At 41.2% G+C, this 66,534-nt stretch overlaps 1 protein-coding gene across 1 annotated transcript; it reads left to right on the top strand.

The window, feature by feature from the left end:
• Nucleotides 1–6,304: 6,304 nt before the first annotated feature.
• LOC307257215 (gamma-aminobutyric acid receptor subunit pi) lies at nucleotides 6,305–43,958 on the top strand (the record flags this gene model as incomplete). The annotated part of the gene is made up of 9 exons (XM_080036377.1): nucleotides 6,305–6,357; nucleotides 29,316–29,428; nucleotides 31,260–31,327; nucleotides 35,076–35,293; nucleotides 37,934–38,016; nucleotides 41,155–41,292; nucleotides 41,484–41,636; nucleotides 42,633–42,823; nucleotides 43,599–43,958. The coding sequence occupies 9 exons, from the start codon at nucleotides 6,305–6,307 to the stop codon at nucleotides 43,956–43,958; spliced, it is 1,377 nt and encodes a 458-aa protein (XP_079892503.1).
• Between the last annotated feature and the right edge of the window lie 22,576 nt (nucleotides 43,959–66,534).

The raw sequence follows: 66,534 nt of genomic DNA, 5'->3' as shown, positions 1-66,534 counted from the left end.
AGTGGCATTCAGGATATCCTGGTTATCTGATGCTATGAGTTATTTGTTCTTCAAAGTAAAAGTCCCCTGTTCAAAACTAATCAAGAATAAAAGGATTTTATAATACAGCCTTTTAGTGAAACTGAGATAAAGTAATTGTTGCCATATGGCAACGCTATGCAGTAGAGGGATATGTGATGCGTGCTGCTGCCATAAGTGCACTGGAGCATGGAAACCTTTCCGGTCCTAAAAAAAAGCACTGTATCACTTCACACCCATTATCTTGCATTTTTTTAATTCAATTGGTTTGTATTTTGAATCTTATAACCATCCATGTACCATCCTTTACTTGACAGTGTGTGTGTGATATATACTGTATATAGAACTATCAGATGCGGTGAAGCATGTCAAATGATCAGTTTGACAGGTTTTGAAAGGGCATCCCCGACCCCCTGAATAGCTGTCACCTGTAATATGCAGTAATGCAGCGATTCTCACCCCGTGGGTAGGTAGCCTGCGGTGGACTTAGGAGACTGTTTCGTGGGGTTGCAGGGAGGTTGTCAAAACAATAACTAATGAAAATAAATTTGATCTATAAAATATATATATATTTTGACAATGATTGCTCCATAACATCTCCCATACAAAGGTAAAGGTAGGCCATGAAAACAGATTTATCTGAGTGAAATGAGTGTGACTGTAGAAGGTGCTGAAAAGTGGTATTCCAGCTAGACAACTCCACTGAGTTTGCTGAATAGGTAGTGATAGCCTCTCAAAATAAGTCTCCAACTCAAAGATGTGGACCAAGACGAAATGACAGTATCTGAAAGTACACCATCAACTGAAAACGCAGTTCCCAGCACATCCCTGGCATCTTACAAGCATCGCAAATATCAGTCTACGCCGATAAAATGAATTATACAGAATGTATTGGTCCCACCTTTTTGCCTACGCTCCTTATTCAGCTTATAGTAGTTGTGTGGCCACCCTCAGAAAGAGTTGAGCTTTAGGATCTTGAATACATTTTTTTACTGTATTTAAAATTCAAATTGATTTAGACAAGTTGTTTGTTTATTTGTGGTCGGTAATGCAATGTTTGTGTTATGTAAGTAGCTGTTATGGCATGTGTGATAGTCAGCCCTGGGAGTTTGCAGCAGGGACGCTCAGTTTTTCAAAGCTGTGAAGTCTAGATCCTGTGTTGAGAGAAAATTGGTTAGCGCTGAGCTCTGTGCTGTGAGCCACTGTGTAAACAGCAGTGCCAACAGGGCAGGGCAGTAAAGTGAGGCTGGTCAATGCACTGGGGTCAGTTAAGGGGAAGGGGCTTGCTAACCCCAGCTCACATATATCGGTGGGCCTGACTTGAAAAGATTGAGAACCACTGCTGTAATGTACTGACTAAATCGCTTCCATTTGAATGGGCATCGTTAGTGTATTTAATACATGACTGCATGTATTGATCACCATTATAATAACCCTATTCCACAGTAGGGATCGAAGACCCCAGGGGTTGGGAAAGATGAACAGAATTTGTACAAATGTCACTCAAGAACTTTTAACTTTTTTAAATGCTCAAAGTCCTGTGCCACTAATTCCCCTAACTCTACCGCTCAGGGAGTGTGTGTGATATGCAGCCCAGTGTATACCTGTCTACAGTGCATCCGTCCAGATGTATCACATTGTTTTTTCCATTATTCTTTAATGAGTTTTATTCACTCTCAAGTGCTGCAAAATGGGGTGCAAATGGAGCGAATTCAGTTGTTAGCTCAGTCTTCCCTGGCTGAGGTGGGCACAAAGAAAATATAATAATTGAGCCTTGTTATTGCAGCATTGTGAAAACATTGCTTCAGTGGCAGCTGTTAATTCAAAAGTAGTTTAAATTATATATGGTGGAAATGTCTCTTATTATTAATTTGCCACACACAGCACTTACTGTTCTGCTGCTTCCTCATATAAGCAATACATGTTTTTTTCTATATTAAGCGCTCACAAGGGGAAACTAAAGTCAAGTTAAATTCATAGTGCTAATAGTAGGTTAAGTGGCTGCTGCTTAACCTGTTAATATACAATGGCATATCACCAAGAAACACGACTGAGGGGACATTATTAGTTACCTGACTGCTGGCTCAGTGACTTCCACTTTTGTGGTTTAACCTCCTAGGACCCAAACTCTTGCATGGCATGCATTTTTTATTACTCTTTGCTATTTGGGCTGATTGGGACCTAATGAGGTAAAAACCAAGAATTATCTTTTTACATGTTATAGTTTCTGAGAAAAATTATGTCCACATATGAGGACAGCAGTTTTAAATCGAGATAAAACACAATAAAGTCAAAATTGAGTAATCATAAACACAACTCTTTTTTTGGTGCCTGAATACAGCAGCATTTTTCCTGAGTGCAAAAACAAAATAAGAAACAACAATTGTGCCCCTTTGAGCAATATGGCTCATTAGAAAGGCTGCTAACAGTTGCAGGAAGACGTATATCCTGAATGGTAGCCAGCATCCTGGCCTTGGCCCTGGGGATTGTAGTCAAAGACCTGGCCTTGGCCCTTGGGTTGGTAGTCGGCAATCTTGCCTTGGCCCTTGGGTCTGTAGCCATAATCCTGGCCTTGGCCCTTGGGTTGGTAGCCGGAAACCTGACCCTGGAAGCCAGAATCCTGGCCTTGGCCCTGGGGATGGTAGCCGGAAAACTGGCCCGGGTAGCCAGAATCCATGGCCTTGGCCCTTGGGTTGGTAGTCGGCTATCTGACCTTGGCCTTTGGGTTTGTAGCCAGAATCCATGGTCTTGGCCCTTGGGTTGGTAGCCCGAAACCTGGCCCGGAGAGCCAGAATCCTGTCCTTGGCCCTAAGGTTGGTAGCCAGAAAACTGGCCTTAGCCCTGGCCCTTGGGTTGGTAGTCAGAGACCTGGCCTTGAACTTGGGTTTGTAGCCAGAATCCTGGCCCTGGTAGCCCGGGAAACCTTGCCTTGGTAGCTGGAAACCTGGCTCTGGTAGCCGGAAACCTGATCCTGGTAGCCAGAAACCTGTTCTTGGCCCTTGGGTTGGTAGCCGGAAACCTGGCCTTGGCCCTTGGGTTTGTAGCTGGAAACCTGGCCCTGGTTTCCTGGGGATAGTAGCCAGAAAAACTGGCCTTAGCCCTGGCATTTGGGTTTGAATCATTGCCAGAATCCTGGCCCTGGTCCTTGGGTTGTTAGCTGGAAACATGGCCCTGGTAGCCAGAGTCCTGGCCTTGGCCTTAGGGATGGTGGCTGGAAAACTGGCCTTGGCCTAGGCCCTTGGGTTGGTAGTCGGAGACTTGGCCTTGGCCCAGTATCCGGAAACATGGCCCTGGTAGCCAGAATCCTGGCCTTGGCCCTGGGGATAGTAGCTGGAAAACTGGCCTTGGCCCAGGCCCTTGGGTTGGTAGTCGGAGACTTGGCCTTGGCCCTTGGGTTGGTAGCCGGAAACCTGGCCCTGATAGCCGGAAACCTGGCCTTGGCCCAGGCCCCGGCCCTTGGGTAAGGAGCCGGAAACTTGGCCCTGGGGTTGAAATTTACTGAAATGTACTCATTGTCACTGTAAATGAGGGAAACCTCAGTGTCTCTTGAGTGAAAAGTGAAAGGTTATTGATTGATTGATTGATTGATTGATTGATTGATTGATTGATTGAAAACATATAAAAATCATCAACAGAACTAAGTCCCGCTGTCCACATACAAGGATTTTTCAATAAAACTAACATAACGAAGTCCCTCCGTCCACATACGTGTACATCATGTTTAGCGGCATGGTACATCGTTACAGTTACTAGCTTTTTTAAAATTGTACTTCCATAACAAACATTGAACACTTTTATACATATGTGAACAAGAATCAACCATGAAATTTGATTAGATTTTTTTCCTGGTCGAAGTTTGGATCGGGAGTTGCCATCTGAACTTTTGGGTGTGTTGTCGGCCATCTTGAATCTAAAGTATAGTGTATTATACTCCTCTGCCACCACTAAGTAGCAGTATAATGTCCTTGTATGTGGACCCCAGGAACATTTTAGAGCAACATTTAGTATTGCAGTCTAGACAGCCCAAAATGTGATGTCCACACTTGTGGACGCCAGGTCCTAGGAGGTTTTAAGTATGTTTTGCTTTAGCTGTTCACACAAACCATTTGCCATTTATGGTTGTTTGGAATAGTTTTTTAAATTATTATTAAATTATTTTATTGCTCACTCGTGATACTAGCAATTGAAATAGTTTGGGTGCCTGGGATTTGTTACAACACGCCTGGTATGATTCTAGAAAGTGTTATTTGTCACATTTTCCATATCCTCTCCCATCACAGCTTGTAAGCTCTGTTCAATATTTTTACTATATACTGCATACCTGTAATAAAGAAAAATACAGAAAAAAAGTGTTGGATTAATTATTGTAGGATTTTTTTTAAAAGAGTAAAAAGGAGGAATTCCACTAAACAAATGTATGCTGCATTGAGACCGCATTGCATTGCTTACATTGACTGAGTTGTTCATGAGTCATAATACATAGCTGTTGAATGAGCTCATCAGCAGAGAGTGAGACATTCCTGCACTACTGTCAGATACTCTCATGTCATGTTTTGCAGTCTGTGCGTTTGTAACTCAGTTAGCTGCAAAGACACATGTAGAAAGTGGGCCATATTGGATCTTTGCGATGCTCTTTTTAGTTATGAACCCAACTGCTGCGTATAGATGAATTGTAGATGCAGTGCAATGTCTTTTGGTTGACTACCTGAAGTGTAGCTTGTGTTAGAGACGACGTGCTGGGAATTAATGTCAAGGGGGTGGTGTCAGGAAGTCTATTCAAAAGCGGCTTAGACTATTTAAACGAACATGAGAACATAAAGGCATTATAGGCAATGGTGGTACATTCCACTGCCAGTTGTACTGTGTAACACTAGCAGTGACACAAGGGACTTTCAGTAGCGACGGTCGAGTGGGTGGCTACGGTGGTCGAGAACAACACTTGGCATTCGAGAAACGTTTGTAATCACTTCCCGTCGTTGTAGTGTTTTGACATTTTGAGCATTACAGCGAAGGCAAATCTATACTGCTGGATCTGTTTATGTCGTACAGTAATAAACCCCTCATTTGATGAACAAAAAGACTTCTAATGCATATGTCAAAAGCTCTCGGGCCACTGAGAGAGAGATTGTAGCCATACTGTTCCAAACAAAGTTGGTTTCTGCAGCAAGTAGCCATTGTGAGCGTTGCTTAGTGATATTGGATTGCTATTAGCTGCTTAAAGTCTATAATGTCTTATACAGAATCAACGCTTCCGTCAGTCTGCCCCAGGCAGCTGTGGCTACTATCGTAGTTTACCACCACTGTGTGTGAATGAATGGAACCTGGAACCCTGTAAAGTTCTTTGAGTCCTTAGGGAATAAAGCGCTATATAAATCCTATCCATTATTATTATTATTATTATTATTAACTATTGTGCATTATGCAACCAAAAGCTGAAGCCAAAGCTGTGACAATAGCAGCAGCAGGTCCAAATAAATATCACACTTACATCGTTGCTTTTCACACCGCAGCAACTGAAGTTTGCTATCAAATTTACATTTAATATTTCCATAGCCCAGCAGTCAGTTCTCTGTCTGCACCCTGTAGGATTTCTGTCTGCTTTTATCTTAAAAGATGCATGAGGGTGAGAGAGAGATAGAGACATTAAGGAGAGAGAGACAGAGGGAGACTGCAGGGATATAAGAAACAAGAATGCTCACTATGAAGAAAACTACATTATGCTTTATTACTTTTCACTCAAATCTGGAGCTTACAGTGCCAAATTTGAAGTTTCGGGGTTAGCTGGGTAACATTGGATCATTGTGCCGCCCGGAGATGTCCCCCAAGCATGTCAGTGCTGTACTGTAGGTATTGTCGGATGGAGAAATTGCATTACATTTCAGTGTCTGTGAGGGAGTGCGTGAAAGATAACCCAGTGGCAAGGAAAAACCTCAGCCGTTACCTGGTGTGATAGCATCTCAGAAAAGAAAATATTTTCGGAGCACAGAGTGCACAGATCAAAAACAGGAAAAGGGAGCAGGGACCATCTATGATGTATGCCAGCAGTTTGAAGACTGCTCCTGAAGTATACGCACACTTCCATTGTTGGAGTGCCTGCATCTGCTATATAGTGCTATGTTTGCAACCCACTGATCAGATTATCTTGTTTCCCAATGTTGACAAATAACACATTTTCATCACTCGTGTCCCTCTTAATAACATTGTCCCTCTTAATAACATCTCATTATGCTCTGTGTGCTTTTATTCCAGTTATACTCCACCTGGCATCTCCACTCGGTCATCAGCCATGGCTTTCTCTGTGTCCGGTGGGACCGTGTTTACCATCCTGCTCATTAGCAGGTAAGACTGCTTACAGATGGAGATATCTACACACCCATGGGATCTGCGGCCACACATCTATCTTAACATGGAGGAAGCTTACTCAAATCATACATACACAACCTTATTTTGCAACAACCAATCCAATCGCTGTAGTGAGCCAAGGTGGAGATTAGGAGAGTAATACTCGGTTATATCATTTTCCCGTCAGCCTTCGATAAACAATTTCAACTGACAGTGAAGAGTTAAACTGATGAAGCAGGATCCAGCATGGCATGTCATCCATACAATCACAGTTATAATCCCCTGCAGAGCATGATAGGAAACTGGTGATGCACATTAGTGTCTGTTAGCGTAAAGAGAAGCCTCTCCTCGCCATGCAGTTTATTTTCAAAGCACAGAATGTACTTTGCACATTTTAGATAAGGCAGGCCAACCCTCTGGATCTTGCTGAATCCTGCTATATAAAATATTCTCTGTATAGTGCAGCACTTCTTTGCACAATATAGGCTCTAGGATTAGTGTGCTATAGCAGGTTGTCTCCCACAGCAACACACATGCACTACTTTTTGAGTAAAAATATGCCATATGCCAGACTTTGAGTCAAACATGAGATTAAATAATTTCACAAGAAGCTGTTGAGCTGTCAAAGACCTATGCAATTGAATTAAGCATTGATCATTGCTGTGTTTGAGTGAACGCAGAGGTGTAATGACATTGATTGTAGTCATTGTACTGTATAGAGAGAATATGCAATATGAATATGCATGCTACATGTTTTTTTGTGATGTGATTCGTGTCAGGTTGCTCTATAGCAGTTTTTAACAAGAAATTAAGACCAGAAAAGTAGTATAATAGGATATCTTTAAGGTAAGGTTTGTGTAGGTTTTTCTTTTAGGTCCATTTTAGAACGGTGCACCCCTGTTCAGAAGAAATATACACCACAAAACATGGCTCACCAACTAAATTTGTCCAAGGGCTTCAAAGGTTACATCAACATATACATCTACACACCGTGGTGGCCAGCCAAAAAATACATATAATAATAGAAGAAAATCAGCCAGAGAGACTCAAACATAAAATGTATGTAGAGAACTGCAGCTTTAATGAAGAATGGACAGATACATATGCATTCATCAAGCCACCTTTCAATAAAGTGACACCAGTATGCCTCATTTGCAATAAAAACAATCGCTGATGCAAAATAATATGATGGAAGGTATTTCACAAGGCATGCCACTTTCAAAGAGTCAGATCCATATTAATCAACATTTAACTGATTTTTAAGGAGTGCTTGGTCACTGTTTTGGAGGAACTCACCACCAACAAATCCACGTTTAAGATAACTGCATTAGTTTAACAAATACCTCTGTCTGCTTCAGACAGCGCCTGCTGTGTCCATGTCTTGTACTTGATAAGGTCAAGGGGGCTCAACACATAACTCTGGGTCCACTGACAACATTGCCATTTCACAGTTGTCAGTTTTGGTCATATATATTTTGATGGGAAAGATGTCCAAAAAAGTGCTGTGGGCGTTGTTTTTCCCCTGCAAGGTAATACACTGCAGGAGATTGTTTCGGATGGTGCTTCTCACATGCACAGAAAAAATAAGGTTCTGGCGAGCGGAATTAAGAATGTTGCTCCAAACAGTAATGCATTTCTCTGTCTCCTATACCAAAGTGTAAAAGTGGGGATCTGAAATCATTTAGGATAATGAACGTCCATCAGTGGGAATGCAAGTACTGTATGCATTAGAACCACACATTTGTGCAGGAATCTCAAGCTCTACTCAAGATGGACCTCATTGTCTACAATGACGTCTGCCCACTGACTAATGGCAAAGCGTTGGAGCGCTTTACTGAACTCAGGGAGCAAGTTGTGGATTTTTTGAAGCAAAGTTAATCAGATGGAGCAGCTGTACACCTGTACAAGACATACAGTACATGTGCTATTATACATTTTTGAGCTGACATATTTTCCAATTTAAATTCACTCGATCTGCAACTACATAGGGAAAGAAATATCCGTGTTGGATTTGGAAAAGAAAAAAAATGGAAAAGCTTGATGAAGCTTCCGGTTTAGCATGTGAAGGAGAAGAACGTGTTGCGCCGGAGCTCCCAAGCGTTCATTGCTTTTTTATATATCATAACACCACACATTACCCGAAAGCCGTTTGTTTTTGCTTGGTTATTGATATTGTTATTGTTTGGTGATGATGGGCCGCAGCAAGCAGAAGGAAAAAGGGCAGAATTCGCCAGAGAAAGAGGCAGCCACGATGTCGGACTGTCATGGCGGAGTCGACTCCCTGCCGCCTGATCTAGACAAGCGCTGTGCTGCTATTCGACCTAACAACAACCCTTACTACAACCATGAAAATGGTAGTGAGTGAAGCCTTGAGGCCCATTTCTGCTGCCTTAGCTGCCGTCAAGTCGACCACCGACTCGCTCAACCTGAAGATGACCGCCATGGAGACAGCACTGTCTGACCACAGCGACCGGATCACCGCCCTCGAGCAGACATGTGCAAGTTTGCAATCTGAAAATACACAGCTGATGGCTAAGACCGCAGATTTGGAATCACGGTCACGTCGCAATAATCTACGCGTGATTGGAATCCCGGAGAAGACCGAGGGAGCAGACCCAGTAAAGTTTATGGCTACCTCTTTCAACGAGGTCCTCGTGCCAGCTTTTTCTCCTCTCCTCCGGTTTTGGATAGAGCTCACCGCATCGGCCCAGCATGCTCGGCGGAGGAAGGCAGGGGGTCCAGACCGAGAGTATTTATTGTCCGGTTCCACTACTTTAGCGATAAGGAGCGTGTTCTGAGACGAGAGAGGGACGAACAGCAGCTCAAGTACCATGGACAGAATGTTTACTTTTTCCCGACATGACCGCCAACATCGCTAAGAAGAGAGCATCCTTTGCCGGTGTGAAACGCTGTCTATACGAGAAGCAAGTCAGGTTTTCCCTCCTGTTTCCTGCCCGTCTGCGCGTGGAACACCGCGGAGAGAAGAGTTTTTTTGAGTGCCCCAAAGAAGCCCAGGCTTTTAACGACTTGCACTTTTCTGCTCGCTGAGGATTTTCAGACTACTGAACTCTCTCATCCTGTAAGGTAAAAACAGACTTTACCCTAGATATTGGCCACTTAAAGAATATTTTCCCAGCTGACGTGTGTGGGGTGTTGTTGTTGTCTTTGTTTTTTAAACATTTATCTATGCTACTCCATCCCCACACGGGCTTTACGATACTGTTAGCCTGTAAAACACACTGTTTTGGTGTTGAACGTTGATGGGGTTTCCCAGCTGAGTTTTGTGTGTTTTTTTTTTTGTTTATTACACATCGTTTTGTCGATCACTGTTATCCGGCCCCATCCAGCCGCCCAGAGTTTTATTTTGTTTAAATACATTTATTTTATTATATAGGCCTAGTTATTTTTAAAACTAATATACATCCAGATCAAGGTGTCCTTTGCAGGCTGCTGAGGTTTTTGCTCGTCGCCCTGTGGCCGAGCACTGATCCTCTGTGCGTTCCATGCCCCTTTTTATTTAATTTATTTTTTCCTCTCTTTCTCGTCGGGCTCGCTTATTGGCTGGATATGGTAGGCAAACAGTGCCTATATATGTGACTTTTCTCAATTGTGGTGTTCATTTATGTTTTATATGCACCCATGGTGCTTTGTTTGAACGCTCGGAGCCTCTCTGCATGAAGAGAGGATAGCGTTTTCTTTTTCTGTCAAGATGCAACAGAAGTTTAAACCTACATTTAACCTGCCGTCTTCATCGTTTGGGGATGAGGGCATTGGGTTTGGGGGGTGGGGGAGGGTTATCCTTAGGGTATTTTCCCTCGCTTTGTTTGGGAAAGTGGGGAGGGTGGGAGGGCTGTATGTGTTTTTGTTCTAGTGGTTTAACTGTCTTTTTGTTTGGGGCAAACTACTGTGTCACTGTATGTGTATTATGGCGTATAACTTTGTATGATACCCGTGGGTGATGATACAAGCAGGGGGGTTACCATGGTGAGCTGGAACGTGCGAGGCATGGGCCATCAAATTAAACGAGCAAAAAGCTAGACATACCAAAACTAGACAGCGCCTCCCGCGAGGCCTTAAACTCTGAGCTGTCCCCTGCAGAAGTCACGGACGCTATCAAACAGCTGCATAACGGCAAGAGCCCTGGGCCAGATGGCTTCGTAGTTGAATTTTACAAGAAGTTTGCTGACCAAGCATTGGCAGCCCAGTAATAATGTAAAAAACATGGTAACCCCAGTCTGCCATGCTGCCTGAGTTTCTGAAGATGGGCTTTTGAGATCATATGTGCTTTATATCCCCAAATGAAAGGCATTATAATAGAATCAATTGACTTAATGTAAGATTTAGGAATATAAATTGGCACATTCTGAAATAGATACAGAAATCTCGGCAGGGAGAGCATCTTTACTGCGTTCACACGGCCAATAAGGGAGATCGGTAGTGTTCTCCATTTCTCTATGTTCTCCTTTAGTTTGTTCAATCTTTCCGTAAAATTTAACTTAAAAAGTGTCTTTGGGTTTTTAGATAATTTAATGCCCAGGTACTTTATACTGACCAGATTTGTTTTAAACTACGTATTGGCTAGGAATGTTGGGTCCAGATCTGCTGTTAAAGACAAAAGTTCACTTTTTTGCCAGTTTATGGTGTAACCCGAGACGTCGCCAAAAGAATTAATTAGCTGGAGTAGGTGGGGGATGGAATTATCGGGGTCAGCTACAAAGAGGGCGATGTCATCTGCGTACAGAGAGATCTTAACTCCTGATCCGGAAACTCGAGGCTTCAGTTAATTCAATTTAAGGTCACACTTAGATTGCACTATTCTAAGGTTAAACTGCATAACATTTTCCCAGATCTTTCGCCTTTATGTAACAGGTGTAAGACTGCCGAGGGTACACTTGCTCACCACTTTTGGGAATGTCAATCTTTACAACTTTTGGTGTCTTGTATTTCAATGGTATTCTAATGTTTTAAATGTGTCATTAACTCCTGATCCGGAAACTGCCCTGTTCGGACATTTCACAGCCCTGGAAAAATTGGACCACAATGCACGCATAATCATGGTTTATGGCATGGTAATTGCCAAAAGATGTATTCTGAGGCTGTGGAAGTCTGACTTGGCCCCCCAATTTCAAGAGATGTCATTCAATTTGTGCGGGAACAACTCCTGATTAGCCCAGGCGGAGAATTCTCCGCTAATGGTTTCTGCAATTGGACGAAGCAGGGATCAAAGCGAGCAGCCCGATGTCCAGCCCTCCAGTAAAAAATGAAAGCTGCTCTCTGTGATGCTGAAAAAGCGTAACACTATTTAAGACTAGTTATAGAGTATTTCAGCCAGGATAATTATTATTGGTAGGCCATTTATTGTTAAATAATCTGGTCTCAATGTTTGATTTGATGTACTGTTGGACTGACAACATTTCTGGCAACTGATACATTTCTTTTATTTAGCATTTTATGTGCCCACACAAGGCTGGAATTTGCCACGTGCTTTTGTTTTTTTAAGTGACGCTAATTTGACAATTAATCTATATTTTGGCTGCGGGGTGTTGTTTGTTATTATGAGTAAAACAAGAGTATGTGAAAAAATAAATATAACACAATGTTGAATAAGCTCTATGAGTTTGTCACCGTTCCTGCATGAAGATACAGAACAAGATCCATTCAATTCATAACAGACCAGCTTCACCTATCCTTTACTTCTGCTTTTAACTGCACAACCAGCAAAGCAAGCACAGCTCTGTGAGTGAGGTAGGTATGTCTCCTGCATCGGATTGACTAGGCTACTCACGAATGATGATGATGATGAGCTGTTTGGGGTCACAGTGGACGATCACTGCTATATAGTCATACAATGTAATAATGCAAATAGGAAAACAGAGGCAGAAGGCATGTCTCTGCAGACTAAACCTTTGAGCTGACCTTTGTGGATAATTGACTCCAATTAGAAATCAAAAGAAAAAACTTGGCGTGCAGCTTTGCCTCATGACGTTCAGCCACTTTGGCTTCTGTTCCCACTTGGGACTGGAAAATAGAACAATCTACTTATCCCCCCCATGTGTTTCAGGGCATAAAATGTGCAGTCCACCATAGATAAGAGGTGCTTTTAAGCATTCAAGTTAAATTAAGTAACTGCTTTGCAGCATTTAAGCATTCAAATGTGTGTGGGAATGTAGGACATACATTGACTCACACTTCCCATTTGTCCATGAGGGTAATTTTTGAATAATTCATGCAGCGGTTGTTGTCGGAGATGTGCCCTGCTCAGTACGCCTTCAAATTTTTTATATTCTACATATTTACATTGACTTATACATTGTTGTTATTGCAAATGCATCACCACTATGGCACATCTAAATCTGGGCTTTTTATATTTAATCTGGTATTTATTAAATTAATGCTTGATATGCTTATCCTGTTATTCAATAAAAGGAAATCCCTGAATTGTGAATAAATGTCAACACACATATGTAATGTATGTAATTTTTATGACCTCCATGACATTGTGCATAGAAAGACCTTGGCAAGTTGATTGAAAATGGCCTGGGTCTCATCAGCATGAAACGCTCAGCTTGTGGGGCCTTGATAGCTTTAGTGATTGGGAAAGACCACTTGTCCTATGCCAGGGGAATACAAATGCACTAGAACTGTCTTCACCAACGTACTTGGTAATATGGCCACATTATCGACCCAACAGCTTTATGAAGACTACACAGTAGCCTATCTCTGTCCTTGACACTGCTGAAGCTTTTTAATGAGCTGTGAAAGTGTCACATTCATCATGTAGAAAAAGGGTTCACTGGGACACGTATGACCTGCTTGAACTCAGTGGGAGGAAAGATGGATGTCTGGCTCCCTGCTGAGGGAACAAAATAGCACAGATGTAGCTGAATTACAATGACACAATGGCAAAACGCCTGATTGTCGATGCAGCCTCGGATAACTTCCTCGTCAAATGTTCCCGTTCCTCTGAGTGAGAAGCATGATCCGAGCATTGTTTTGTTCTCCCTCTGAGTCGAAAAGAACAAAGAGAGAAATCCAAGAGAGGCTGAGGTTCACAGCTCAGCTTGTTATTTCAACAAAGGAAAAGAGTAGCAGTGGCTCTTTCAAAATGAAAACCCCAAATCTTTCTCATCTGAGGCATCTCACCCACAGCTTTTTCCATGGCTCACAAAGTGTTTACTCTTTACTGCAGCTAGACATGGCGATGGTGCTGCAGACCACACATACGCTTGAAAGAAAACTTTATTCATTTGCTGTCATTTTAAAGCCAAGGATCTCAGGCTGGTGTCTTTTGCAAGAGAGTTAAGAGTCAGAATCAAACAGCATTAAAAAGCAGTCGTGGTGAAAAGACAACATAAAACGTATTCATACACTGGAATAGCTAACGTTAGCTCCATGAATTAACTGAAAATCCCCTCTCATGCTGATGTTTGAATGATTTGAGTTGCCTCGTATTAGAATGAATGTGTGTGTCAGTGGCTGAATTTGAAGAAAGTGTCAAATACTTTGAATGGTAAAGTACAGCTGGAAAAGCGCTACATAAGTACAGTCATAACAAAATGGTAAAAAATAAAAAGTTACTTCTAGTTACTGCACTTGTGTCTTTCCCGTTGGTGTGATTTCCCTACTCCCTGAACACCTTCACCTGCCCCTCATTATCCTTGCCCCTCTAGTGTATTTAGTCTGCGTGTGTCTTCCCCTCTCTGTGCAAGTTTGTTTTTGTACCCTGAGTCAAACGTTTCAAACAGTTCTTAGTGTTCAGTTGTCCTGCTTATTCTTCTCTTCTGCTGAGTCTCCTGGACCTTACATTTGCCATCTCCCCTCTGGGTTTGTCTGCTTGATTATCTGACCGACCACCTTTGTATGTATATTGCTCATGGATCCTCCAGCACTGTTGTTGTACCAATGCAGTTGGGTAGTAGGCAGGTTGGCTGGACCTGATCATTTTAAAGTCAAAGGGTGCAGCAAACAGACTCCTAATCTTGTGTTTTTCGGTTGTGGACAGGCTTAAAAAAGAAAAGAAAAAAGACGTTGCGCACAAACCTAATCAGATGCCTGGTATTGCTCTTACTAGAGCGTTACAGAGCTCCATTGTTTGGACATACTGATATGCTATCCATTTATACTTACGTCACTTACACTTTGATTAGCTGATTAGCCTAATGAGAATAGTCAAAATAAACTAAAGAAAGTATTTGATATATAGCCATCTTTTGATTCACAAAGATTTGATTTACTGAGCATCTCTGTTAAAAGTCTGTGATTTAACCATACACTCCTCTGCAAGTCCTTCAGCAACACACATCTACAAACCCAGGCTGCAGCATCAAAGCAGTCAGGCTTGATATCTCATTTAATCTCTCTCTCAGTAGAGGCTGAATCGTATAATAAGTAACACTATGATGCTGGAAAGAGGAACCGATAGTTTCAAAGCCTTGGTTACAAGAAGGATGGATACAATTTCTACCGAAGCCTTCTTACAGGCAGATTAAAGGCTTATGCTATGCTTTTCTTGCTTTTCTTGCTTTTTACTGGAGAGAAGACTTTCTGCTGTATAGAAATCCATTTTTTACGTCAGCTTTTCTTTTATTGATCGTCACTATAGAGATTAACAAATTGTTTCCAACCACAGGAGGAGATTTCAAAGAGACGTACACGGGAAGAAATAATTGAGAAAATATTGCTGTTTTTTTTTCTTCCAATGTGAAACGGGAAACAAAAGGGATTTTCAGTGTCACTTGTCAAAATGACTTTATTGAGTCGGGGAGGAAACTTTGAAAGAGTGGGCTCTAACAAGTGCTTTGCACATTGATTTTGGAGAGTGATCCTCAATGCAGATGCTTCTGACAAGTCAGTGCTTGCAGCTACTCACTGACGTCACTTGTCAAGGTTCACCAACATACAACAACACTGATGTTTCACGGCCTGGCTCACCTGAAGAACTTCCTATTTAAAGATCAAGTGTGTTGGCGTTTTTTTTCCTTTTAATTTTAACTCAATACTAGTTCATTCAAGTTAAGTCAATAATACTGATATGGTGGTGGGAATTTAAACCGTTTCACCTGTATTAAATGCAAAAAGAGGTTGCAAGCTCTATCTGTAAACCTGCCTTTGAGAGAGAGAGAGAACAAAGTGGGTGTTCTAACACATCAGCAGGGTCAGGGCCATAAACAAACCCTGCGTTCCAATACCCATATTATCTTCTATTTAGTATGGTAGAAAAAAAGATTAAGGATGTCCAAATTCTTGTGGCGAGATTGAGTATGGCTGAAAATACCCGGATGTCTACTACATCCGGCTGAGATTTTTAGTGCTGAAAACAGCATCCTATTTGGGCGATTCTGACCCACAACCCAGTGTGCACTGGAAGTGACGTCACATCACATTACAGCGACTGTAATTAATTGCACCGCCTCACCTATTTGAAAGCCATGATTTATCATTTCCTGTTCAACTTAATGTTCAAGTTCATTAAGTTAAATTGTATGCCCCCTATCTGAAACTATATCTTAGGTCTTTGGGGTTTCTCTGCCATTTCCATGTTCACAGTGGTTGGTCATGGTGCCATTGTCATTTACTGTATATTCCTTTCAGCAAGGTAATCTTCTCACTCAGGACCTGATTATACAACAGTGGTACATTTATCTGCACCACAGGGTTGCAAGTTCTTATTGGCCTCTACAGTTAGAGCAGCTTGGCATCAGCTCATGACAGATTACTGGAGAACATTACAAATCATTTAGCATCACTGTGATTTGTATGACATTGTAATTGTATGTCAAGTCCACTATAGGAATATTCTGAGGGAACCAAGAACCCTCTGAAACTGGGGATTGAATTTATTTTTTTCTTCCTTGACAGGGTTGAATATATTCTTCTCAGCCCAGTGCTTTTCAACCAATGATTGACATTACATTAGCATCGAAGTGACTCCCTGCTGCAGATGACAAATTTGACATATGTACCCGTTTAGAGTGTACATTTGTGGGCTCATGGCTTGAAATCTATTGTTTTAACCATAACATTTTTGTAATTAATTTAGCAAATCATCAGACGTCAGAGCTCTCGTCGGGCAAATACACGAGCCTCCATCAATGGTGATTGTCTTGTTCCAATGCACAAGACATCTTTCGGTCAGTCTGTTTTTTCTGCAAAGGGGGCAAAACTGTAGAACCTCTTGCCCACTAGTCTAAAACTAGAGACTAATAGCAACACTTTTAACAGAGAACTTAAACAACGGCTCAAATCAACAGTGCTCACACAAATAATTTACAACTGGTTTATTGTTTGATCATGCTGCCTTTGTTTTACTCTACGTAGCCTATATATATTTGACTCATTATATTGCTGCTCTGTACTCTATTGTATACTGCATTTTTAATCTTTTAATTATCATTGTTTTATCAGTATTTGATCTTGTTTCTGTTTTGTTTATTTTATTTTGTTGTTTTAAAAAAAAGCCTCCTGTGGACAGGTGTTGTAAACTAGCATTTATGCTAACACACTGTAAACAATGCATCTGGTTCGTCCAATGAAATTGTCATGTCCACTCCAAATAAAATCTACTACTACTACTACTACTACAAATTAATTTAAAAAAATCAGAACATGCAGCATATTTATGTGTTCTGTTTTCTACTGTCATTGACACACACTCCCAGTCACTGGTGTCATGTCCATCCCAGCACCTCACACCTTGTCTTGTGCCAATGAAGGAACTAGTTTGCCCGCTGTGTGGCAAAAAGTAAGTTAAAGTAAGTTTTGATTAAAGTTGGCGTGTAGCATGTTTAACTTTCCCATTTGTTACTATTACTGCTAATATGAAACAACCTTTCACTCATCATCACCACTGTTTCCCTGTACAGATCATCACCAGTATCATTTGTGCATGAGGTTCTTGCACAAGGCCAATTTGATTTAATTATGAACAGAAAACATGGAACTTTACATTGATAAAAGGGTACAAATCTCCCAAAGTTTGAAAGTTGCCACATGACATGGCTCAGTCAGTACCCAGGTTAGAAACATTCATACCTGATCATGTAAACTGGAAGGGTCAGCACTGCATCTCATTACATCAAAAAGACTAAGGTGTCATCTACAACATGCAAATACAATAGATCATTTAATGGATTTTTTATTAACTTAGGCAAGCAATACTTACAGTATTTCTGCATGAGCTCCTCCAAAGCTCCAAGGTCCATTTCGTAATACGTGACTACCGAGCTGGAGGCATGCATAACGCTATTAACATGATAACGCTTTGTAGTGTCATTTTAATTAAGACCAGCCAAGATCTTATTTTGGCCATCCCTTGAGGTCCAGAAAACTCATAGCTTGTACAAGAAGATTTAATAAAGTAGCACAGAGTCCTTAAGAGAGATGTTTCTGTACATTGCTTATCTGACTCTAAACTCAAAATCATAGCTTTGTATCTCAATGGGACCACTTTCTCAAGGTTTCAAGCCAACTGATTGCCATAAGTTTGACTGTGTCATACTTACAGTTTAATTGAAACATCATCTGAGGGTGCAGGAAGTTCAAGATGAGAGATGTCTAGATTTAAAAAAAATGTTAATCAAAAAAATTAATTAAAAAAAATGTTACATTCAAATTCCATAATCTGCCGTAGCAGTCACATTTCACTAATTGAAAAATCACTCTGCACACTCTCTGTCATGTAGGATCAGTGACGGGCAACTTACATAATTACTACAACATTGACTCACTACATATTACTCTATGAAGAAGTAAATACATTCCTTTACTAATAAATCACGGCAAAGGTAATTTGTTGTATTAATCGTAACATTTCTTTCAGCTGAGTTAAAGAATGTGTAGTTTTTATAGGTAGAGTCAGTGATTCTGGAGAATTGTTGTTGTCACATCACTTTTTTTTTCAAAATAATTGAATATCTCCTCACAATTCTAAAAATGGTCAGCTAGTCTAACGTTTTTTCCCCAGTGGCTGAAGGCAGCACTCCAGGAGACCATTCCTCACAGGGTTCACACACCCTCCAACTCTGAACAATAGCGTAAAGTAGACTTACTAGTTCTGAACATTAGCATGTAGATGTCATCTAATCGCTGAATTTCCAATACATTATTTAACATTATGGTGACACATGACAAAGTGATTCTTCATTCTCCAACAATGATGGCCAAAGAATTTTGTCCAAATATCCAAAACAAGTTTATTCAACCTCTTCAAATTCCTTCTTTTCAGCTTTACCAGAAATGAAAGCCAACTGTTGTCACCAATACCGTTCTTGTTGTCCTCTCAGTCACTGTTACATGTTTCACCCCCTGATGGCCTCACAGACTTGAGTAAATGTTTTGATGAATGTAGCTGCCCTTTAACAGTAATACCTCAAAAGTCAGACCTGATCAAATTGATACTAACTATCCACCCTTTCCAGGTCATTTACCACAATGAAATGTTACAGCTCTGGGGTTGATCTTTTGGTGCATTGCAGAAATACCCCCTTGCAACATATTGTCACTGAGCACATGTTTCAGCTTCGAAGCCAATGTCCTCCCTTCCAAGTTTCTTTGACCGAGTACACATTTCTTCGCAGCTACTTGAGAGAGTGTGCCTTGGAGCGTCTTGGAGTCATAATGCAGAATTTAACTGTGATGACATTTCTTCCTCCATAAAGGGATCCACCCAAAACTTTTATAAAACAAAATTATGACCTAAAAATCATCCACACAATGATGTTTGGTGGCTTTTTAAAATAATATAATTAGATTCTTATTAAACATTCCCTGCAGATATTCCCACTCGCCCAACGCATACCTTAATGTTGCAGCTTGGCAGATTCTTTACAAAAAAAAAACTTCTATTATGTGCCGCTTGCCTGGAATACCCAGAGGATTTCATTCAACGTGATGTCTTATGGACGTGACAAAGAGGCTGCCAAGTATTCTCCACTGTTAAGCAGTGCAACTCACTTTTGTCAGCCTTTTAATTTGAAAGTTGTGGGCGGTGGAAGAGGCGTTTTGAACATGGACCACTTTTTTGTGGATATTTATGTTTCTGGCTTGGCATTAGCTATTCCAGCCCCTAACACACTCATGATACACCATTGTTATTCCCTGGTTCAAGTCTGCAGTGCAGTGCTGGTGGGTTGTGCATCCAAGATTTGGCAGAGCCCCCTCTCATTATTTGCCTGTTTAAAAATAAATATGTATTCATATCCAAACCAAGATCCCAATGCTGGCATCAAACATTAGACGTTTTGAATTTCATAGGTTCAGATAAATGTCAGAATGTAACCCCACTATCCCTAGCTCACACAGTCCTGTCAGTGTAGTGTATCGTTGTTTACTGCACAATAGCTCTGTTTAAATTTGCATGACTCATTCATTCAGTCATGCTAAGTGTGATATGTCCACTAACATGCTTGTTACTATGTTTAATCTGGCGATGAAAAGAAAACTTGGTTATTTATCCTGCTGATAGGATTTTTCTGGATGACTAAATCGTTCTTCATAACTGATGCGTTTTGTGTCCGCCTTAGTGGCTTCACTCTGTAATGGACAGGGGAAAAAGAGTACTCCACCGAAGCGTCAAATGTATCTTTGATGATTTCTATTAATGGAAATCCAACTTTTTGATTAGTCTTAATAGGATATCGTCTACAGTTTTCTGACAACATAACTTCAAGCCTCAGTGGGTTTCACTCCATTTCATCCCATTTGATTTATGTAATTTTTCCCAGAATCTAACCATAGTTAAATCTTAGTATAAAAGAACATTTATTTTCCTTCTCCTCGCATTTAGTTTTCTTTCTGTTGATTTTTTTTTAAATAGGGTGTACCCAGGCCACAATGTCGACATTGCCAGTGTAGGCAATGTCGGTCAGGTCAGGTCAGGTCAGGCCAATATTGGTATTTGGTCTTAAAACAAATTATTGAAGAATTTGAAAATGTGTTCCTGATGGTCGGGGGATCACCAACATAATTACAGTTTACGCTTCGGAGAATGCATAAATGTCCAGTTAATGTTGAGGTGTTGAGAAGTTTTCACTCAAAACATCAAATATGAACCTGTTGTCAGAGAAAAAAATCAGGGGATCACCAAAGTCATTCACATACATGAATTTGTTTCTAAAAAAATTGTGTCTAAAAAGAAATTTGGCTCAACAAAAGCTGTCCTCTGAAGCTAATGGTGATCAGGCAGATGAGGACATCAGATCTGTGTGGGAAAATGAGGAGAACCTCAAATAAAAAAACGAAACAAACCCATGAATGCCATATTGCCATCGTGTTTATTCTGCACTTTGAAGTTTGACTGGGTCTCATTTATTTTCCTCATCTAGTTTCGTCCTTTTACCCTGCGATGGTTTAATGACACCAGACTGGAGAATCAGTGACAACATCTTTTCACCTTGTTAAACAAACTCATTCATTATACTTAATATAATGAATATGAACTAATACTAGTATAACATCCATGGATATAAATGCCAATTCATTTGCATTTGAATGGAAACCTGTCTTTTTGTCAGGGGACCAATAATGTCTTTATCAAAACATGAGGAAACCCATCCAGCAGATGATGACATATTTTACAGAATAAGTGAAAATGTTGACCTTCTGATGACATTTCAGAAAATGTCAAACGGCCACCAAATCCATTTGGGATTCAACCTCTGGGGACCATGCATATCAGTATAACATTTTGAGTGGGGTGCTTTCAAACGAGCATCAGTGTTTTGCAGTCAGAATAATTTGCATCATTTTGTCAGGCATTAAACGGAAAGGAGTTAGGGACCCTGCACTCCTGCACCACAACAGGTAGTTGATCCCGGCCCCAGTTGGTAGAACTGATTCAATGAATGACTCATCACTGAATGGTAGTCCTCTATCTAGTTGTAAATGCACGAAGAGATGTGAGCGATTGTGTTAGAATCTATAAAGTCGCGATTGAAGTGGCTCCCCGCAGCATGCTGGTTATGTCTCACCGCCGGCTCACTAAAGCTGTGTTTAATCACTCTGAAGAACTCACTGAAGAATAATAACCTTCTGTTGAACTTGTGCCCCTCTTGTTGTTTGGACAGCCATGTGTATCTTTTGTTGCCTTTGCATGCTTTGTATTTTCTCTTTTGTCAAGAGACCATGGCTGTCCTCAAGAAATAATACACTTTTACCCACATTAACTTTCCAAACTTTTTTACATTAGTACTTTACTAGCCCCTTGAGTGACAAATTGCCTCCGGATAGCCGCGTATGAAAACAGCAGCTGATTATTGGTTATTTTCTGATTGTGCCAGTGCTGTAATTGATTGAACACTGTGTAAGAGGGCATGACAAGTTGATAGGGCAAAGTTAGCTGTTGAATTAGCTGGGGGTAAAGGCACTTCATCGACAAATCTCACTTCAATAATCAGCCGAGAAAGTTTCCTGGTGTGCATGTATTATTAATGAAAAAGAAGGTTAGAATTATATAATTTAAAGAGCAAGGCTCCATTCATCTATATCTGTAATGAGGACGAAGTGGTTTCTTAGCGTTAAATTAAACCCATCAGGGTTGTTAAGCATATGAAGCCTTGTAATCCAGGCAAAGTGCATGACAGTAAGGTTTTTTTTTTCTTCCACAGGCTAATAACCAGCAATTTGCCAAGGAGATTATACAGCTGTCTTCTTGTCCTTTAAAGCAATAGTGCGTAATTTCCATCGCCCCATGAATAGTTAATAAGTCATTACATCAACACTGTCGCTGCATCTTTTTATTTTATTTTTATATATTTTTTTTTGGCATTTTTCTGCTTTATTGATAGTGTAGAGACAGAGTTAAAATGGGGCAGAGAGGGGAGTGACATGCAGAGAACGACCGCGGGCTGGAATCGAACAGGGTCCGCTGCTGGCCGAGGGCCGAGGCCCATGGGGGGGACGCCCTACCAACTGAGCTAAGGGCGCCCCCAGTGTTGCCGCATCTTAATGAGGCAAGCCTTCAATGATTGTGCATGGATTTTATACCTTCTGCTTTACGTCCAGGTTTTTTCTTGGCAGTAGAAACAACAACTGAAACCGGCACCAGTTTGAAAACTTCTGCCAAACTGAGAAATACAGAGAGTTTCGTGGAGGGAGGCTTGATCTACTATGTGTCAACTCGTTTGGCAATGGCTTGCATACCTACATTCATATATATAAAAAAAATACGCATTAGCTTTAAGGTTCCAGACTGGAAATAATTTCTTGCAGATTTGCCAAAAATAAAATCACATGTTTTACCACGTCTCCACTCCTGAGATTCTTTTCTATTAAGATATCGCAAGTTTTTGCGATATCTCGCAAACCGAATTTTTTTTCTCTGCTTTTTTTTTTTTACAAATTTTTTTCCTCCATGTCCCTTGCGGGGCTCTGTAAAATTCCGACTTCAGTAGGCTTATGAAGACAGTAAATGTTCTATTCTCCTATGTGGAGGGGCTTAGGGAACTGCCTGGGATAGCATGAAAGGGAGAAACAGCTGCTTTTATCCACAAAAAAGCCCGCAACATGAAAGTATTTTTCTTTTTGCGGCGTGTGGTTGTCTGCCTTTGCCCTTACACTGCATCTGCAAGTATGGAGAGGCTGAGGGGGTCTGAGGAAGCCTTGGGAAGTCCCTGATGAGCAAGGGAATAATCTGTGTATGAGACGGCAGCAACAGCGACTTCCCCTGAAATCCCATTTCACAGCAGCGGCGAGAAAAAAAAATGGAAATATTCTCTACAAAAGAAGAAAAGGTATTAAATGCAACTTGACAGGCGAGAGCATCCAGTGAGTAAGCGAAAGGTTTGGAGCACACCTTCAGGAGGGAGCTAATGCCGTATATGTTTTACCTGTTCTATTCAGCAGCCTGTCAGAAAACAATGGATGCCTCGTCCGACCTATTACTCCATGCAGGGAAGCACTGCAATCTCAGCCCAGATGGAGGGATGATGATGAACCCATGTATATTGGATAAGCTGCCATTTGATCAGGGTCTGTGAATGAAGACACAACATTCCATTCAGGGCCATATGAATTTGAACATGCTTGAATATCTGACGTTGAAGGTTAACTGAGATGAATAACCCATCTTTGTGATGTCCATGACCCTTTTTCAAATCATGATGACGTTACTATATCCCCCGAGGAGAAATATTCGACCATTTAGCACATCGAGCGATTTAAGGAGAAGGTATGTTCATTTGAATGGCAGGGAGACTAAATCACATGGTAAAATAATACAGAATCTGTGCAACTGATGGAATTCAGCAACAAACCCAACTCTTGAAAATAAAAAAAAAACGTTTGTGCCTGGGCCTGAACCCGGTTTGGGAAATGTGCAACCCAAAGAAAAAGCTTTGGAGCTACGTTTTATGCTTCATCATAACCCACTACTCTACACAGCAGACTTGTGTAGGCTCTTGACTAGGGGAATGTACAATCAAATTGCTCCCTCTGCGTATAAAGAACACACACGCATCGTGACTTGCTATTGGTTTATCTCTACAGCAGAGAGAAGGCCAGCAGGGAGTTTTGGGGGGATGACGAATTACATCAATCAAAGACGGAGTTCGAGTGAGGAGCGGGTTGGAGTTGAACATGATGCTGAGTGGAAGGATGGTCCAGGGAGAGTGTTACTCTGCTCTCTGCAGGCTTTATGTTCAACTGTGGTAATCTGTTGTGAAAGGAGCAAGTGTTGCTTTGGACTGATGCCTTGTGTTTTCACTGGAGACTGGGAAGAAGAAGAGCATGGGGGTCGGGGTAGGGAGATTGGTTTAGGTGGTTCGGTGGGGGAGACTATGTTATGAAACAGGATGTGAAAAGGCTTTTTTATCGCTAAAGGGGGCTTGGGTCCCTCACTCCAAGCCACCATGTCACCCCTGTGTCTGAACTTATTCCAACAGCCGCGCATCCAACACCAAAACACAAGACTATAGGCCGCGTAATGTATGGTATAAAGGCGTATAGAGGCCATCCTGTGACTGCAGAGGTCGCTCATGGCTACCACATCATCTGACCAGATGTTCCACATGTACTGTGATCTATTCAGTTTGAGGGTGAGTAACTTCTAGTAGAAGGCTGCTTGCGCGGTTGTACCAGCTTACCATAACTCTAGTTTTGGAATCAGTTCATCCTATTATTAGCCAACACTGCTGCACTATTAATTAACCAGACAACTAGTAAATGTGTTATAGCCTACAGTATAATTGCTTTACGCATCCGCTGCTGTGTGCTAACTTAAAAAATGCATGAAGATCACGCTCACCATTTGATACAAAATAATGCTGGCGATACTGACTTGCAGTTGCCATTAATTGGCGGTTATTTTGCCTTTTTTGTTATTATAGTGTAATTTTTGGCAAATTCTCTTCATCGTGATTAGTGAAGATGGATGCAAGATGATGAGAGAACTAATGATAGAACTTGGACAGGACAGTGAAGCCGAGAAACAGGACTGATTACTGAGTCTATTTGAGAAGATTGTGATGGTGACACAAAGAGACAGACTGATTGTTGCACCCTGCCAGCACTTCCTTCCTACCCAACAGGCCAATCAGCACATCAGTAGGTGTTGTTTGGATCCACAGTGGCGTGTTTCTGTGCAGAAAATGTAGCTACGAAAAGTGCCATGGCAGATTAAAGCCCTCAGAAATAAGATGGTGTCATGCAACGCTGCTGCTCATTTTTTCTGAAATGTGTTCTACGTCTATTAGGTGTCACGGTAATCTGCCATCACTCTGGTGTTCTTTCATTGCACTTCAGATCGCTTGTCAGTCAAACTTTACTGGGGATTCTTATTTTTTTTTTTTTAACAAATTTGAGTTCCTGTCAAAATTCTATTACAGTAACCTATTTGTATGCCAACACATTTCTCTACTTTTTATGTCAACTACTTAAACTATTCCTGTTACTTCCAAGATGAATCCACTGAGGCTATGTTGACTTCATATACTACATGGCAAATGTATTTTGGTGGATTCAGAAATTCTGGCTCAAGTTCTTCTACCATACTGTGCGTGCGCGGAAGAAAAAAATCTAGTTTGGTATTATTAATCCAGGCTGTGTGATTTTGACGACAAATGTTCTCCAGAATCACTGACTCACCTTCAAGTAAGACATCGCCAACGACATTTAAATGATTAATTTAATAATGTAACTGATGAGCACATTACAAATGCCAACTGTAATGTTAGCTTTTCGAAATCATACAACCTATCTACTCCATTTTACATAATATAGCACATTCTGTTTTTAGGTTGTGAGAGTGCTTGGACCCATCCATGGTATGGAATTGGTCAGAGGGCAAAAAACACCCTGGACAGGCTGTCAGTCCATCACGGTGGCTAACGCTCAGAGACAGAACAACAACTTCACACCTACAGGCAGTCCAAGTATAACCTGCATGTGTTTGCTCTGTGGGTGGACACCAAGGCTGCTGGGTTCACATGACGAGTTGGGAGGTGACAGTGCTACTGGGCCTTTGACCCAACTTAACTTCCACAACAAAAACAATATCAAACTACGTAATCTTTTGTTGTACTTAAGTTACTTTATCACAAGTGTCCATTGTAAAGAGTCGTAGCCGTAATAGGATGTCCATGGTGGCTAATTTGCAACATTAGAGATACAAAATTAAGTTTACATCTTCTACATTGACATATACATTTTTTGCAACTGTGTTGGGACCATGCAACTGCATCTGGTGACTTAGTATGGCAGAGGCCATCTTCAGCTCAGCGGTGGGCATTCAACATGTCATCTCCTTATTCTTGATAGGCAGCCTGGTGGGCAGGTGTGTCGGGTCTGTCAGGGTGCATTCTGGAAAATTGAGTCCAATGCTTCCATCTGGGGAAAGAGGGACCCTACATACATAAATATGAATGATGTTTGCGTGTGTGTGTGTGTGTGTGTGTGTGTGTGTGTACACAGTGTGAGTTTATTTGTGCTTGCCACTGAGGCAACTAAAATAATATCCTCCTGTCATTATGATCATGCTGCTGGCGCACACATAAATAAGAAGGATGAGTTGTTAATATCAGTGGCATGTGTGATTTTGGTAGGATTCTAAGGATATATCTTTATCTTTCTATTCCTTCTCACTGTCAGGGCTGAGTGGATAGCAGCTGTTTGGCAGGTTGGAGAATCGAGGTCTCATCCGAGTGTGTATGGGTGAAGGTTTAGACAGCCAAAAGTTACATTGTCTGGGGATTTACAGAGACGGATGGAGTGAGAGGAGCTGGGGCTCTTGACACACATTCTGGTGCTAAAGGGGCTTTATTCATTATCTCAGACAGCAAAACATTGACAAACAGAAAAGATGAATAGCTCTGCCGCTATCAGTGTATGCTAGGAAATCAATTCCATGATGAATGGAATTGAATAAGTTGTGCTTTCTGTATTCTGAATTCTGTTCCAATTTGTATCATTCGGAACATTTATTTTCTTTTATGTCCATGTTTTATCACATCAGGCTCTCCGATATAATTAATTTTTTATTTATTTCATGTCTCACTGCTGTCGCCATTTATGTCACTGCACAGACATACAGTACTTTGAAAAACACACACAGCCGCCCACTCACGGATGCAAAAGCGTTTGGGAATGTAATGAGGGTCACACAGGGCGACCCAGATTGATAATGCAGTAAGCCAGAGGCGGAGGGCTGTCATTATGCAGTTACTATCATGGCTTTCCCTTCCATGGCTGTTGCCTGTTGAAACAACATGCTGGAAGCCATGTGAGTGAGATTTTATGCAGCATAGCAACAGTGTGCTGGGAGCGAGTTACCCCGCTGTCTAAGCTGATTTGACACAGTCAGGTGAAATAAGTCCTGAGTTTTTATACGGAAGACTCTCCCTGTGCTATTTTATTTTTGTAGGACAGAGACTCACTTCACAACTCATTTTGACTGACTGAAGTGATTAAAACATATGTTTCCAATGTATTTCTATCAATGGCTGGTCATTTGTTTAATACACCATTTCCTCTTTTTTATTTTTTATATTTATGTATTACATACATTTCTAACATTCAAATAAAGCCTAAATGTTGCTATGCAACTAATATATAGCAAAGATATCAATTTTGATATTCATTTCACACTTTCCAGCCATGTATCAGGGCCATAGGGAAATGAAAGTGTGGTTCAGAGATTCTTTCAGGCCATCATGAGGTTATAATTATGATGTTTTTGTCCAATGAATACCTTGAAAAACTAATACCATTAATATCAGCTGTACTTTGTCTTCAGTGCTAATTTACAAATGTGAGTATGCTAACACAACTCTAAACGTGGTAGACCTTGTTGTCATATGTGCATAAGTAGGCTACAGCTTCAGAGAGCTCAAAGGAAGTCTGTGGAATGCTTTTAAACTCTGTAGTTTTGTTCTACAAAGTGCAATGAGTGTGTCTCGCTACGGCGAACAAAGCTATAGGCTAATGGATTCACTTTACATGTAGCATTTTATCATCAATAAGTCATAACATTCATCTTGAGACGTTTCTATAATTAAGATATACAAGCAAGGTCATCACCAATGAGAAAACGGAGTCCCACAGGCTGACATAATATAGCGGGAAAGCTATAGCCAGATTGCTTCACGACAAAAGGAGGTTGCATTAAACTATAGTGCACAACTGCTGTCACCTCATGAGGAATTCTGAGGAATTACAACAACACTGTAGGTGAATCTACATTGGGTAAGCCTTATGGCGCATGGATTTACTTGTTTTTTTTCTCAGCAGTAGAATCAACAACTGAAGCTTTCGTTGGCACATCTTGAGCTCCTGCACCAGTGTCGGGGGGCAACAGCAGTTTGTAAACGCTGCCATACTGAGAAATACAAAAATTATATGGTGGAGCTGATAGGCTTAATCAACTCATTTGACAATAGCTGGAATGTAGCCCACATTCATTTGTCTGAAAAAGTGACACACTATGGCATAAATAGCACAACAGAAAGACGATACTCAACGCTGGCATGAGACTAAAAAACACAAACAATTATCTTGACCCAAGTCGATTAACTTGTTCACAGCAATGAACGTATACCACGATTTGTTTCAATAACATGGGCTCACTGATGCTTCTAAACACGTAGCACATTCCCCGCTAACGATGATTGACTCATGGATGTGTGGATATTTAATGAGGCTTGTATGATAAGAAAAGCGGGGCCATCTAGCAGCTATAGGCTATTCCCTTGGCCTCCTCGTCACACACTACAGCGGTGCACAGAGTGACAGAGGGGACTCTGCAAGCATGTGGAGATGAATGCCTTTCTGCCTCTGCACATGGCCTGATCTATGTGCTTCAGCCCCCTCTTACATCATGGCACGTGCCCCTGGGCTTTCTCTCCACGGAGCAAGCGTTCCTCTATTTAGAGCTCCTGATTTATACACAAACACACACACACACACACACCACTGGGGGAATACGCAACGAGTGTTCTCTTCCGTCTAACCCAATTGCCAGCAATATAATCATCCCACACTTCAATGTCCCTTTATGGATAGCATTCAGAGACAAAGAGGTGAAAGACAATCTCATGGGAAGCAAACAATCACTTGAAAGCCGTAAGTGAATTGGAAAAAGGTAGAGATGGATGGTTTCAAAATATTCTGGAAACAATTAAATTTGACATTTCAAGGTTTTTTTAAAATAATCAAAAGAGGGATTTTTTTTGTCACTTCTTAATCTTTTGTTTTGTAATTTACCTCGTTCCACGCTGCCATTTTAATCTCCCGTTCTTTTCTTCCACTCAGCATGGCTTTGTAAGATTAGCTCAGCAACTCAATTAACTGCCTGCAGATTCCCCGAAAACAGTGCGAGCGAGTTTGTGAATAGTACAGACTCCACCTGGTAAACGCACCGCGGGGGTAGAACAACGAAAAATAATTCTCATTCCTTGCTTTTTCTCCACCTCTTTCCCTCTCTCTCTCTCTCTCTCTCTTTCTTTCTCTCTCTGTGTCTTTGTTCTCAGGTTGTTAGAGAGCTCCATGCTCAACGCAGAAGTGAAGGAAGGCGAGATTCTGCCTCCCACCATTCAGAGGCTGATGAAAGGATACAACAAGTACCTCAGGCCTTTCTTTGACAGTAAGGGATAAAAACTGCAGACATATGCACAGCCATTGAAACGACAGAGGAGCGCCAAGGGGAAAAATGTGTGTTTTACAGAGAAAACGAGGGGAATCATATTGCAATTTTGTGCCCGCTCGTCCCTTTCTGAGTTATAATGCGCTGACATGCACACATTTGAATGAACTGCTCATGTATATTAAAATGTGAGATGAAGTCAGATTTGTCTTTGAAATTGGTCCGTGCCATAATTACTTTGGGTGCGATGAAATGTTAAGAAGGAAAATACATGCTAAAGAAGCGAGACACAAATACTCATATGAGGCCAGTCAAAGTGTATTTCACATACTTAGATAATTGCCTAATCCAACAATAATAATCAATATAAAATTTAACAACTTTATATCAACTTTTCTTCTCCAAAATATGAGCTGTTAATATGTGTTGTGATCTAGGTTCCAATCTTCAGCTTGGCAACAGTAAAATAAATTCTCCCTCAGTGTTGGCTTTCAGAGGAATGATGCTATGTAATTCCCTGCAAATCCCTTGATAGTGTAATTGTTCTGGGCTCGGGAAATCCATCGCAATGGGATTACGGTTTGTTTACTCGCTGTATGATCTGCAATAACACCTCAGACTTTTCCAAGTGCCATTCAGTGTAATCACTTCTCCTCCTTTCTAGGAACTACAATTTTCACCCACACATTCAGTATAAGTTCAAATATTTTTCACATTTTGCTGCAAGGTATGTAGGGTTTCACTGCTTGTCTGCTTGTCAGTGCCATCCCACTGACCACACAGCCCCAGGCACGGACAGTATAGGTGTTGCTCAATACTGTCTGGTCAGGCATATTAGATGCAGTTTGCCCCCTTACTCCATAATTAATCATCATTGCTAACGCTCAAGTAACCTCAAAGGATTGGCTTAACCTCATGGCTAATACACTTATTAACTTTCTTGTCAAGAGGTAATTAGTAACACTTATATATGTTGCCCTATAGAATGCTAATTATAAAGCTACAGCCAACAGACTGAAAAGTAGGGGGAAGCAGCTAGCCTGGTTCCTGCATAGGTAACAAAATCCAGCAACCAGTAAACAGATATCACAACACTTTATGTATGGCTTAAAAGGCTTAAGTTGGATTTTTTTTCTGATTGCTTGATGTTATGTCAATACTTATACTGCACTTTCTTTCAGAAGATGGATACAGCAATTACACACACACACACACACACACACACACACACACACACACACACACACACACACACACACACACACACACACACACACACACACACACACACACACACACACACACACACACACACACACACACACACACACACACACACACACACACACACACACACACACACACACACACACACACACACACACACACACACACACACACACACACACACCCCTATCTGCAATATGACAACAGGCTCATTAATCTTTCTCAGAGAGATAAAGATTAATAATTGGGAGAGAAGGAGAATGGGAAGATGAAAGACAGCAGAGCGGCTAAGTTACCCCTCTTTGATGGTGAGTCAGGGAATATACTGGTCCCCTCTAGGAGAGTCACACTCCACAGACTGCAGCTGTTGATGTGCCAGCATTGTGGGCTCTGTTGTTACTTTTGCTTTATCAGACTTTATTAGTTCATATTCCTGTGCCTCCTCAATGTACCGCGTTGTATAACTTGTTCACATGTATGCATTTACACTCACAGGCAGGCACACACTAAAGCACATTCAAATGGTGAGGATTGGGCAAGTGTGTATAAACACAAAAGTTGAAATATCCAGACTTTTATAATTGGTTTCTTCTGTGCTTTATAGATGGTCCTGTAACGGTGGCTATGAGCCTGGACATTGCCAGCATTGACACCATCTCAGAGATCAACATGGTAAGAAAAGTTTTTCTATGCCCGGCCTATACCGATCACTGTAAATCAACAACAATAACAAAACTACACCAGGGAATGAGGGCCAAATCCACAAAAAGGATTGAGCTGCTTTTGCAGTCGCTAAATCTGTACCAATGAGAGAAAAATATAGTGTCCACTGTCCAATTCACAGAGCATGCCGAAGGGGGAAAAGCGCGCAAACAGCACTGCCAAGCAGACAGCGCCCTTGGTGTTTCAACCCAATTTGCATTAGGGGATATTAAAATTTCTGTGCAAAATTGCCCCCTTCCTATGCAAATAAGAATCTTTGCAAATACCATCTAACTCGCAATGACCAGCGCTAATTTTTTTTAAACCACGGACAGTTTGAGTGTGCTATTTACACACTAAGGGCCGGTTTCACAGACAAGGCTTAAGACTAGTCCGAGACTAAAATGCCTGTTTGAGCCGGATTAATTCAAAGCTACTTGCACAGACTCAGTTTAAAATAGTCCTAGATTAAAGCTATTCTGGATTAAACAAAGCCACTTGCAAAATGGACGACTAGAGCTACTCTAGGTCTAAATTTGAGTTTAAATTAATCCTCCAAAGAGGCAGGTTTAACTTCAGTTTAGTGGTGTTTGTGAGAGAGCATGGACTATTTGGAATATCTAACTGAAGACCAACTCCCACTGCAGAGGCCAGCCAGAAGAGTACTTGTGGATAGGTCTTATCCAAAACATTTATTTGATGAATTTACATTTCGAGACCGTTTTCAATATGGAAAATGCACTGGAAATAACAACTTTGCTTGATTTTATTAGATGGATGCATTTAAATTGAAGATGTATTCAGCATAATACAATGAGTGTGTAAAACAATTCTGTTTTCAAATGTGCTTGTTGTGATTTAAAATACTGACACACATGAATAACAAAATGACAAAACACAACATGAACACCTTTTATTTTCTACTTATATCTTCACTGTGATTAGTAATCACAATTGTCTCAGTACTGTATCTTGTTTGAATCATAGCTCTCTCTTCCAACTACATGTCCAATTCCACCTGTAGAATTTTCATTTTCAAGTCATACTTCCTTCAGATATTGCATTTTCTGTTCATGGAATTCTCGGGCTAACTTTCAGGCAATGTCATCTTTTTTGTCCTTTGTTGAAAGGTTGTGGCAAGCTCTTCTTTAAAGCGAGATTCAGGTTTTCCAGAGTCTATCAGTGCAGATATCATTAAATATGTCAAAATTATAAATGAGAAAGATGTGAAATACCAATAATAATGAAGATAACCTGAAGTTGGTGTATTGTTCTCTTAGTAACATTTTCATTAGAACTGAATTTGTTGCAAATTGCGACCCAACTATTTATTTGCTCAGTCCCAGCAGTATGGCTTTTAGATTCAATAACCGGATGGTTTCAAACATTTTTTTTTTAAGAGATTTTTTTCAAATTCATTAAAGTTTATTGACAGGATTTTTTTAGCCTCTGCCATTGTTTTTTCTCATAAGCAATGGTGTTTCTGCTCCACTCCGGGTTTTTATGATCACTCATGGGCAGGTGTTTACAATCAGGCTTACTTACCTTACTCCAGGACTTCATAGTCTCAGACTAACTAAGCCAAATTTAAGCCATATCCATGAAAGTGACTTAAACGTCCCAGTTTAACTAGTCCACATTAAGGCCTACTCCTGGCTTAATCTAGGCCCTGTCTGTGAAACCGGCCCTAAGAGAGAGAAATTGTGCAAATTTTCTCTCTCTCTTTCTCTCTCCCTATCTCGTCAAGGTTTGTGAGCATAGAATGATATTGAATTTATGTTGAGTCATATTATGGGCATAATCAACGGTCAGGGGGGAAATGGGTTGTGTGCCGACATATGTGGACGTGAAGCAGATTATACATTCATCAACATCATATCGTTGCTGTAAAGAGCACAGTGCTGCCTGAAACACATGGGAGAGATCAGTTTACTCACAATTGGTGGGCAAATCACACTTAGCTGCCAAACTTTGTGGGCATGTTAGCGCCGGCATATAATTAGTGCAAATTATTTTGTGGATATGATGCTAAAACGGGTGCTATTTCTCCACAAATCCTGGAGACATAAGCACACAAACTCTTTGTGGATCCAGCCCTAAGTCTTTATGTAATGACTAGGGGGGGGGGCGGGTGGGACACAGGTGCGGACCCAGGGGTGTCTGAAAGTTATCCCCGGAGGGATAACCACTAAATCGCAAATGCGAATATTGGGAAGGGGAGAAAACAAAAACACACAGAGCTTTAAAGGGCCACACAGGCTACCTTTAAGCTGAAACAAACTAAACCACCACTGCCAAGCAGCTGAAAGCATACATAAGTAATTCAACAGGTTACTTTGGAACTCCAAAGCCAGAGGACACTAAGAGAGAACCTCTCACTATCCCAGAGGGCGAGACAATGAGCAGCACAGAGCACTGGGGTCTCAGGGCATATATAACCTCCTCACATCTGGGCTCAATTAGCCAATCAGTGCCCCACACACCTGATTGTAGTGAGTGAATCAGAGCCAAAATATTCCGTGTCCTCACACTTAAAGGCTGTTACATACTCCGCGAGAAGAAAGAACAAAGTTCTCGGTGACAGAGCTGCGAGAAGTTCTTTCTGGTCTGACATTACATACTTCACGAGAACTCAACTGCCGAACTCCTCACCACGGCGCATTGTTACCATGGTAATTGACTCAGTAGCGCCATCTGATTTCACTTCGCTTTCCTCATTGACTTCAGACTGACCAATCACACAATAGTTCTCGGACAAGCTGCGAGAAGAAAGTTCGGCCCGGGTGATGTGTCGAGAACAAGCTGCAAGAACAGCTAAACAAGAGCTGAGAGAAGAAAATTACGTCATTTTCTTCTCGCAGCTCTGTCACCGAGAACTTTGATCTTTCTTCTCGCGGAGTATGTAACAGGCTTAAGGCTTTGTTGTGTCTAATGTGAATCCCAATACCATTTTTGATCTATAGTTGTATTGACCTACCTGACTTTTCTGACTTAACAGGGCTCAGGGGTCAACGCCTACAATGTGACTTGTTCAAAAAAGCCTCATAATCAACTACAGCTGTAATGGTTGGTCAATTGATGTTGAAAGACCGCTAACAACATTTTTGATGATCAGTTAATCTCTTGAATTACTCTCCATCATTTCTTAAACAAGTTTTGACTCTATAACTCAATATCTTTGTGCTTCTGGCTGTTGGTTTAACAAATCAAAACAGGATGTGAAAATAACAATTTTATGTCCAGAGAAACTGTACCGGGGTAATTTTTTCAATATTTTCAGAAAATGTACTGACTGAACTAGTCAACCTATGAATTAGAAAGTTAGAAGAGCAATCGAATGAGGAAAATTGCAGCTTCATAATTAAATAATGACAAAGGCAACACTTTACAATAACAACAGTTTACCTTTTAGGGCCTTTAGCTAGGCCATTGCACTCAGCTTGTTGCCACATAACAGAACAAAAATCAGGACTTTCAGAATAGATCTTGTGTACAAAATAGTTCAACCACTGAATTAGTGTTCTTCAAGGACCAGAACGGCTTAGGGACACGGACGCCATCAATACCCAGAAAGAAAGACAAAAGCATGATTAATGAAATACAAATGTACCCCAAGGAGAAGCTTGGTTTGCAAACATCTCACTAGATTATTGACACGTTTGATGATAAAGTCTAATTAGCTGTGTTAAGGACCTTTGAGCCATATGACTCCCACTAGGACTACACCGCCACCATATTCCTCCGCCAGCGCTGGACAGACGAGCGCCTGGTCTTTGAGGGCAACAAGAGCCTGAGTCTGGACGGGCGTCTGGTGGAGCTGCTCTGGGTCCCAGACACCTTCATCGTGGACTCCAAGAAGTCCTTCCTCCATGACATCACCGTGGAGAACCGGCTGATCCGTATCTTTCCCAACGGGACCGTCCTCTACGCTCTAAGGTGGGATAACCAATGGGTCTGTTGGTTATTGTGTTGTTGTGTTGTATTTTTTTTTTTGCTCCAACATACAATGAAAAGTAGGCCAGGTAATGGAGGAGGAATAGTTAAGTTGAAGTTTATGTATTAGTCAATTAACACAAATGTAGATTCCAACAGGGTTGCTCACACACAAAGTGTGTCTTTCTGCATACACCACACACATGTCATTTCTCAGAGGGGGTACTCGCGCAGTAGCAGTTTGGGGTTAAGTGCCTTGCTCAAGGACACAATGGTAGAGATGGTGGGCACTGTAGATGCAATAATATCAACCACCACTTACAAGTGACACCCTCCTGTCCGGTGCCGAGGGAGGAGGAGCGGGTTGCATTTGCAATACATGTGATTTGCAAATTTGCTGTTGAGTCAATTCTAATACTCAGGTATTGTATCGTATGAGTTCAGGAGCATGTGACCCATCAATATGAAGAGCTGAGGGCTATCAAGGCATCAACATATACGTCCTGTTAGCATGTATTGTATTTGCTTCGTGTGCAAGGGGCTTAACATCTGACAAGCTCTGGTGGCAAGCCTTTGGAAGCGTGCTATGGTTTTTTTGATGAGATATCGGGCCGAGCAGACAGGTTACGGATAGAAAAAGGTTATAGATCAGCGAGTGAATTTGTTTGGCTCTTTTAAGCCCGTAATGATGGGATTTGCACATCCGACTGTTTTCAGGTCTGTTGCGTAAACCTTGGCGTGTCTATGGGTTGTATAAGAGCTGTCCATGGTCCTGATTTGACTGCCACACACTTACAGTATGTCCCTTGATCTCAGTGGCGCTGAAGTTATTTTCATGCATACACTTTGTTCTAGGTTATACTCATGTTCTGGTTGCACACATTTTTTTTTTTTATCATTTGTTTGATGTGTGTGTGTACCCCAGTCTCCATGGCCCTTTGCCTCCTCAGAGAACTGAACAGTATCCAGGGCAGTATCTGATAGGAGGACGTTTTGAGCACGGCAGCGCTTTTCACAATAGCAGACAGACAGCAAGACTGGTGGGAGTAAAACATGCGAGGAAAGATGGTCAGGAGAGGGGATGGCCACCTTTGGGAATTGGGGGTGTCGTGAAAAAAAGGACAGAGTGGAGAGAGAGCATTCCAATGTGTTGGAAAAAGGAAACGGACAGCTGTGGTAAATGTGTTAGCGCTACGTGTGCCAGCGGGAGTACATGGGAAAGCACTGAGGTGACTGGGGCTAAAGGGTGAGCAGTTAAGATTCAATTAGAATTACTGTATGCTACTTTGAATGGTTGAGGTCGGTCAAGTTCATGTGATGAAAACTATCACAAAGTCAGAAATAAGAAATGCACATTCAAGTGAAGACTATAGAGTCTTAGGCGGAGATAAGGTCTGTGTAAATTGTCAAAGTGCATGATGGATTTTCCTGGGCATCCACCTCTTCTTTTTCTCTGATATCTATAAATCGCGGTGCTAGCTTATGCTGAAATGGATGTCATGACCCACGAGTCTTCCAATGCTCAGGACAGAGTAGGACTTTGAAGCTCTGTAAAGGGGAGTTCAAAGCAACTTTTAGCAAAGTGCTGACTGCAGTGACTCCCTACTTGTTGGAAAGGATGGACACAATTATATATATCTTTTCCCTCGAGCACTGAATCAGCCAGTAAAAGGCACTCAGAGATGATGTGTCAAGGCTCTCGTCTCACATGAATCATCCAGGCCTCATGTACGCCCTGTCCTGATTAAGACGATCATTTGTTATATATGGATCACTTGACTCATGTATTGGATATATTGACGATTGCAAACAGAAAGCTTATAGAAGATGCTGTATTTTCGCTATAGCCATGTCAACAACAACATGCGTTATGTGCATCATAAGACATCTTAAATGAGAATAATATAGTTACTATTTAAATGATGCAATGGGCCCAAAAGTGTTTGTATGTTTGCATGCTTAATTTTGTCTGCTTTTACAAAACACAGGGGTCGGTTTACTAATCTTTAGAAACTGTTTACTGCGTAAGTGTCTGTGTATGTTTAATCTAATGTGTTCAAGGGCCTTTAAACTCACCTGAGTTCTCCTATTTCACAGCAACATGTGAACATTTACATGCTGAATCCATCCGGTCATGAATTTTTTAAAAGTTGTATAGTTTGTGTGTGGGTAATAAGGACGCACCATGAATCTTTAATTGACTTATCATCATACATTCATCAAATATGTAAAGTGTGTAGTCAAGGCCTTAAGGAGCAAGCCTGAATATGCCGAGAGACCATGGCTTAACTCAGAGCTAAGGAATGTTTATGCATGCCACTCAATCTTAATTATAAGTACGGACATTGCATGATTACGATCAAAGTTATACGATGAGAGGGTTATTTTACACATTGACTAAGATGCACAGCAGTGCAGCAGTGCATTGCAACAACGTACTCTTCAGTCATGTTCCATAGAGGGCTGAATTCAACCGTTATTATTAATATACACCAAAAACCAAGTCAACCAATTTCTTTACATCAGCACAACTTCAGCAACAGAGCAGGCTCACAAATTAGCTCTACTCTTTGTTGGAATACATATCTGTTTGTGTATGACCTGCAACCACTGTATAATAATCAAAGATTTTTTTTTTTTTAGAATTACCACCACCGTGGCTTGCAACATGGATCTGACAAAGTATCCCATGGACAAGCAGACCTGCACGCTTCAACTGGAGAGCTGTAAGGACACTTCACACTTAATAAAGAAACGCCGCACTGTGCAGCTTGAAGCAGTGGCAGTGTGTGTTGGTGGGTGGGCGTGATGTCAAATGAATGTGATCAAACCAAAGGATCAAACAGACCACTTTCTCTCATCTTGAATGTGGAAGGTATAGCATGTGAAAGAGTTTGTGAAATAAAACATAGTAACTTTCATGCACAGAGTGAAGTATTAAAGCAGAGGTAAACAACAGGCTTGGCTCACTGCAAGGCTAGACGATCCACCTAGTAACACCTCAGAATCTCAATAATTAAACACGTTTTACAACAACTGAGATACATGATGTTACTTAGTGAACTTCGGAGGTGCTGGTGCAAAGCCATACATATTTCAAAAACTAGCGATGCAAATTTTGCACAAGGAAGGAAAGGCGCTTACAGGTGTTTTGTTGAGATATGAACCGCATATCTACGCAGGGCACTTTTTATCTTTTTATAATACATTGGCATTGAGCAATATCAATCATTCTGTCCATCCTTTGGCAAAAATTAAGCCTATTTTCAAAAGTGTTGAATTAGTCCGAGCCTCTTCATTTTACAAACTCTAAAATCTGTAATCATCTGTCAGTATGGGTTTAGAAAACTGCTCCCTGGTTGAACATTTAGACATTTGTTGACATTTTACTGAGCTTTCTACATATTTTCAATGGTTTTCGAGTGGAAATGCGTTGGCAATTGAAGCAAATTGATATACACGTTACATAAGCTGGCAAGATGCTGTGCAAGAGATGGAGGGAAGAAAAACAAGCTTCTATCAGCCTCCCTCGCTCACCTGCCATCTTTGCCTTTCCAGCCCTACGTTTGCTGCTCCATGCTATTAAATGACAGTCAGCCAGGCTAAGCTCAGTCTGATCCCTGCCAGAAGCCCACCAGGACCTCACAGTGCCAAATAAATCATCAACGGCAGCTCCAGTACCACTTAGCAGACCAAAAAACATGTGGAGGTTAAAGCTAGGTAACTGAGAGGGTGATGGATGCTTCCTCCGCTGCTTCCGTAATTCCAGGCTAAATACCAACCATATCTTTTCTCTCTCTTCGTCTGTCCGTCTGTCTTTTCCACCCTCGCTTAATCTCAATCTGTCTCTCATTCTCCATTCTCTCCGTTTCTCCTCTCCTTCAATCTCTATCTCCCTCTCTTGCTGTAGTCTCTTTGGGGAAGATGTATACTCAAGGATTTATTTCTTTTAATGCTGTGCCAAAAGTGGATCCTCTGCACAGGAGAAATGATTTAAACGAGAGCCTCGTGGTGGGAGGGGGTGCGGGGTGTATCGGATTGGGATTGCGGTAAAATATTTTGTGCATTCTGACAGCAGAAAAGAGCAGGAAAATATAGTCTTTTGTGATCTTTTCCTTTAGTTTTCGGTGGCCCTTTGATAGTGGATACGGCTTTTAGTTTTTTTAAAGGGCCCCAGAGGGCACTGGAAGGTTGAATCTACCCTCCAAAATAACTCTTTCCATGTCACTGGCCATTTATGTCTCTCGACTTGTAAAGAAATGGCAGTGCTTTAGGTCAGGAAATATAATGACTTCTTTCTAGTAATGCAATTACAATGAGAGGGCAAAACAGTGGATTTTAACAGGACCTTTCAGCATCAAAGTCACCACTGTCCTTCATTAGAGGACTCTTGCTTCCAGCACCATGGCTCACATACACAGCTCAATGTGGGGGTTTAAATAGGGAGAGCAGCGGCGAATGATATAGTCCTTTCCAACACTTATAGAAGTGTAATACAGCTTCAGCCAACCGCACTTCCTTTTGCATTTTCTTATTCTCTTGCTCCCTCTGCAGAAAATCTAGAAAAATACACCCGGAAAGTTGTATCCTCATTAATCACAAGCTCTTTGCCTTAAACAATGCTTTTTTTATCACAAGAGCCGCACCAATTATTATTAATTGAATATTATCACTAGTATCAAAAGCACTAGCACACTTAGCCGTGGCAATCTTTGACCATATTAATTTTGCATGCCTTTTTGTATTCCAAGCTATATTTGGGTTATCGCTGCACTCAGGGGGGGAGGGGGGGGGGTGGTTTGGAGCGGTGCAATATGCATGATTAGTCTGTTATGGTATGAGGCAAGAAGAGTTAAGCTGTTCATCAGGACTTTTTTTTTTCTTTTGCTATTCCCTTTGAAGAAGTGAACTGAACACAACAAATGCATTTCCATTTGCAATTCCTGTTGGGGCTCTGTGTGTCAAACTGTGTAAGTGGAGAGTGGAACAACTAATGTGTTTCCACACTGACTACATACACATGAAACATTAACATTGTATTCTCAAGTTGGGTTGTTGTGGTCCCATGCTACATTACATTACATTGTACGTCATTGCACTGTGTAGACCTTGCCCACTTGCTGGGCGTGGGGTACCATGATATCTTGAAGCAGATTATTCTAGGGTGCTTCCAGATGCCCTTTGGTTATTGGCACATTTTGTTTTGTTGTTTTTTTTGTGTCAACTGATATTCAGCTTCAGAGGGAGTTTAGAACACACTATGGGTTGCCATCCCAAACAATCCATCCATACGATCATCAGACTCAGGCATAGCTTGAGCAAATCAACATTCCCAGCAGTCCCCATATACAGCCACTTTTGGGTTTAGTGAAGGCTGTTTATACTGTTTCTATAGCATCATCAGTAAGCAAACAGTCACCTGCTCACACATCCAACAGTCGTGGAGCCGCATTAGCATTCCTTCAGAGGTGTTTGTGGGCACCTGATGAATATAAATCGGGTATTCGGCGTCCTTATAGCACGTCTGGTCTAGTCCCATGAGACACAGTTGGCTCTTTAGCTGCTCACTGCTCCACTCTATTCAGCTAGTCAATAACTTAGTCCGTGTACTGTTCAGTGCTGGGTAAGTAAGTAGTGCCTGGTGGGTTTATTAGAGCTGTTTATTCCTGAAAAAAGAAGCTGCTGCTTGCTGAAGCATGACACAAGATTAATGGGAGGGGTAAATCTGGGAAAAAAAATACAGTTAAGTTGTAAGCAAAGACTGTCCATCTTGTTGGATGATAAGTCTCGGCAACATTCCACAGTATAATAAAAAGTACTGATTGGTGGAGGCTTAAGTTACTATTTGCTCTTTGTTTTGTTAGGGGGTTACAATGTCAACGATGTCATGTTCGAATGGACCAGAGGGAACGAGTCGGTGAGCGGTTTAGACACTCTCCAGCTGGCTCAGTACACAGTAGAGGACCACTACACCTCTTCATCGGAGGCCGTTTATGAAACAGGTAACAATATGAACCTTCAAATGCAACGCTTTAAAAGTTACTCCCAGGGCTATACTAATGTTTGGATAGCAATGCCAGCAGTGTTGAAAATTGTTAAGTAGAGCCCATATGGGGTAGATAAGATTTCAGATTCACAACACATTTTTTTCCGTGTTACCTATTCAATTGACCTATGTCCCTACTCTCTGAAGGCAATTATCCCAAGCTGGTGTTTCACTTTGAGCTGAAGAGGAGCATTCTGTACTTCATCCTGGAGACCTACGTGCCCTCCAGTCTGCTGGTTGTCCTCTCATGGGTCTCCTTCTGGATCTCCCTGTCCTCTGTTCCAGCACGTATTTGTATAGGTACAGTATATCAAGTAATCTTAAAAAAAAAAAAAATTGCACCTAACCTTATCTGGGATTCACATTTACTGTAGGTGCTGTGTACTGTTGAATGTAATAAACAATCTCCATCAATTTATTTATCTTTTAAAAAAAACATTCGCCAGTTTGTTTTCTATTAAACATAATATAAGATTCTTTGACTCTCTTTCAGGGAGCAACAACGTTTTTTTTAGAGCTGGGGGTTGAATAAAGCATTTGTTAGCAATTTCAAATATATTTGCATGTTATCTACCACTACTGCAGGGACGGCTTTGAGAACATTGAGTTCTCAAAACAAACAAACTACAAAACATTGTTTTTCACTGGGGAGATTATTTCAGGTGACGTCAATGCATATCATTACTTTTCTTCAGTTCTTGTGTTGTTGTTGCTTCTTTTCTTTGATATGATTGTCTTTGCATCCTGCCCATACAATGACTTAGTTTAATTTGATCCTATTTGTCATTGTGTCATAAGGACAGTTCACAGGTAATAAACTACAGTCAAACATAGCCTGAACAGCAAAAAAATAACAACAATGGAAACAACAAATGATGCATTAAAGGAGTACTCAACGATTCCACAAATGCATGTTGTCAAAATCATTGAATATCTCCTATGGAGCTGCTAATTGTCCATACTGTGTGTGCACTGAAAGAACATCTGTTGTTAATACACAGCCTAGGCTCTATAAACGGGTATGGAAACAAAGGGGGCCCACCGCAGCTAGCAACCTGCCTGTTTAGAGATCCTACCCTTGATTTTTTTTTCAGCGCACACACAGTACAGACAGGTAGCGAACCATGAGGAGATATTTACTGATTTTGACAACAATCATTCTCCAGAAAATAGCTCACTCCTAATTTAATGTAGCACTTCATTCATATACCAAGAAGCTGACGGGTAACTAAAACAATTGTAAAGGGTCTTTCATGGGTCCTCAGTGTTTTACCACCGTGTGTTTTCTCATGTCAGGAGTGACCACAGTACTGACCATGACCACTCTGATGATGGGAGCCCGGACGTCGCTGCCCAACGCCAACTGCTTCATCAAGGCCATCGATGTTTACCTGGGAATCTGCTTCAGCTTCATCTTCGGAGCGCTCATTGAGTACGCTGTGGCCCACTTCTGCACGCTCACTCACGCCGACGCACACATGCTCATGGTGAGACCCTCCACCATATAATGTCTCATTCTAAAACGGTTGAAGTCATTTCTGTTGTTGTGGTCACAGTCATTGTCTTCATGTGGCTGGTCAATGTCATCTTCGTCATCACCATCCACCACCATCATCATCATCATCACATCATTGTGAGCGCTTTTCGGGTAAGTTGAAAAAGCTAATAACTTGTTTCCGCTGAGCAGCACAGTACGGTTCTTTTCGGCACGGTACGTTTCGGCAGGACATGGTAATCCTAGATCTGGCTTGCGTTTCCAGACCGTAACCTAACTTAATAGGAGGGGTTAATGCCGGACGCCGCTATCCCTCGGAGTAAATACAGTCAATGGGTCAGAGCCGTCGAACGGCGCTAACCGCGGCAGCTACGTAACTATTGTGACATATTAGCAGTGTTAACAGTGCAGCCCGCTGATTCATTTAAGGAAAAGGCAAAACTCTAAACAATAAACAAAGAGCTGCACGCAGACATTCTTCTCTAAACACAAGACTCCACTCGTCGACGTGACTACACAAGGCGGTTTATCTCTGGCCCGGGAATTATGCTTCTATCGACCAATCAACATAATGCAGTGTGTGGCTCCATATAAAAAACATAGGTTCCCTTTAAAACTTTTAACAGTGGAAACGCAAATGAATGCGTGCCGAGCCACACCGAACCAAAGCAAACCGCACCGCTCAGTGGAAACAAGGCTAAAGTGAGATGTGGCGTGTTTTTGTTGCTTCCAACTCATTCCTTATTTGGCTGTTGGCTCTCCTCTAGTACGGCCACCACATGCACGACTTTGACGACGAGATGAACGGCATCATCACCACCATCGCCAACAACTCAAGGGCCAAGAGACGCAAGGAGGCGGCCGCGGCAGCTAACCCGGCCCCCACCTCTCTAGAACTCACCGGCCCTTCCAGTCCCTCGGGCAGTGAGCCCAAGCCCGAGGCCCCACCACCGGAGCCCCGTCACTGGTGCTTCACTGTTCTGGCCACCATCCGCAAAGTGCTGCGCGCCTTATACTGCTGTCGGATTGAGAGCCCCCACCTCATAGACAACTACTCCAGAGTCACCTTCCCCCTCTCTTTTGTCATGGTTAACCTGCTCTACTGGACATATTATCTGTACTTTTAGTATTCGCCTCGAGTGGGACAGAGGAGGGTATGTAGACGAGAAAGTGTATTTTACCGTATGTATGTACAGTAAGCGTTGTTTAAGTGTGTTTTGAGATGAGTGTGTCAAATTTCTACATTTGGATTTATGAGCGAAGTAGCATAGTTATGTAGGATTGTTTTTTTTTTGGAGGGGGGTGGGATATGCCGAAGTTTACAGCATTTTTGAATATTAACGTAAACCCCAATCCAGTCATTGCTATAAATTGTATACAGCTGGTTTCTTTACAAAATAAGTCCACCTGACTCTGACTGGGGGAGATTGTTTAAATCTGATAGAGAAAAGCACATTGCTTACAAAGAAGGAAATTGCCAGTCTGCATATTCTTCACCGTAGTACTGTATATTTATTATAAGTGCATCACGACACGGATAAGACGGAGCTGTAATTTAAGACAGAATTTCCTAGCTCTTTCCACTCTCATTCTCTGTCGTGACGGATGGCTCATTGATACTTTACATCTTGATTTCACGTTTCTGCCGGCAGGTACAAGGTTGAGAGGCAAATAGGAAAATAATGGATAGGAGATGAAAAAGAGGGACAAGAGTGCTGTAAAGTGTTTTAAAAAACTATAAAGCAGTCTCTAGAAGGATGATCATTTCTCTCTTACCTCTGTGTCGGCTCCATGAGTTATTGTTAATTCACTGAGCAGTGCTGCCTCGCTTTGCCTGCATTTATTCTTTTCCAAAGACACTTCAAATGCAGCGGCCTTTGATCCCTTCGGTTGTGTTCTGAAAATCCGACTACCATGAACAGTATAATGGCACAAATCCTCTTCTGCATTTACACAAGGAAGGCAGCATATGTACACTTTGACATCCTTCCCAGAGGCACTTTTTCACCAGCTAGCCTGGTCATATTAGCTTAAGCAACAACAATGCAAGGCAATTCTAAAAATGGTCATGGAGTTTTTTTTAAACCGCAAGTTCGTTTTGAACTTGCAGTGGGTGCACAAACTAGACTAGGTTGATTTTCAATAAAGTATTTCACAATTGAGTGGTCCCCTCAACAAAAATCCTATGATTATTTAATTAAAAAAACAAAATTATTAAACAATTTAATATTGAACCCCTTTGGCCTCCATACATAATGTACTATACTGGTGTGGATGAAGGAAGACGGCAACACCTAGACAGACAGGTACCATGAGATAGTGTGATACAAGCAGCCCTCACTGTGCTTTTGTAAAAAGCCAAGCAGTAGGCAGACTTAGATGTGTTGGACTTCGTAGAGTTGTTTGAATATGAATGAAATGGCAACATATTTCGGCAGGATGTCGTCATCTGGGCATTGTCCAAATGGAATAAGGACTGGATATGCTGCACTTGAGGAATCAATTCTCTCCTCAACGTGTTAGGCTGCTGTGTGATTTATCTAGTGTTTGAGTTCAGGTGAAACAGTATGTTTGCTACCAGTGATGTGAACCAAAGAACCAAAGAATCCAATTTTCATTTTTACCGTTCCTCTTGGTTTCACTTTAGTACCTCAAAACGAAAAGTTTTAAGTGCATTTTCAATTGTTACTATTCCGTTTGTTATTCTGAAACAGCATGCACACAATGAGCAAATACAGATGAAACACTTCATTTAAGATTGAACAAAAAAATCAGGATTCAGTTTGACAACAGAGATGCATGTTTATTTATTGCTGTATTCAATTATTGCTTTAACATACTCTCACTCATCCCATCTTATTTTTAGGAACTACCATTCAATGTGTATGGAACACACACATTGCAGGTTAAATGCTCAATTTATATTTCTGGTTCATCTTCGCCTTTTTAAACTGAGTATGTTATATTTTATCTGCATAACTTCTAATTTTTTAACCTGTTCTTGAACACCTTATCAACTTCCAAATTTACTTTTTTCTCTCTTTGCCTGATGATAATAGAAACAAGTAGGATTTTGACTTTTGTTTCTATTCTATACCTGCATGGTTATACATTGTAACTTTAAGCCTCTTCTGCTTTGATTGATTTTTTTTTTTTTGTTAACACGATGGAGGAGAATATCCATTGAAAGACCATTGAAATTGATGAGTTATGTACAGTGTTTTGATTGCTAATAGTGCAACTGCCATTTGGTCCCACTCATTCTGGGAACAAAGTGCAAGACGTTTAAACTTCCCTTTTTAATTTTTCTTTAGCTTGAACCTCATTCTTAAAAAAAGAGGAGAGAGCAGTGACAGTGGACATTTGCCTCTGCTCTGTGGAAACCAGTGAGCGCCTACCCATTGTAAAGGGTTAATGTGACGAAACACAAGACTGCCAGGTTGTATAGAACATAGCACCACGGCCGTAGTTTTGATAGTTGTCTTCTCATTATAGTACGGAAATGTGGTGCCAATATGGAGCCATACATTCACTAACACAAATTTTGCCACCCAGTGGGGAGGTGGATCCATAAACAAGGTTCAAGAAAATCAATTGCTATCAAGTGCTGGTTTTCTATGAATCAAGATTGTTATGAATAGCCAAGGGAGGGGAGAATACTTTGCAGAATAAAAGGCACGGAACAGAGCGTCATGGGCAAAAATGTCGGGACATGTTTGGAGCGACCTTTCAGCAAAATCGGGGCAACAGCAAAGTGGAAAATGGCTATCTTTGGACTGACCTTTCTTTCCTTTTGTGGGAGGTGTCAAATAACGCCTCAAGGTGACGTTGGACTGCCAACCTCACAGCTCCTAGGAGGACATCTTGATGTGAAATGTATTTATATACTGTGGTACCATGTTAATATAGGCCATCGGTTTGCTTAACCTGTTGTAAATAAATAGTCCCACTATGCATGTTTATTTGGTGTATGAATATGAATGATAGCAATAAAAGAGGTTCCAGTGTGTATTGTTGACACTCTCTGCACCTTTTACATGCCTGAAAATAGGATCATTATCCAAAATACACCCACACATGAACACACAATGACTCTTCACAGGTGAATTTTATGAGCTGCAAGCCACTGGGCTATATGGAAGTATTCCAAGTGGAAGCAAAAATAGCAAACTTTGTTTAAGTTTGTAATTTAAGTAAACTATAGAGTACAATTCTTATTTTTAAGAAGCTGAAAATACTTTAAAATAGAATTGCCACCAGCTTTGTCTCTTTCTTTGTACTTTTGTTCCAGTCTGACTATAAAAAAAAACATGTAAACAGTTCATTAAGCATTCAATTAGCTGTGCTGTGCTGTCAATACAACTAGGCAGTACAAAAATGAAATGAAAAAGAACAATTAAGCCTTACTATAAAATGTATACAACAGGTTAAAACACTACGCCCTCATCTTACATAACACAATGTCCATGCATTATAATATTCACATAGGAACACACCGCCATCCTGATCCTCCACTGAATCAATCTTGGCCGTTTCAGAAATCCTTTTAGTCAACATGGCTTAATGTTTTCGATCATAACCTCTCCATGTGTATTAATGTACCTATGCACAGCTGATGAAATTGCAACACCTTATAGAATCCACTGCATATTAATATTGATAGCAGTTTTTTTCTGAAACAATGTGAACGATGCAGCCCTGAGACAGCCTAGTGCACATGTAACATTTCATCATCCAATTATATCAACACTTGCAGGCTAAAGGTCTTACATAAGCCTCTTACACAATAAAATGACCTTTCAATCTCCAAACCCTAACCCTAACCCTAACCCACATACAAAGGGGCAAAGGTTCATTCCTCCATCAACAGATGTTTCCATCAAAACCCGTATTAAGTAAGTAAGTAAGTATCATTTATGTATACAGCGCTTTTCACAGACAGGGTCACAAAGTGCTCTACAGTGTGCATAGAAAATAAATCATAGTAAAAATACATCTAAGAATGAAATTAATTAAAATAAATAAATAAATAAAACCCCTGCTTAGCCCATTTAGCAAACAGGCTACAATAATCTTTTGAAAAGCCAATTCTATTCGTCTATTGTTGTTGGTCACCCTCATACCTGATGCTGCTGCTCTCTTCTTCCAGCCAAACCCAGATGAGGTAGTCAGTGTCTGCTGGGAGGGAGGGACTGGGCTCAAACCTGCTTTCAACATTTTTGCATTTACCCGAATTATAGAGCGAAAAAAAAACAAGAACAATGCTTGATGCAGTCACATAAGTCTGACAAATTGGAACAACGCAAAAGATAATTGCAGTGACTATACATGAACACTAAAATGTATTTGGGAATTTTGGAGGACAAAAATGAAACCTGTGGATAGCAACGTGTCACCTTTCTGTGAAAATCAAACACAAAATGGTTGGTAATTTTTTCACCATTCGAGGACATTTATTAAATCAAAAATGTTTATTTATTTGCATGAATGCTTTTTTATTGTGTGATTGAATGAATTTGTGAGAAATTCCATGGCTAATTAGACGACCAACCCCATGCAGCACTCTGATATATGCAAGAAAGATTGGTTGTAGTCTCAATCAGCAAAACTCTTCACACAGAATGAATTGTAATCGTTGTGGGGTTGTCCTTTAACATTGTCAAATAATGATAATAACGCTAGTAATGATTTCCTCCAAAGCCGGGTCTGTGACAGGCTTTGTCTTACCATAATGAAAGACAAATTGAGAAAAATATGGACAAATTCTACTACAGTTTTTTGTGTGATGCTGTAGTAGGATGTAGTATGGGAGGTTTCTCTAATTGTATTTATTGAATATGCTGTATTACAGTTGAAGTCTGAAGGCACAATGCAAGTAACTCTACATTCATACAAGACACACTGTTCTGTTTTGCTGGGAAGCTTTAAACAATGCTGGTGACCAAAATGTACTCAAGCCAACACAACATTGCAACATTTTGACGGTAATCAAACACTTTAGTAAATCTATCACACTCACACCCACTGAAACATACTGTATGTATGTTTGAACCTGATGGTGAAGTTGTTAGCAATTCTGTTGTCATTGTCACTGTCATTTGTTCTTGACTTCAGTGTCAAAAACATAATCTTAAAAGCCCAACTTCTTAACACTTCAAAAACTCTCCCATCAAATGACCAATGATGTCTTGATGGACATTGGCTGGCTGCTCTGTCCCAGACATCTTTTTCTTCATGTCAAAGTGGATCTGTATGGCACACTGCAATATATCAGTTACATCAGCGTTAAAACAGCCAGTCTGAGTGTGGTTATGAAGGAGCATGGCAGAGACAGTCCCCCTTCAGCCATCATATCAGATCACAGGGTGGCACATTTAAGGGGAGACACATCTGCGTGAGTGATACCAAATGTCTGTTCAAAAAATTTGCAACAATGTGTGGGGATGTGAATCAATGTTTGCAATCATTTACCCCCCCTCACATTCCATATCAATAGTGACCGCCTAATCAGAAGGACAGCAAACGGGAGGTATAGAGTTTGCAGGTAATTATAATTTTGCCGTGCACATAACTGGCACTGAGATCATTAACACAGAATTAATGAGACCTTTTCGAAAAGCATGAAACAAATCGATCGTCATCTAAGTGTGTGTGTGTGTGTGTGTGTGTGTGTGTGTGTGTGTGTGTGTTTATAGATGTGGAAGCTGGATTATAGAAAGATGTATACAAAGCTATCTACTTTTACAATTAATCTATGACTTGAGTGTCATTTTGAGATGTTTGCACTTGATTTGAGTATTTCCACTTTATTCTACTTTATACTTCTACTCCACAAAACATATCTGATCATTTTAACTGTCATAAATTCATAAAGCAACAAATCAATTATAACAATAAGAACTTTGTTTTGTCTTGAGACCTGCCATATTGCCCACTTGTCTATCTTGTTTAATTTCACAGCTTTGCATATCAATTCTAAAGATCCTCCACATGGCTGCTTTTAACATTTGGAGTCTAAGAGGTGTGACGTGTCCATTGCCAGCTAATTATGTTAACAGTCACGCAGAGAAATTTGAATCAGTTAAAACCTTGCACTGCCAAAATGTGCAGCACTAGGTGTCACCACAAGATGGCAGTGTGGAGCCACATGTAACCCTCATATCTACTGCAGTGTAAAGGGAGCTGCATTGTGAGACAATAGCAAGAGAGGAAGTACCTGCAGCTATCACAGTTTATTGACAATCCCTCTTTGGAGATATAGGAGTATTATGTGTGTGACACTAGTGTATGTTGCTTCACTGCGCCACAGAGCTGAAACACATGGGATCCATATGACGTTCATTAAAACCATGCTTAGATTAAAGACTCAACCACTGACCGGTAATCAATTGATTTTGCTCACATACTGTATCTTCTGGTGAATAAAACAATAGTACTGTTTATTGCAAAAGGATACACATCATACAAAGTTTCACACATTACTCATGACTGGAAATAGAGTGCTTATGTTACATTTACTTGTACATTGATTTTGAATGTTTCAATAACAGTCTGAAGTGGCAGTGAACTGATCCACAATTCAAATCTTTATTAAAAGCATCATACTTGGTGTGATTGCGCCCTCTTTCCTTCGATGACATTTTCTCTCACCTTTAACTTGAAACCATTTTTATGTACCGTTCAAATTGATACTTTTACCCAGGTGTAACACTCCGGCACTAATTAGTGACTCCAGCGCTAATCAGCCAATCCAGGTGTAATCAATTTATGTGACTCCAACTCACCAGCCATTCTGCCAATCATGGTGCTTTTGATTTTGAAAAGGCCAACATTTTGTTTTATATATTTTGTTTGATTTGCCAATTCGTGTTCAACACAATATTTGAAACACAACCTGTGTGTCTTTCTGTATAGCCTACAACTGCATCAAATACACAGCAACACGTTGATTAAAACATAAATTAGTAATGCTGCAAAAGCAGTCAGGTGAGTGCCTGCAAACTGCACTCAGATGCTTCCCTGGAAATCCAGACCTGCCGCTGGCCAATTTAGATTAGCTCAGCCTGTTGGTCTGGACACGATCCATTGGAGCTCATTAACTAGGTTGGAAAATTCGGAGTTGCCAATCAAATCGTTCTGTCTGATATGGGCGGAACAATCCGGCAGAGTATCCGGATGACGACAGTGTTGTGCATGCGCTGTCGAAGTTGTGATAGTAAACAACAGAGATGGCTGTGGATACGTTGTTTGAGTTTGAAACAGCTTTGGCCTTGACACTTAACGATTTGGAAGACGGCCCTCAAATCTTCCATTAGCAAAGACTGTGTTGCTGTTAATGTAACAGTTAACGCTGTTCGCTAAACGAATGGGGTTTAATACGTCACCTTGTTCATTGCTCTGATTGGTAGTAGTGCTATCCAAATGTGTGCAGTGGTATATGAAATGTAGTCTATGCATTGGTGCCGCCCCTTGAGTTGGGAAGGTCTACTGATTGTGGCCAGACCCTATATCGTTCTAGATTTGGGTCTGGATTTCCAGGCTACTTAGCTGCAACACTTCAGCTAAAAGTGACGTCTCTTGCTTCTTATTCCCTTGTCATTTGCAAATGTGGACCATTAGCCTGCAAATTGAATTTCAATCAAACCTTTTAATCACTCACCGTTTAGCCCATTATGTGTGACACACACCTCAATTACTTGCACAGTGTCAGTTTTCTCTGAAATGAGGTATGAATATGTCCATTGGATACTCAAGGGGATTTTAAAGGGTCCCAACGGAAGGAAAGATCATTTGTATATTTTTATTTGAGTTTAGGTTGGTCATTTTATATTTTCCAGTTGTGTTACAACAGCCTATAAGACAAAGGACACACACACACACACACACACACACACACACACACACACACACACACACACACACACACACACACACACACACACACACACACACACACACACACACACACACACACACACACAGTAATGTAGCAATCTTTTATTTAAAATACTATATTGTTTACATTCACTGTGTTTCTAATCTTCCCCATAAATGTTTCCTTGTATCTTCATGGCGCTATGGCGGCACACTGTAGAAATAATATGATAAATCTAAATAGATCTGACTTGCAATATCCATTGAAAACAGTGCTTCTTGGAAGGGCGTAGGTTTTCTTTCAACGTTTCGGACACATTTGGTGGGGGTCTGGGTTTTCCTCCCCCACAACATTTTGAGCGTAAAACACTTAATTTCCAGCTTTCGGGTGAACGTTTATGCATTGATTTGTGCCTTTTATGCGTTAATTTATGGTGGAAATAGACAACATGCAGGTACCAGGTGATATAATGAAATAATATATTTTTAACATATGTTTATTAAGGGCACTTTTAGACTCTGGGGGTAAAAGGGCAGGGGCTTAAGCCTCCCTTAGACGGTGCATGTGCCTGCAGTCAGCATGGACCCTCTTTCACAGCAGACACATTCACTAAGTACAGGTGTAACTAATCACATTAAACCATGGCTCTGCTTTATTTAAGAGTCCCAGCGAGCCATAACAGTGTGACAAATGCCAAGACTCTGAAACTGAAGCAGCAAAATGTACTCCATTACACATCCTTCATTTTATTGTTTACAGTTAAGATTTATAACATCAGTAATTTTCTGCTGTGAACTGTCGAAATATCCTACCTTAAAAAATATTTTTACAGTAACATGTTGCGAATGATATGAGCCCAGGCATGTTCAATGTTAATGGGAAGTAGGGTCGCAATGTGTGAGATGTGTCACTTAATATTCATACACACAAACATAATCATCACCTAGCCATTTTCTGTACCATCAACCTGGATGTATTTAGGTATTTTTCTCATTCGAAGATAGCACACTATAATATTCATTCAATATCATATTCAGCTAGTGTTTTACCTCAAAACAAAATCAGCGATCAAAGTCTTGGCAGAGGAACAGTAAAAACCAATCCAGCCAACAATAAGTCTTTTACACAGAAGACCTAAAATGTAAAAAGTGCCTCTCCCTAAATGATCTATCTCACTATGGAGATGGACCCCCCACCCCCCCCCCCCCCCCCCCATAAGCCTAGTCTCATATTGGCCATTTTCCATGTAAAACCACATTATGTTAGTTATTGTCTGTCTTTGGCCGAAGTCATCTGATTGTGCAGACTACACACTGGTGCACACTGATTCGTCAGCAATACAATGAATGCTGCACCTGTTTTTGATCATTAAATTACGTGACTTGGTTATTTGCTTGACATATATATGTCGTAAGCTCTGTAGCGTATCACAAGCACAAAGTGTGTCCACTGGTTTAATGGGGCATGGCAGTGTCTGCACCTTTTCCTATCTGGTCCACAAAGTCAATGTTATCTCATGAGGAAAGGAGACCCTGTTGCGGGGGATCAAAGTTAATTGCAATGTAACCTGAATAACCTAGTGGAGTCAGCATTTGTAGAGAACGCTTGTTGTCAAAATCACTTCTTGTCATAATCCGTGAAAATCTTGTCACGACCCGCTACCTCTTCAGTGCTGAAATACATTGGTGCTATTACAGAGCCTAGGCTCTGTAAACTGGTATGTAAACAAAGGGTATTCAAACAAAGAGGGTCACACACACACACACACACACACACACACACACACACACACACACACACACACACACACACACACACACACACACACACACACACGCACACACACACACATCTATCAACCTCCCCCCCAAATTTGCCCAGCATGGCACACGTTTAGCCTCCATTGAGAGCCCCTTGGAGCCCAGCCCCCTTATCTGCCCTGAGATCTGTGTTTTTCCCTGTGGCCTGTGAACACCGTGTAATTGGGCTCAAATTGGAGGCAGGATCTGAGCTTGTTTACGTAAGATGCATATTGTGTGATAATGACGCTGCGCATGTCTTGTTTGTCTGTCCCTTTTTTCTCTCCTTCTCCATCCACAGATCCTGTGATGCTCGTTTCGATGGTTGCCATGTAAATCATTACAGGAGTATATTGGGTGTCGAAAAAGCCGTAGAATTCCAAAATCAAGAGAAATATGTCGGTAATACGGTGAGGTGTAGCTTTGAACCTGGCTGCTGCAGCCGCTAGATTTCAAGCTGTACCTCCTTATTAAAACCTGCCACTCTACGTGTCTCTCTTCTCCCCCCGATACGCGTTCTTCTTCCTATCAAGCAGCAGACTTTTCTCAGTGGTTATTTTAGTGGAATGGCTATGAACCGGCGGTGGTTTTCAAGCCCGCACTGGAAGGAAAATGTCTCTCCAAAAATAAGTAGAAAAAAACAAGCAGCTCAAGGTGTATGTCACCTGTGATTAGTAAAATAAAATATGCCAATGGAACAATTGAAAATCCACTTGAAATGAGATGCAGTATTGAAGCCATTCAAGATATAAGAGATCTTGAAATTAGCTGTTAAAAATGTAGAGGCATATTTTACTAGTCCTGTAGTAGTGTTAAAGTTAGCTAGACATACTCATTAACTTGATTGTTGTTGTATACAGACTAGTTTAGTACCTAAAGTTAAAGTCAAATGAATACTCGTCTCTGTACAATAACATTCGCGTGCATTTATCACGTTAGACAAAATGCACATTTTTGGATTAAAAATAGTCATATCGAGCAATTGTTACAAGTAAAATGAAGAGCTTTTTATGTCATAGTAAGCCAGCCTTTTAATCAGCAAGCAATCTGTTGGCTAATTGTGTCTTATATATTAGATATTTGATAATGCGTGGTAAGATTTTTGATTTTTATGCAGTGCTGGTCCGTGCGCTTGTTAAGCCAACCCCCCTATTGGTATGTGTCTGTGCCGCTCTGTCTGCCTGTATATTCTTGTGTGTGTCTGACCTCAGAGATCTCGCTGAGAGCCCCTGATGAGTCATAGCTCAGTCTGGAGCCGGTGCATCACGGTGGGGAGTCAGGAATACAGAGCAGCTTTTTTTTTTACACACACACACACACACACACACACACACACACACACACACACACACACACACACACACACACACACACACACACACACACACACACACACACACACACACACACACACACACACACACACACACACACACATAAAAGGCAGGCAGAGAAAACAGGCAAGCTGATGGACAGGTTCACAGGTAACATGGCCTACTTGCAAATATGTGCAAACACACGGGGTATAAAGGAAGAGAGAAAGTGTGTGTGTGTGTGTGTGTGTGTGTGTGTGTGTGTGTGTGTGTGTGTGTGTGTGTGTGTGTGTGTGTGTGTGTGTGTGTGTGTGTGTGTGTGTGTGTGTGTGTGTGTGTGTGTGTGTGTGTGTGTGTGTGTGTGTGTGTGTGTGTGTGTGTGTGTGTGTGTGCGTGCGTGCATGCGTGCATTTCAGAGCAAGCTGCAGAGACATCTCCGTAGATGGAGGAGTCTTCTTCAAAGGTGAACATATTTGACAAGGTGTAAGATCATGAGCCACCTTCCATTTCACGGACACACACACACACACACACACACACACACACACACACACACACACACACACACACACACACACACACACACACACACACACACACACACACACACACACACACACACACACACACACACACACACACACACACACACACACACATTGCAATTCATAATAACTCCTCATTCCCAGCAGCAGATTATCTTATTGTCTTACCCTGATCCTGTAATATGCAGCACTGTGACGTTCCTGTGATCTTTATTCACTTTTGCTGGAATCGTCAAGAGCCCCTCCAACGTCCCTGATTAATTTCACTCTGATTTAAATTCACACCACTAACTAACACACTCTGCTACATTAAGGCCCTTTCCGCTGTTATATCCCTGCCGTCAAAGTGTTTCAGTTTCATCTCTCTTTGACTAAACAGCCCGGTTTTATTTTTGCTTCTCCGCTTTACATTAAGGTCCTTGTAACAAGCATTAGTTAATAGGTTATAAGACCCTTAATAGATGCTTATAGACTGGTCAATTATGGTCTTATATGTTTTCCCTCATTTGCTGCAGGGTTGGTTATGTAGTGTTGACATCGACCCGAGAAAATGTTCAGCGCAGGCGAAGGCTATTTTGTCATCTTAAACACGTTTCCGGCCCCGTACCCTGATCAATGACTTTGGTTTGAGCTATGTGATGGCATGCATCAGAGGAATAATGGGCTGTAGAGAGGAGAGCTATCTGCAATTCGCCCAGGTGAACCAGAATGCATTGCACCTCCAGTGAGCAAAAGTATAAAGATGACACGCATGGTTCAGACCCATTCTGGCTCAAGGAAGCCCTACAGCAACACAGTACAGTGCATTAATGCCAGGTAGTCTACTTTATTCCAGGGAGTCTTTTGACATTCAGGACCCAAACAAAAGCAATATGCTTTATCCTACCTGTTTCTATCTGCACCTGTTTAGGCACATTAACACAGAACCACGCAGACCACATTACGAACTAATATAAAAAATGTGGCTTGTAAATAAGACATTAGACAGCCCCTGAATGATAAATACCCACATCTTTCAGACTTCATGCTAGCAGGATAGTCTCCCTACTCAGGCTGGTATCACCCTGATGGCATCACTATCTATGACATCATGACGGTTATGTTTTTGGAACACTCCGTACAAATCTGCTGAAGTCACTTTGCACACTGGCATTGCTTTATTTCGTCTCTGCAAAGACGTTCTGTTTAGAGCCTAAACCAACATGTGCACATCCCAATACAAATACTGTAAGTTGCTTTCATACTCTGCCTTCATGCGATGTTCCCATGAATCACAAGAGGACAAAGTGAGGGTTGAAGCAGTCCTAGATATATATAAGAGTCAAGCTCCTCCAGATGAGTAGTTTTCAGTCAGAGTTCTGTGGTAACTTCCTCTTAAGTGTTTACCCTGCAGATCTGCATTTGTTTGATCCCACACCACCATTAAACTCTTACAGTTTGCTTATGTTTAACTAAGAAGATCCCTTTAAAGACACACAACTTGGCTCAAAGAGGCTCATAATGGTTGGGTTGTTTTTGATCAGCCTACTATTTTAGTGTTGTTTAAACGATGCAGAACTTGAGTGGCCTGTCAAAGTTGGTTTGTATTTTCCTGCTTTTATTTTATTTTTGTCTGAAAGGTTTTCGGCATAAATGGAAACCGTCGTAGCTAGCGAGACATCATGCCAAGATCAAGGTAAACCTATTTTAATAGAGTGCTTTCATGGAAATTTGAATCTTACGGTTATTTTCTTTTTCTCTTTTCAAACACATTTTTAAGGTTGCTGAGTGTAGGCAACATTATGCCTGATGCCCTTGTCATTTTTCATATATAGAACGCTTTCATAATGGCTTCTTCTATGTGAGAAACAGAAAGGTACCATGTCAAAACGATGAAAGAGAAAAATAAAAACTATCGCAGAAAGCAATTCCACACCTGTGGACTTCATAGGCTGTATTTGTTGCTGCACAGATGCCGTTAAAATTGTCAGCGAATGCAGCACACAAGGGGGTAAGGGCAAAGACTGACGGTGGCAGCAGAAGAATAAAAAACTTAAAACGATGCTCATGAAATTCATGGTCTTCTTAACTTTGTTTTGAAAAGTGGTGGGGACACTTTTTTTCTGTTAAATAAAAAACAACTAGTAGTAAAGTAAGCAACTGGGTCTGCACAGAATTCTCAATGTCAGGCATACGGCCTGATCATAACCTTCAACATCATGTCAACACCTGAAAGCATATATCCCACCTAGAGAACGAAACTAGTGATGATTCAAAATCCAAAAATGGTTAATCTGGAGGGTGCACCCATAAACAGTTGAGCTTCCAATACATTGTTTCCCATATTCTGACAACTTTAAAGAATCTGAAATATAAAAACAATGTGTATACTCTAAGGTATTGTGTTGTCAACTTTTATCCTCTATTACTATTCTTCGCTTACGTCTGTTATCAGTAGTATTGCTATTTATTTCTTACAACTATTACTTTCATTCCTTCTACAAGCCTCCACGCGCGACAAAAAATCCACCCGGCTCATATCAAATGTGTCACATGTCCAAATTGGGTCGCCCAAAAATACACCTGCCAGAGAAGCTTTTCTCCAGATTGAACATGTTCTCTTTTCCTCAAAGTGTTCTCATTTATTCCATTTCTTGGTGCCCTCTATTTTTCATAGCATATTTTTTAACAAATTATACTTTCAAAGAGTATATTAGGCACATGTCCCCATACGTACCGTAAACGACAACTCTGATGAAATCCCCCGCATATCATCTGCAGTGTGTCGAGCCAGAGAAAATGTAGAAAGTGGGTTTTCATGGCACACCCCTGTGGAGAAATCAGAAGCAGTGGCTGAGCAGAGGTGACAGCAGCAGTTTGGGATTAGGGTCAGTAGCCACACACATGCTTAGCTACTGAAGGAAAGGAAAAGGGGAAGAGGGGGCCTGGGCCAGTGGGCAGGGGCCAGCTGGCAGTGAGACCCGCCTCGAGGCCTGGCTTCAATCAGACAGTTTAAAGCCCGTACCTATCAGGAATAACACATCTGTATAGCTAAGGCTGATTAACCACCCACTCATCCAGAAAGGGGGTGGGGGGTGGGGAAGTCACAATAATTAGCAGGTGTCACAGGATTTCTCATAAAATGAAGATGAAGACAGGACCCCATTTCACACTGGACTCTGTTTAACCTTGGTCTCATTAACGGGGTGCTGGAATCAAATGTTAATGCCCGTCTGAGGTTTTGTGGTCATTTCTCGGCACATAATCGGGGGGCCATCATGCAATGGAGCCATGAATAGCTAATATTTGGCTTTCCGTGACAGTTTTGAAAGATCTAATTCCTTTTTGGGGTCGATTTATTTTAGGACGGAAAAAGGCACAAGGTCAAACATGTGAAAGAGAGTTGTGAACTAAGATGAGTTTAGAAACAGCATTGCCATGGTTCGTATTACACTTATCCCTCCTTCACCCTTCTTAACCCACAATTTTTTATTAGACCTTATTTCTGTTTGTTTTGTGTTTGTCCCACTGTCGGCCAACTGAATTCCTATAAACCCTTGTCATACTGTGAAATAGACAACATGAGAGAGCCAAAGAAAGACACATACAGTATACAGTATGTCTTTACACACAGGAGGAGCAACTGAAACTGCCTCTAGGGAGCAAACATAATGATGGTCTCCACCACGCTCCCCTGATATAACCCTAGCAAGTTACATGCAGGGGAGGCAAACTTTACTCTAAAACTCATAACTTTTGTCTGGTCTAAAATCTTCAGAGGTGCATTTTTAGCATCAAGAAAGAATGAACATATTTAGATAACAGAGACATGGTGCATGGAAACCTTAGCCAGATGTCTTTTATTAAAAAGAAGCAATAAAATACCAAGCAATAAATAGCGCAGCGTTAGCCAATGATTATCCTCATGGTGGCTTTATTTGCAGACCAATAAATCTGCGACCTCCAGGTGTATATGTGTTTGGGGGATTTGGAAGTATAAAGTAGCATGAAATGGAAATGGTGAAATAGAAACCTTTCACCAGGTTAAAGGAGGTAAATGGTAACAGTGACCCTCCACTCAAAACATGTCTTTTTCTCTTCTGTTAGTTGAGGTGGATGTTGGAGCTTCACATTGCAGGACCATGTAAGTGTGTGGCTTGTTTTTATATTCATTTGCTGAAGGTGGAACGCTCTTCTGTGCTCACGTTAATAACATTCATCTCCCTTTACATTGAAATGTGTCTTTCCGCATATCCCCTCTCAAGTTACCACACTTCGGAGGAGGGGGTCAGAGCGCAGGGTCAGCCGTAGTACAGCGCCCCTGGAGCAGTTTGGGGCTAAGTGCCTTGCTCAAGGACACAACAAGGACACACCATTCTAAGGCAGGAGACCTCTTGTTATCTTGCATCTTCTGCTGCAACCATTGCCACTGCCACTGCTATTGCACCGACTTATGGACAGGGTGTCAGATATTTGATTCCGTTTATATTTTTGTTCAGTTTCTAATGGTGAGGAATTATTTAGTGGAATCATTTCTCAAAGTCTACGGAGCAAAAACAGCACAGGGCCTTATATTAAAGACTTTCATTATACAATATCAAATAGCGACATCAAAGTATATGAAATTTCCTCCCCACAAATAAATAATAATAAACCAATATGAGGAAAAATATGCTTGCATAAGACTCATTTTTTATTTAATAGATTAATCACATATTCAAAAGATGTCCGAGCTTTTCACTATTTCTCAGAGCCTATGATGATCTCTCCAACAATCCTTAAACTAAACATATTCAATTTAAAATAACAGGAGAAGGAAAGCAACACATGTAAGGAGCTGGAATAAATTAATGTTTGCCTTTTCTGGTTGATTATCGTTTAAAAAAAAATATATATATATAATTTAACAAGATGTGTGTCCTTCTCAGTTTATTATACTGTTTTAAATAACCGGTGCAGAATTTTAAAGTCACACTTCAACGCTCCTTTAGAAAATTGGGTGCGAGACATGTCAAGGCGTTCCCTTTATAGATCCATCTGATCAGAGGGGTGTGTGTGTGTGTGGGAACATATGAATTGTGGGAGACACACATGAAGGTGTCCCAACCGGATCTCAAACAGCAGATTTTAATGATGCATACATAGATGCAACGTGGGCTGCGGAGGAGATTGTAAGATCTGTGGTTGTGGTGGTGGTGGCGGTGGCGGGTGACTGCGTGCAACTTTCCCTCACCCAGAAGCCAAGGCTGTTTATCGCAAAGACTAATAACTTCATCCTGTCTGTGGGTTTGTAGCGAACAAAAAAAGCAATTTCCTTTGAAGGAGCACGGTTGAAAGCCAAAGTCATTGTCACTGTTTCGTGTAATGTTATACACATTAGCATTTTTGCGATATAGCCAACGCTTTTCCCAGTGTGAAAACCCCTCTCTCTCCCAACGATTGTCATTCTCTGTGACAGTGACTAAGGCCATGTAAAACTTCAGATGTAAAACAAATGCACAACAACTGCCTGATAACGCACAACACATCCATCATGTGCTGTAGTGGCGGCGCTACAAACAGCCAACAGGTTAAATGAATAGCCTTGTGGTATTGGTAGGAGGAAAATAAATGGGAGCTTTAACTGTATGCTGTAAACGGAATGGATTTATTCTTCAATAGATACGGGGTAGCTTTTAAAGCTTTTTACAACGTCCTCATTGACAGCAGGGGAGCTTTTTGTGGGGGCCACAGTGCTAGATTTAGTGGATTGGCAAAACAGGTAGAACTAAAGCCTTCACAGTGTGTCTATATGCCAATAGAGAGATAAGGATAAACAATTCTGCATATTTATCTTCAGTCAAGGTGAAAATAAACCAGAGCGAGGATGGGTAAAATAGGTGTGTGCATTGTTTCAACCTGGTCTCCTTTTTAGCTTGCAGAACTTACATCACATGCGCCATGAATGTTTTGACTGCAATGCTTTGATTGGTGAGTTCCCGTTGCGAGGAGACAATTATTTGAGATGATATTAAAATTGGCAGTAGAACTGACACTATCTTCTGCTGCCGCTTAAGAGTGGAGCATTATCAGATCAAATGTGCGATCCCTAAATCCCTTTGCATTCAATTTGAGCACAATATGCGATAGGGAAACAAATGCCACGTTTAGCGGTTTAATGTTATCCATCCCTTTGTGTGTTCTGACCCAGAGAAAAACAAATCAGTCATCTCTTCCCAAACGCGGCGGGGGCTGTGTGTGTCACCCTTCGACTGTCGCCATCTAGACAGCAATCTAAGGGAGATTTGGCAGCCGCCGTGGCCCCGCGCCGCTCGCCTCACCTCGCAGAATCATGATGTATGATGTTTACATAGCCATAAAATCCCCCTCCACAACCGAAAGGCTCACTGCTTCCCCTAATTAAGAGCAAGTGGATATAAACATAGACACAACCTCACTCACACAGACACAGACACAGCATGCACACACACAGACATACAAACAGAAACACACACACACACACACACACACACACACACACACACACACACACACACACACACACACACACACACTATTATACGTGCCTGACTTCACATAGACACTCGGGGGAGGATCAGTTGATGCATTGTGCACACAAAGAGGCACACTCACATTACATGTTTTTTATTAGGTAAATATCAGGCTCAGTGAGTGTCAAGTTTCGGGTCTGTAAACACCATTATAGCCCCCCATGGTGCTCTTCATACTAAAATGCATAATGTTGAGTTATTGATCAATATAAATCCTCTAAACTATAACACTCAAATAACATTACCTTGTCAGTCTCTTCAATTCATTGCAGGGGAATGTGTCTAGGGACAGTAAAAAGCAGAGTCAGTGTGTGTGTGTGTGTGTGTGTGTGTGTGTGTGTGTGTGTGTGTGTGTGTGTGTGTGTGTGTGTGTGTGTGTGTGTGTGTGTGTGTGTGTGTGTGTGTGTGTGTGTGTGTGTGTGTGTGTGTGTGTGTGTGTGTGTGTGTGTGTGTGTGTGTGTGATATTTATAAGTGGGGATGGGAAGGAGTTGAGAGAGCTGTGATTTTATTGTCAAAGCTCATAGGGAAGTGCTGCAGAATTCACCTGGTGCAGACATGTCTTCACACACACATGCACACACACACACACACACACACACACACACACACACACACACTCAAAGGAATATAAGTGGAGTTGAAGAGCAGCCCTCTTTAGATTAACTTGTCACTGAAGTTGAGGGCCAAGGTCCTCAAGGCTTGTCTTATCCTTTGGGCAGATTGGCCCTCTTGCTACTTGCTGGTTTTTAGTGAGCTCTTATCTGCCACTCTAGACCCAGGCAAGTCAAACGGGGATGAGGGCACACATAGTCGCTATCTTTAAAACACAGGGCGAAGAAATGTACTTGAAGCATTTGCATTTAATCATTTAGCTTCAATTGGAAAGGAGCAATATTTCTAATGCAGCATGAAATGAATCGTAATGAGAAATGTGATATATATTTCATATAAGAGACAACTGAGATTTCAATGCTGCAATTTTTCTTTAAATTGGTGATTATAATAATAATTTGATCCCCTGTTGAAAATCCATTTAAATGTGTTGGTAAAAGTGTTTTGTTTTTATTTCATGCAGGCAGGTTTTTTTTTTTTCAAATGAGTTGAGCTACTGCATGAAGTGCCTTCAGAAGTGCAAGTGTCTTTGGTTGTGAAACGCGTATTCCAGACGCAGAGGGAGTGTCACAGTCACAAGTGAAGCACGTCTCCCCCTCGCCCCCGAGAGACAACAGAGACTGAAGGGTGATACAATACATCAACAACCGAGTTAAAAAAAACTGTCAACTACAACCTTGCTCAACACTGACAGGCGTCTGAAAGCACATGCATGACTGAGGCGTAGTCGCGTTACATTTGTGCAAAGTGGTGCAGCCTGGGTAAAGGATGTGCTACATTTGCCAATCCATAAGTTGTACAGGAGACAGGAGTTGCTTTACGTGTGAGCAATCAAAAACACAAAACTAGCCCTGAATATCACTGCTTCAACACCATTAACGCAGAACAGATACATTTAAAAGAAAGGGTGAATGCAGCTGAAAAAGAATGTCAAGGATTTTGATGCATATATCAAGACAGATTATAAATGACTGTAGCAGTCGGTGACTCAGTCATTCACTTTGGATCAGCAATGTCTAGGATGTGCAGCAGGATTTGGTTTCCCCAACTAACTTGAATCAGCGACTTCCTACAAAAATACGTATAATGCAACATTGTTTATCCATGTGAGTCACAACAGAAACACAGAGAGTTCAGGAGAGCTTGAGGACGCCTAAACAGAATCAGTGGATGTTTACACATTGCCCAATGTCTCCTCGTGACCTCACAATACACAATGCATGTGAATGAGTTTTGAGCAGAGCTGAAGAGAGATCTCCTCATCTCAGATTGTTTCATTTGAATGGTTTTTACAGGTCGGATCAGGAAAAAAAAGTAAGAGAAGCAAATCAGTCGGTAAAGTCAAAAAGATTTAAAAAAAGGTCCAAACTTAAAGACCTACTTCACCGGTGGGAATATGAAGGTGTATTGAACTCTGAGATCCTATGTAGTACAAATGTGCAACATTTTTAGAAATCGGTTCATCCTAGCCTGAGAAAGGACAGAAAGAGTGTTTTATGGTCTCACTGTCTAACCCTACATTTTACTAGTGTGACATCACACTAGTTGCAGGGATAAAACACACCTGATAAAGATTAATCTGCAATAACTGATTTTATTGGCGACATGGGGGCAGCAGAAACAAATTGTGAACACAACTTGTTAGCAAACAGTGGCCGCTTTACACAACTAACAGTTATTGAGCAATATTAATCATTTATTTGGAGTCAATGTAAGACACAATTCACTCTCTATTAGATCTTTTTGGCCTCCTGATGGAATATGTTGACCCTTTAGATGCTAAATGCTTAACTATGTTAACTTGCTAGTACCTTTGTCTGCTGTTTGGTTGAGGTTTTAGACTAAACAAGCTTCCTGCTCTGACCGAAAACAATATGAGAGATTGAGAGTGAACCAAACCTATAAAGATGTGGGCCGGACACTTAAACAATGAGTGGAAATGCACTATAGAGCTCTGCAAAAGCAGAGGGAAGCTAGGATTCAGGTGACAATTCTCTGTAGAAACCAAGTTACAATATCATTATCAGTTCATACATTGTTGTTGAAACAGGATTTCCCACAGTTTAAAAGTCAATGAATTAATGAATAATTGAATGAATGAGGTTGGTTTTATTGTGTTGTAAATGGACTTGACTTATATAGCGCCTTCTAGCCGATTTTCTCAGCCCCAAAGCGCTTTTACATATCTTACCACATTCACCCATTCATACACACACTCATACACCGATGGCAGTAGCTGCCATGCAAGGCGCTCTCTGAACCATCGGGAGCAATTTGGGGTTCAGTGTCTTGCTCAGGGACACTTCGGGGAGACGGGGGATCGAACCTCCGACCCTGCACTCCAGAGGCGAACTCCCTACCCACTTCGCCACTGCCGCCCGTGGTGTAATGTATTTCACACCCTTTTCAGTATTTTGCATTGTATTTTTGAGTAAAACATATTAATTTTTTTTTATATATTTTGTATTTTATATCCACTTCATATGTATACTATGTCATAATCCAGGCTAAATGTGGTCCATACTCAGCATCTGCAGTTACTCACATGTAGTCGAAATATTAAAAAGTTTTCTCTAGAACAGTTTTTGACAACTCCTCTAGTAGAAGCAACCGGCTGTTTAGTTATGATCTCCTATGACTCATGTCTGGACTAAAGTCTGTTGTTCTTCTTCTAGTTTTTCCTCTAATTGTAAAGTTGTATTTTTCTTGGTGGACTGAACGCAGTCAGAGACTTGATTGGGATGTTGTCTCCTGTGCTTTCTCAACACAATGACAGGATGTGATGTCACACGGTGCCAGTCTCCAGGCTGCAGGCAGTTGGGCTGGTTTGTGTGTGTGTGTGTGTGTGTGTGTGTGGGGGGGGGGGTGGATTTGCAGTGGTGACCAGTTACCCACAAATGAAGAATCTATAAAAAGCTCTGTCACACACAACACCAGAAAGAAAAGCCAACGGGTCACAAGGGTTTGTGTCTGGTTACTGGGAACACAGTAAATATGCTTGTAAAACATCCGTTGTGAACTTTTCGATGTGAATTTTTGTTGAATGACAGGAGGTTGAGTGCGCTCGTTTGGTGTCTTCTGTGCTGAATTGAGTTTTTTTTTTCCACTGGGGGTTCTGAGAATATCTTGACCCCCTGGTGACTGACCAGCAGGCACATTAAGCATGTCAAAACCTCTTTGAAGATAAATCCTGTTGGACCGTCTCCTCCGAGACCCTGGGATAGACAGTGCGGAAGTTATTAAAAAAAAAAGTCAAAATCAGAGAGAATATTATTTCTCAAGCCCAAAAATCATACTTCTGTTTCCATTTTAGGATTGGGCAAATTCCCACCTACAGTGCATCAGCAGATTTTACATGGTGTGTGCTACCTGTCGGCTCTCCACAAGCCAGACACAGCTGGACCGCGGCTCATGGCCAGAGCTTAAGGCCCCTGCAGCACCAGCTTCACCACTGACGCATGGGGAATCAGGGTCAACATTTTGCTTGGCATGCTTCCAGTGTCGTGAAACTGAAGGGAGTGAAAGGGGAAGGGGAATGGAATGAGGGGGAAGAAAATAGAACAGGAAAAAGAGCTAACATTTTCAACTCCTGCAGTGTGCGTCGCAGACATGTATGGGCCCCGTTTGCCGAGGATAAGGGGCCAGCCAGAAAAAGAGGAGTATATCCCCAGCCAGGATCTCTCATCAGCTCCTTATGTCATCCACACAGCATACAGTTTGTTTCCATAAGCGATAGTAAATATTCCCTCGTCTATTTGTGCAGTCATATTTTTTATATCTTTTTTTTTATTCTATGTAGCTATATATACAAAAGACACTTAGATGCTGTGCATGTGTCCGTCTTGAGTGAGCCGTTTTTCTGTGCACAGACTGTTGATTCAGCTGCAGCACTCCTGAATGCCTGACAGCCGACTGACATCCTCTGTCACTGGCGCAATCATGACTCAATAAGCCCAGGGAATGAGGGGAGAGAGAGAGAGAAAGAGTGAAATAACAGGCTTCAGGGCCGAGCAGAGGGGCGAGGAGCG

The sequence above is a fragment of the Ammodytes marinus genome (assembly GCF_949987685.1).
Source record: "Ammodytes marinus genome assembly, chromosome: 11".
NCBI classification, from domain to species: domain Eukaryota; kingdom Metazoa; phylum Chordata; class Actinopteri; order Uranoscopiformes; family Ammodytidae; genus Ammodytes; species Ammodytes marinus.
This window is presented reverse-complemented; position numbering and strand designations above follow the sequence as displayed.